At 54.0% G+C, this 63,059-nt stretch overlaps 1 protein-coding gene across 5 annotated transcripts; it reads right to left on the reverse strand.

Moving 5' to 3' along the window:
* Positions 1-505: 505 nt before the first annotated feature.
* CERS4 (ceramide synthase 4) lies at positions 506-35,103 on the reverse strand. 5 transcript variants are annotated; one of them, XM_047848191.1, is made up of 11 exons: positions 34,909-35,103; positions 12,135-12,308; positions 9,611-9,728; positions 8,825-8,943; positions 8,667-8,724; positions 8,292-8,360; positions 7,881-7,973; positions 7,541-7,669; positions 2,473-2,579; positions 1,038-1,194; positions 506-955 (listed from the first exon to the last, which is right to left on the reverse strand). In XM_047848191.1, exons 2-11 carry the CDS (start codon positions 12,305-12,307, stop codon positions 797-799), a joined length of 1,182 nt encoding a protein of 393 aa, XP_047704147.1. In that variant the 5' UTR covers position 12,308; positions 34,909-35,103; the 3' UTR covers positions 506-796. The 5 variants fall into 5 exon arrangements, with proteins under 5 accessions (XP_047704147.1, XP_047704139.1, XP_047704152.1 ...); XM_047848183.1 differs by having other exon boundaries at positions 8,292-8,366; XM_047848196.1 differs by having other exon boundaries at positions 8,292-8,342; positions 34,909-35,100.
* Between the last annotated feature and the right edge of the window lie 27,956 nt (positions 35,104-63,059).

Below are 63,059 nucleotides of genomic sequence, written 5' to 3' on the forward strand. Positions count from 1 at the left end.
CCCTCCTCCTTCCCGCCCTCCACGCCCCTGGAGGCAGCCCCTCTGGGCCTGCCTGGGGCCTTGTGGCCGGGATTTCTAGAGCTGTGGATGGACACTCCCTTGGCTTGTCCCACGGGAACTCTCCCCCTGGGCCCTATCTCACCGTCTCTCCAGGGAGCCTGCCAGTGTTGAGCAGGGGCTGTGGAGACCGGAACGAGCCTGCCCTCTGCCCCGCCTCTGACTTGTGTGGGCCTGGTACCTTCCCACCTGTAAGCTGGGGGTGGAGTTGGCCGAAGGCTGCGCGGTGCTGGAAGGTGATGGCTTACCTACAGGGCTGGGTACCAGGGATTGAGTCGCCTGGGGGGCGGGGGGGGGTGGGGTGTCTCCCTGCGCCGCTTGCGGAGTCCCCTGGGCGTGGGCGTGTGTCTTGGGGTGGCCGAGAGGGTCTCATTGGTACGGTCTGTAATTAGAGTCCCCTTGGCGCCTCCGGGAATGGATGAGGAACTAGAACACGGACACAAGCGCGCTCAGAGAACTTGGCTCCGTTCAAGTTTTATTGGACCCCTTTCAGCCTGGAGGTGGCTCCGGCGGGCTACCGCCCGCCCTCCCCAGCTCTGTCCAGTTGCCCAACGGAAGGGAAGGGAAGGGAAGGGTGGGCAGAGAGAGGGGGCTGGAGACAGATCATCAGCCCTGCCCCTGCCCCTGCGGGAGGTCCCTCCCTGTCTCCAGAGCCGCCCCGGGGCCTCCGGTCCTGCCGCCCCACAAATCCAAGCCACAGGGCCCCGGGAGCAGGCCCGCGAGGCCGGTCTTCGGCTGGCTATGTGGCTGGCGCGTGCCCGTTGGCCAGCCGCCCGGCCGCCCGGCTCCGAGGACCGTCGGTGGGGGCCGCCCCGTTCTTCAGCGGCAGGGACTCCTGGGCCACGTCCCCATCGCTCGAGTCGGCCTCCTCCACGTCGCTGCGGACGTCCTTCTCCATCTGGGGGGAGGAGGGGTGGGGCGGGGCGTGAGGGCGGGGCTCCGGGGAGGCGCCCGCGAGCCGCCCCCCTGCCCGGCCCTACCTGGCCTTTCTTCGTAAAGCTGTAGATCATGCGGAGGATGAGGCAGGACCAGAACACGTGCAGCAGCTGCAGCATCATGAGAAGGCCGTTGAAGAAGTAGTAGCCGAAGAAGGGGCCCGAGCTGGCAATGGACTCGTAGTATGTGGTGTAGAGGATCCTGCAGCAGGTGAGGAGGGGGGAGAGGTGGGGCTTCACCAGGCCCCGGCACCACCCCCGTCCCCCCGGCCCTGGGGGCCGCTCGGTCTCGGGCGACCTTCTTGGCTCCAGAACCTTCCGTGGCTCCCCACTGCCCCCCCGAGTGACACCTAGGCCCTCCGGGCATTTAAGTGCCCCTTCTCGCCCGGTTGTGTTAAGCTGTGAGAACGCACAGCTTGCCTGCCGGCCATTCAGGCCCACGAGCTGCAAACTCCGGACGGGGAGCTCTCTCTCTGGAGCCCCAGGCTGGTGCACCCGCTGCCTCCTCCAGGACACTTCCGGGGACCCCACAGGTCCCTCGAACCAGCCCACCCAAAGTTCGGCTCCTGCTCCTCAAGCAACAGCTCTGAGCTCATTCCCATTTTATGACCCTCGGGGGACCCCGGGCCCACCCACCTCTGTCACCTGCACGCACCCTCCAGGCGCCCCCCAGCTCCTGCTCAGGTCTCCCACCGGCCGGTTCCCAGCAGCTGCCAGGGGGCGCCTGTGAGCCTGAGTCAGGTCTGTCCCTCTCCCACCCGCAGCCCTGCAGGGCTCTCTGCTCATTGGGGTAAAAGCCCAAGTCCTCCCCGTGACCCCCAAGATCCTGTGCCAGCTGCCCTGTCCCCTCCTCCCTTGTTCACTCAGCTCCAGCCACACGGGTCTCCTCGCTGTGCCTCCAACACACCAGGCCTGGTCCTGCCCTAGGGCCTTTGCACATGCCGTGCCTGGGCCACTCTTCCCCTACGATCAGTGTGCTTCTCTCCCTCCAGTCTCTCCGAATCTCGTCAGTGACCACCCTAATTCCAGCTACCTATACGCTTCCTGTGCCTTCCTGACCTCATTTTCTCTTTAGCACATCACTCCCTCAGGCTTTACATTTTACCTGTTTGCTTTATTTCTTCTATTCCCCTGCCCACCCCCAGTGTCAGCTCCACGTGAGCAGAGATCTTCATGTTGTTCCCTCTGCCAGGAGAGGCTCAGCAAATAGACTGGGGAAAGACTTTAGTGAGCAGGTGCCCAACCCTGCCCCCTACTCCACGTTCTGGGCACATGGGAGAATGACCACGCCCAGTTTTCTGTCTCTCCTGCCACTGGGCCTTTGCATATGCTGCGTCCAGTCCCAGGGACACCGTTCCTGGCCCTCCCCCGAAAGCCTCCAGGCCAACACCCCCAGCTCCCTGGGTGAGGGAACCGAGGGTGAGGCAGGCCTGGATCTCAGGCACTCCCCTGTCCTCAACCGGCACGAGGGCAGACTCACTGCGTAGGGAAGAGCACGAGGCGAGTGTAGAAGAAGACCAAGGAGAAGACGATGAAGAGGGTATCGCATGCTTTCCGCCAACGCGTGTAATTGAATATCTTACAGGCCTGGGAGGGGGGCAACGGAGAGAATCGGACTCAGGCACAGGGTGGGCACAACGGTGCCACCACAATGGTGGGCACAGGGGAAGTAGGTGGGGAGGGGAAAGGGCGGGGCCTCCTCTCCAGGAGCCGTCTAGAAAGCTAAAGTGGGTGCAGCCAAGAATCCTTTATCCAGCAAGGCTGTCATTCAAAAATAGGAGGAGACAGAGAGTTTCCCAGACAGACAAAAACTAAGGGAGTTTGCAACCACTAAACTAGCCCTGCAAGAAATTTTAAGGGGGCCCCCGAGGGGAGAAAAGACGAGAGGAAAAAAAAAGGACCAAAAGCAACAAAGCCTAACTCTGCAGGCAACACAATGGCAACAGATTCCTATCTTTCAGTACTCACTCTAAACGACAATGGACTCAATGATCCAATCACAAGACAGAGGGTAACCGAATGGATAAGAAAACAAGATCCATCTATATGCTGTTTACAAGAGACCCACTTTAGACCTAAAGACACCTTCAGATTGAAAGTAAGGGGACGGAGAACCATCTATCATGCTAACGGTCCCCAAAAGAAAGCCGGAGTAGCCATACTTAGACAATCTAGACTTTAAAGACTGTAACAAAAGATGAAGAAGGGCATTATATCATAATTAAGGGGTCTATCCACCAAGAATACATAACAATTGTAGACATTTATGTGCCAAATGTGGAACACCCAGATATATAAATCAATTAATCACAAACATAAAACTCATTGATAATAATACCATAGTAGTGGGGGGCTTCAACACCCCACTTACAGCAATGGACAGATCATTTAATCAAAAAACCAACAAGGAAACAAAGGCTTTGAATGACACACTGGACCAGAGGGACTTAACAGATATACTCAGAACGTTTCATCCTAAAGCAGCAGAATATACATTCTTCTCCAGTGCACATGGAACGCTCTCCAAAATAGATCACATACTGGGACACCAATCAGCCCTCAACAAGTACAAAAAGATTGAGATCATGCCGTGCATATTTTCAGACCACAATGGTATGAAACTCAAAATCAACCACAAGAGAAAATGTGGAAACATAACAAATACTTGGAGATTAAAGACCATCCTACGAAAGAATGAATGGGCTAACCAAAAAGTTAAAGAGGAACTTAAAAACATGGAAGCCAATGAAAATGCCCAGAACCAGGGGTGCCTGGGTGGCTCAGTCGGTTAAGCGTCTGACTTCAGCTCAGGTCACGATCTCGCGGTCCGTGAGTTCGAGCCCCGCGTCGGGCTCTGGGCTGATGGCTCGGAGCCTGGAGCCTGCTTCCGATTCTGTGTCTCCCTCTCTCTCTGCCCCTCCCCCGTTCATGCTCTGTTTCTCTCTGTCTCAAAAATAAATAAAACGTTAAAAAAAAAAGAAAATGCCCAGAACCAGCCCAAAACCTCTGGGACGCAGCAAAGGCGGTCATAAGAGGGGAATATATAGAAATCCAGGCCTTCCTAAAGAGGGAAGGAAGGTCTCAGATACACAAGCTAACCTTAACACCTTAAAGAGCTGGAAAAAAGAACAGCAAATAAAACCCCAAACCAGCAGAAGACAGGAAATAATAAAGGTTAGAGCAGAAATCAATGCTATCAAAACAAAAAAAGAACCCAAACAAACATTAGAACAGATCAAGGAAACTAGGAGCTGGTTCTTTGAAAGAATTAACAAAACTGATAAACCCCTAGCCAGTTTGATCAAAAAGGAAAGGACCCAAATAAATAAAATCAAGAATGAAAGAGGAGAGAGCACAACCAACACAGCAGAAATAAAAACAATAAGACAATATTATGAGCAATTATACGCCAACAAAATGGGCAATCTGGAAGAAATGGAGAAATTCCTAGAAACATATACACTACCAAAATTGAAACAGGAAGAAATAGAAAATTTGAACAGACCCATAGCCAGTAAGGAAATCGAATTAGTAATCAAAAATCTCCCCAAAAAACAGAGTCCAGGGCCAGATGGCTTTCCAGAGGAATTCTACCAAACATTTAAGGAAGAGTTAACACCTATTCTCTTGAAGCTCTTCCAAAAAATAGAAATGGAAGGAGAACTTCCAAACTCTATGAAGCCAGCATTACCTTGATTCCAAAACCAGACAAAGACCCCACTAAAAAGGAGAACTACAGACCAGTTTCCCTGATGAACATGGATGCAAAAATCCTCAACAAGATACTGGCCAACTGGATCCAACAATACATTCAAAGAATTATTCACCACGACCAAGCAGTAATTATACCTGGGATGCAGGGCTGGTTCAATATCCACAAAACAATCAATGGATTCATCACATCAATAAAAGAAAGTGCAAGAACCACATGACCCTCTCAATAGATGCAGAGAAAGAATTTGACAAAATACAGCATCTTTCTTCATAAAAACCCTCAAGAAGGTGGGGATAGAAGGATCATACCTTGAGATCATAAAAGCCATATATGAAAGACCCAACGCTAATATCCTCCTCAATGGGGAGAAACTGAGAGCTTCCCCGCTAAGGTCAGGAACAAGACAGGGATGTCCAATCTCACCACTGTTATTCAACATAGTATTGGAAGTCTTAGCCTCAGCAATCAGACAGCACAAAGAAATAAAAGGCATCCAAATTGGCCAGGAGGAGGTTAAACTTTCACCCTTTGCAGATGACGTGATACTCTATATGGAAAGCCCAAAAGATTCCACCAAAAAACTGCTAGAACTGGTCCATGAGTTCAGCAAAGTCGCAGGATATAAAATCAATGCACAGAAATCGGTTGCATTCCTATACACCAATAATGAAGCAACAGAAAGAGAAATCAAGGAATTGATCCCATTTACCATTGCACAAAAACCGTAAAATACCCAGGAATAAATCTAACCAAAGAGGTGAAAAAGCTACACACTGAAAACTATAGAAAGGTTATGAAAGAAATTGAAGACGACACAAAAAAAAAAAAGGAAAAATATTCCATGCTCCTGGATAGGAAGAACAAATATTGTTAAAATGTCAATACTACCCAAAGCAATCTACATACTCAATGCAATACCTATCAAAATAACACCAGCATTCTTCAGAGCTAGGACAATCCTAAAATGTGTATGGAACCAGAAAAGACCCTGAATAGCCAAAGCAATCCAGAAAAAGAAAACCAAAGCAGGAGGCATCACAATCCCAGACTTCAAGCTATACTACAAAGCTGTAATCATCAACACAGTATGGTACTGGCACAAAAACAGACACTCAGATCCATGGGACAGAACAGAGAACCCAGAAATGGACCCACAAACGTATGGCCAACTAGCCTTTGACAAAGCAGGAAAGAATATCCAATGGAATAAAGACAGTCTCTTCAGCAAGTGGTGATGGGAAAACTGGACAACAGCATGCAGAAAAATGAACCTGGACCACTTTCTTACACCATATCCAAAAATAAACTCAAGATGGATGAAAGACCTCAATCTAAGGCAGGAAGCCATCAAAATTCTCGAGGAGAAAGCAGGCAAAAACATCTTTGACCTCAGCCACAACAACTTCTTTGTCAACACGTCTCCGGAGACAAGGGAAACAAAAGCAAAAATGAACTACTGGGACCTCGTCAAAATAAAAAGCTTCTGCACAGTGAAGGAAACAATCAGCAAAACTAAAAGGCAACCGATGGAACGGGAGAAGATATTTGCAAACGACATATCAGATAAAGGGTTAGTATCCAAAATCTATAAAGAACTTATCAAACTCAACACCCCGAAAACAAATAATCCAGTGAAGAAATGGGCAAAAGACATGAATGGACACTTCTCCAAAGAAGACATCCAGATGGCCAACCAACACATAAAATATGTTCAACATCGCTCATCATCGGGAAATACAAATCAAAACCACAATGAGATACCACCTCACACCCATCAGAATGGCTAACATGAACAACTCTGGCAACAACAGATGTTGAGAGGATGCAGAAAGAGAGGCTCTCTTTTGCATTGTTGGTGGGAACGCAAGCTGGTGCAGCCACTCTGGAAAACAGTCTGGAGGTTCCTCAAAAAATTAGAAGTAGAACTACCCTATGACCCACTACTAGGCCACTTGCACTACTAGGCACCTGTCCAAGGGATACAGGTGTGCTGTTTTGAAGGGGCACATGCAACCCAACATGTGCTATCAACAATCGCCAAAGTATGGAAAGAGCCCATATGTCCATCGACAGATGAATGGATAGAGAAGATGTGGTATATATATATAATGGAGTATTACTCGGCAATCAAAAAGAATGAAATCTTGCCATTTGCAACTACATGGATGGAACTAGAGGGCATTATGCTAAGCGAAATTAGAGAAAGACAAATATAGGACCTCACTCATATGAGGACTTTAAGACACAGAGCAGATGAACACAAGGGAAGGGAAGCAACAATAATATAAAAACAGGGAGGGGGACAAAAGGTAAGAGACTCTTAAATATGGAGAACAAACAGAGGGTTACTGGAGGGGTTGTGGGAGGGGGACGGGCTAAATGGGTACTAAGGAATCTACTCCTGAAATTACTGTTGCACCATATGCTAACTAACTTGGATGTAAATTTAAAAATAAAAAAAAAATTGGGGCGCCTGGGTGGCTCAGTCGGTTAAGCATCCGACTTTGGCTCAGGTCACGATCTCACAGCTAGAGACTTGGTGCTGACAGCTCAGAGCCTGGAGACTGCTTTGGATTCTGTGTCTCCCTCCCTCTCTGCCCCTAACCCACCCGCATTCTGTCTCAAAAATAAACATTAAAAAAATTTTTTTTTTAATAAAAAAAAACCGTAAAAAGAAAGGTAAAGTGTGTGTTTCTGGGAGCGTGAGGAGCTTCAGGTCCCAGGAAGCCAGGAGGGGGCGTGGCATCACGGGGCGTGGCCTCATCTCCCAGGAAGGCGGGGCGAGGGCGGAGCGAGGCGGGGCGGGGCGAGAGCGGGGCGGGGCCAGGCCCACCTCCAGGAGGTAGTCCGAGGCGTCGTGCAGCAGCAGCACCAGAGAGCCGATGCGCAGCAGGTTTGCGCTGTAGGAGAAGACGATCAGGGTGATGGTCACGAAGTGGTGTGCCACCTGCTCCTTGAAATCCTGCGGGAGATGGTGGGTCACAGCAGGGAGGAGGTTGGGTGGCAGCCCCCCCCCCCCACCGGGCTGGGAGCATCTGTACCTCGTGGACTCTGGGCCTCCGGCCTGAGGCCACCAGGGGGTTTCCGGGTGTGGGGTGAGGCCATCCCTCTGGTTGGAGACTGGGTCACAACTCCCCCAGGGCATCACTGCCCAGTCAGATTCTGGGCCTCACCTTGCGCTTGACATCCAAGTGCAGCGTGATCAGCAGTGAGATGTAGAAACTCAGCTCCAGGAGGTACCAATAGTACAGGCCCGGTTTCAGGGGCTGCGGCGGGGCGGGGCAAGGTTAGCCGTGGGGAGTCGAGGCTCCCATGGGGCAGGGGCCTCCCTGTTCGCTCAAAACCAGGACCTCTGGATCCAAATGACTGGGGAAGGTGGGGGCGGTCAAGGGCAGGGGGTCTGTGGCGGCTCCTGCTCCAGGGTTCCTGGCTTCTGGCCCCTACCCACTCCACAGGGGAGGCAGAAATACTGTGGCCCTCAGGGGAGTCGTGTGATGTCCAGGTTTGGCTCCCCCTCCTGTGGCTACAGGGGCTCTGACCATCCCCGCCCTCCCACCGGCCTGGGAGCCCCGCCCACCACTCACCTGATCTGGGTAATTGTCCCAGCACATCACCGGTGTCCACAGCCATGACTCCTGCAGGGACCTGGGAGTCTGAAGCTGCCCAAAGGTCAGAGCCCAGCCCTCTACTCCCCAGGACTGCCCTCCCCTGGGCTGCTCTCACTCTAGACCGAGGGTTGTCGGCTGCACACCCCCGGCTCCCCGCGTACAGCATGTCCTCAGCAGGCACCTGAGTGATCTGCCAGGACCCCTCCCAGCCCTCTCCCCTTCTCTGTGCCTTTGCGCACTTCCCTCCTCTGCCCGAACCCCTCCACGGCCCCCAGCCCAGGCCCTGGGCACAGCAAGTGCTTGTGGGATCGATGGGGGTGGGGGGGCAGGGAAAAGGGCAGGTGCACTCACGTGGTAGAGGACGGAGAGGCCACCGAAGAAGGAGCACAGGTAGAAGACAAACCTCCAGCTGCAGATGGCGAGGGAGCCCATGAGGCAGCCGCCAGGGGAGCAGACCCCTCGCCGGCACCCCAGCCCCCCCTCCCCCCGCAGCCCCACCCCGGGCTTACCTGGCCTCACAGAACTTCTTGCTCAGGCAGGGTCGGTCTTGGTTCCGGCGTCTCCGGAACCAGCGCCGGGTCTGTTGCAGCGTGAGGCCACACTGGGCAGCGAGGAAGGCCATCTGGGGCTGGGGAGGGGCAACAGGGGTCACAGAGGTGGCCCTCCTGCCCCTGTCCCAGGACAGGTGAGACCCAGCTGCGTCCCCCCCCTCCCCTGCTGCCCCAGGCCTTGCCTGTGGGACTGTCTACCTATGCACGCAGGGAGTAGGGGGGTTCACAGCGTGGGGTCCCCCCAAAGAGGCCATAGAAAAAGCAGTCCTGCTCACAGGACAGGCAGGTGGCTGACGGGGCTGGGACTAAAAAAGGGCCGGGGCTGGGGCAGCCCCCTCCTAGAGGTTTTCCTGGAACACTCAGGTCTTATCCCCACCCCAGGGAGGCAGTTGAGACCTTGCCTCCCACCCCTACCTTCAGAGGGAGGTGGACAAGGGAGGAAGAATCCCAAGGCCCTGAGCCACACCCACCGGATGGGCACAGGGGAGGTCACAGGCCTGCTCTGGTCTCCCCCACCCCTAGAGCAGTCCAGTCTTCTGTTCCTCACCAGCTCAGCAGAGACCTGGTCTCCCCACCTTCGTCCCACGATGTGCCCACTGGGCAGCTGGGATGGCCGGTGGGGTGGGGAGAGGGGCACTGGGCTTTCCCTGTTGACGACTGGGCATCATCCCAACCCCTGGGGCCCCATCCGCAAGGCAGCCGTGCAGGCCGATGGGGGGGGGGGGGGCGTCAGGGGGCTCTCACCTCCTTGGGTTTACACCCCTCTGTGAGGAAGTATTTCTCCAGAGTGGCATTTGACTTTGCTGGCCTCCTGGCCTGATCTCGCACACCCAGCCACCGGCTCAGGGGCAGGCCGATAAATCTGGGTGCAGGGGAGACAGAGCCGGTCAATCCAGGTGGGGAAACCGAGGCTCCGAGGGGCCAGGTCACACGCTGGAACCCTGGAGGGGTAGGCTGGCCGCCGTACTGGACCAAACCTAGGAAGGGCAGCTGGATGGGTGGGTCTTCAGGATGGGGACGCGAAGGTTAACGTTTGGGGCACTCGGGCAGTGGCACTCAGTCCCAAACAGGAACGAGGGTCCCCGCACTGCCTGTCTCACGGTGGTCTGGGTCCTTGTCTGTGCCCCGTCAGGCTGGGGGGTCCCCACAGGCAGGAGCGGGTCTGCTCCCACTCAGGTGGTCCTTCTCGCAGCGGGGTCACGTGCAGGAGCCCGGATCTCCGGGCAATCCCCACACTTTCCACTAGAGGGCCCCCGAGGCCAGGGGTCAGGACGGAATTTCCTACCCACCATCCAAAACCCGCCTCCGTCTGGGAGAACTGAGCTCAGTGCAGCCCAGCAAGAACTCATTCCAGACTCTGTCATGACCGGGGAGTGGGGGAGAAGGGGACTGTCATTTATTGAGTACTTACAATCTGCCAAGCATAGGCACGAATCCACATTAGGTCCTGGCTCATTTAACTCTACTGTCAAAGTCCCCATTGCCCTGATGAGTAAACCGAGGCTCGGAGAGGTCAGAGGTATGGCCAAGGTTACACAGCGGGTGAGCAGCAGACTGGCCCAGGATTTACTTTAGCGATGGCGAAAACGTCCGCCTTCAACCCTGGAAAAGCTACCCACTCACGCTGCCCTTTGAAAGGATAACTCTAGGATGGGATACACCCATACCTCTAAGGAGGCCATCAGTTAAATATACAACTCCCCCCACTCCAGGCTCCAGTAGTGAACCTGGGCATAGTCTTGTGCCCTCCCCACCCTGTGGGAAAGATGAGGACTCACCCTTCAAAGCCTGGCTGAATTGGGGCTCTTAGAATCCCTCAGGCAAAGCCTTAGTCCCAGACGACCCACCCACTGTGTGACCACAGGCCAGTGCCTCGACCTCTCTGTGCCTCAACTTCCTACTCTGTACAATGGGGATAATAACAGTACCACATCATGGGGTTGCACAGAGGGCTGAGTTAAGACACGTAAGCTGCTCCGGGCAATGGTGGGCACAGAGTAGGTGCTCCAGGGTACAACCTCAGTGTGTATTCCCGGGTCCCCGGTGTCCTGCCTGTATCACGTGAGCCCAGACACGGGGAAGCTCCTTGGGGGTGGGAGAGACAAGGCAAGATGTAGAGTGTTTCCATTTCCCTGTGGTCAGGGCAGGACAAAGCCAGGGACTCAAAGTGGGGGCAGAAGGGAGTTATGGGCTCTATGGGGGGGAGCAGAAGGGCATGGTGGGGTCTCCCGGAACCCAGCCTTGAAGGAACTGCAGAGGAGTGAGGGAGAAGGCCAGGTGGGTGCATAGAAGGTGGCGGGCCCGCGAAGGGCGCCTGGGGAGGGACGTTAAGGGGGAGGGGGACCTCCGAGGGGGTGGGGGGCTGATCAAGGAGGGGACTGTCTGGCAGGAAGGGGGCCTGGCAAGGCAGGTCTGAATCAGCTGTGACTACAGTGTTGGTCCACGTGGAAAGCGTGGGGCACCTGGGGCAGAGGGAAGGGGCCCTGGGAGAGCCGCCCGCGCCCAGGAGACAGCCAGGCAGGGAAAGGCAGGGAACCCCAGTGTGAAGGAGGGTCTGGGTCCCATGAGACACGACTGAAAATCTACAGGGTTTGGCACCCGGCTTGCCGGGAACCGGGGCGGGGGGGCAGGGAACCAGGCTGCAAGGGGGAGGGGAGAAGGGGGGAGGGATTTGGGCACAAACGGGGAAGCCAGAGTGCCCAGCTCCTTCCTTTGGCAGAGGGAGGAGGGAAGGTGTTAGGAGCGGGGAGGGAGGGGAGGGGAGGGGGAGGGGGTGTAGGAGGGATGATGGGGGGTGAGAGGGATGCGGGGGGCTGATGGAAGGATGGTAGGGGCAGGGTGGGGGAGGTGAGGGAGGGCTGGTGAGGTAGAGGGTCACCTGGCCCGCAGGAGAGGGGCAGGAGGGAGCGGGCGAGAGTTTCTTTGCCCCCGGGGCCTCTTCAGGCCTCTCTTTGGTCAGCAAAGCAAGAACGCGTCCTCCAGGGCCTCCGCCCGTTTTCCGAAGACGCTGGCACGCCGGGACCGAGCTGCAGCCCGTGTGGCGGGAAACCAGCCACCGGAGGCTGGAAGGGTGCAGGCGTGAGGGGCTGGGGACAAGACGGGGCTGGGAGAGGCACGTGGGCTCAGAGCCAGGCTCCGTCCAGGACACATTAGGACGAAACCCCTCAGGGCGTCCGGCCGGGGTGATCACGTCGTGCGTGCACGCACACGCACGCACGCGCGCGCGCGCACACACACACACACACACGTGAGCGACCCCGGCACTCACCTCTCGAAGATGAAGCGCATGGCCACCAGGGCCAATGCCAGGGGCAGGGCTGCCAGCACGTCCCGGGGGTGGGGGTAGACCAGGCCATCTCGGTCCTCCAGGACAACCCACGAGCTGTTGGGTGGTAACCATAACTTCTCCTGCCAAAACCACTCGTTGAAGCTGGACCACATCCTGTGGACACGGAGTCTGGTGAAAAGGAGCTCGGCCCGCAGGACCCACCGGTGGGGCAGGAGGGTCCGCCACCCCACCCTCGCCTCCCCCCCACCAGCGCCCGGCAGCCTCCGGCTGTGTGTCCTCAGGCAAATGAGCTGCCTCTCTGAATCTCAAGTTCACTGGGCAAACAGGGACAGTAACCCACCTGTCGGCCCCGCCCGATGAGACACACAAAGTGCTTAGCCCGGTGCCTACTGACCCTTCAGACACAGCTCCTGAAAACAGCTAGTATTTTGCACTTTACAGATGCGAAAACAGGTGGCCAGTGGTCAAGGGACTGGCTGACGGGGGTCATCAACTCGAGTTCTCCGGTGTCCAGAACAGCTTTCCGTCGCTGTGGGACAGTCCCTCCAGTGCAGCCCAGGACGACCAGGGAAATCCGCGATTCCCTTCCTGGCCGCCCGCCCTTCCAGGTGTGAATGTCACTGCCTCGCTTGCTACGTGACTGCGGTTGGGCAAGAGGGTCCCCTGCATGACCCCGTGTGCCACGTAAGTGGAGCCTCCTTCCGCCAAGAAAGCTTTCCAGTGGCCGTCTGGATGAGTCTGAGCAGCTGTGACCTTTCCTGAGATCCATCTATCGATTGATCGATCGACCTGCCTACCTACCTACCTTTTAAAGTTTTAAGTAATCTCTACACCCAACATGGGGCTTGAACTCACAACCCCCAGAGATCAAGAGTCACATGCTCTTTTGACTCAGCCAGCCAGGCGCCCCGCCCCTTCCCAAGATCTTAAGACAACTGTCCAGACCCCCACACTGGTCCCCACTTAGGGTGTTCATCCTTAACGGCCATCTGTCCATCTGCCTTCTTCCCTGCCATCCATTCACTGTCCATCCATCTGTCCATCCATCCATCCATCCATCCACCAATCCACCAACCAGTTATCCTTCCATCCACCCGTCCATCCATCCATCTGCCTGCCCAGCTGCCCATCCGTCTGTCCATCCATCCACGAGGTGTTCTCTGATCAACTTATACATGCCAGCATGGGGCTAGGTGATGAGGCTACAGCAGGGAAAAAAGGAGACACATTCCCGTCCTCATGGAGCTCAGAGCCCAGCAGGGACAGCAGCCAATGCACAAGTAAACATTCATGAATGAGGTAACACGGTGTGATGGAACCTGGTAGGGAATACACAGGTGGCCATGGCTTTAAATGAGGTGGCCAATGAAGGTCTAATGAGATACCCTCTGACGAGAAACCCAGAGGTGAGGAGGGCCTCGGTTTATGCAGAAGAGGGTACTGGTGGTCGGGAGGGGCTTTCAGAGGCACAAGCAGCAGGTGCAAAGGCCCTGAGGCAGGACTGAGCTCAGAGTGTTGAGGGAACAGCAAGAGACCCCTGTGGCTGGAGCAGGGTGAGTGAGGGGGAGAGAGGAAGGAGGGAAGGCCAGGGAGGGGGGACAGGGGCAGGTCACCCAGGGCCCGCGGGCTTCAGGGAGGAATTCGGATGATTTCCAACATTTACAATTAAAAATGCAAAATGCATCAATCTTCGGTGTAGAGTCGCCTCTGGCAAATACAGGTACCTGTGTCATGCAGCCTCCTCTCCCGCCACAAAGCTCTCGTGCGTCTTCCCCCCTTCCCGGTCAATCTCCATCTCCCCCATTCAAAGGTAACCTCTGTTAGGGGCTCGAGTGGGATCCCTGGGTCACGGGGCAGTCGCCTGTTTCACTTCATAAGCAACTGCCAAACTGTTTTCTGGGGTGGCTGGACCATTTTCCACCCCCGCCCGTGGAGTCTGGGGGTTCTGTGGCCCTTGGTTTTATTTTAGATACAATGACAAGCTGTGGGAAGTGGCCTTCTGGAGGCCGGAAGGGGGTGATGTCCACCGGAAGGAGGTGGAGAGGAGGGGCGCAGGTTCCCAGAGACTTTTTTTTGATGTTTATTTACGTATTCGTTTTTAAAGTAATCTCCACGCCCAACGCGGGGCCCTGGAACTCACGACCCTGAGATCAAGAGTCGCACGCTCTACCTGCTGAACCGCCAGCCAGGCGCCCCCCTCGAGAGACACTGGAGGTCAGCGGTCTGAGACGGGGGCTTGTGGTGCTGAAATCAAGGTTGGGCAGGGCCGCATTCCTTCTGGAGGTGGAGAGAACCTGTTCCTGCCTTTTCTGGCTTCTAGAGGCCACTGTACTCCCTGGAAGGCTGCGCCCTCTGTCTTCAAAGCCCACATCTCTCTCCCTGACCCTCCTGCCTCCCTCTATCAAAGACCCTTGGGGCGCCTGGGTGGCTCAGTCCCTTAAGCGACCGACTCGATTTCGGCTCAGGTCATGATCTCAGGGTTCACGAGACCAAGCCCCACGTCGGGCTCTGCGTTAGGCATGGAGCCTGCTTGGGATTCTCATTCTCTCTCTCTCTCTCTCTCTCTCTCTCTCTCTCTCTCTCTCTCCGCCCCTCCCTCGCTTGTGCGTGCTCTCCTCAACGCCCCCTCCCCCTCCAAAAAAGACCCTTGGGATGACACTGGGTCACCAGGGAATCCAGGGTCACCCCATCTCAAGGTCAGCTGATTAGCAACTTCAACTGTCCTTTGCCACACGAAGCTTCCAGGATTAGGGACGTGGGTATCTTAAGGGGGCAGTACTCTGCCTACCACAGTGCTGGACATCAACAAAGTGGCTGTTCTAGGGACAGTGACCAGAAGGGGGAAGTGGGGTTGCCCAGGGTTGGCATGTTCTGTCTCCTGGTCCGAGTGTTATTCAGGTTGAGAAAATTCACAGAGTTACGCATCTACAACATGGGCCCTTTTCTCTCTGCAAATTAAAATGTTTGCATTTATTTTTTTTTTATGTTTATTTATTTATTTTGAGAAAGAGAGAAGCAGAGAGAGAGGGAGAGAGAATCCCAAGCAGGCTCTGTGCTGTCAGCACAGAGACTGATGCGGGGCTCGATCTCACGAACCGCAAGATCATGACCTGAGCCGAAATCAAGAGTTGGACATTTAACCGACTGAGACACCCAGGCGCCCCTAAATGTTTCTTTTTTAAAACGTCTATAATTCTGGAGGCGCCTAGGAGGCTCAGTCGGTTAAGCGGCTGTTTCTGGCTCAGGTCATGATCTCACGGTTCATGGGTTCGAGCCCCACGTCGGGCTCTGTGCCGTCTGCACGGAGGCTGCTTGGGATACTCTGTCCCCCTCTCTCTCTGCCCCTCCCCCGCTCGTTCGTTCATTCTCTCTCTCAAAAATAAATGGGTAAAAATAAATTTTAAAAAAAGTCTATAATTCTGTTCTGTTTGTTGTTGACGTTTTTAGTAGGCTCCACATCAAATGTGGAGCCAATGTGGGGCTTGAACTCACGACCCTGAGATCAAGACCTGAGCTGAGATCAAGAGTCAGATGCTTAACTGACTGAGCCACCCAGGCGCCCCGAGTCTACCCTTCTGATTCCAGTTCCAATGGGTGGGCTTCTCCCCACCACGGCCCCAGCTAGCTGTCCTACAACAACTCAACAACGGAGACGGCATCAGATCCCACAGGTCAAGGGCTCAGTCCTACAAGACCGTCCCCCCACCCCCCCACTTCAGACACCAACTGGGCCTAAATTATTATTACCTGTGCTTCTGACCAACTGGCTATAAATCAGAGGTTCCCAGGACCCCCTCCTTGGGTTTGATTAATTTGCTAGAGCAGCTCGCAGAACGCCGAGAAACACACTGCTGATTAGATCACAGTTCTCTTGCAACAGGACACAACTCAGGAACAGCCAGATAGAAGGGATGTTGAGGGCAAGGCATGGGGAAGGGGCACCCATCTCCACATGTACCACACCCCCCCCCCCTCCATTTCCATGCGTTCGCCAACCAGGAAGCTCTCTGAACAACGCCCTTTGGGTTTTCATGGAGGCTTCATTACAAAGGAGGCTGGATGAAATCATCATTCACTGATGACTGAGTTCACCTGCAGGCCCTCTCCCCTCCCTGGAGGTGGGACCAGGGGGCACTGAAAGTTTCTACCCTGGGTTCACAGTTGCTTCCTCTGGCAACCAGGGGCTTTCCCAAAGCCACCTTGTTAACATAACCAGAGACTCCTTGATCAGTCTTATCACAGGAAATTCCAAGGGTCTGGGAAGCTCTGTGCGAGACCAGGGACAAAGACCAAGCACCTATTTCTTATAAATCACAATAGGACAAGTCAAATGGAGAAAAAAGAAAAAGCCTCAGAGCCTGAGTCTCAGAGCCAGCAGGGCTGACGTTCAAGTCCACGGGGACGTGTGGAATAGCGCAGGGAGGGGCGGAGACAAAGGACCAGGTTGTGAGGCATCTGGCAATCAGCGAGGTGACTGATAATGGCAGTGCCACCAATGGACACCCTGGCAGCAGCTTGACAAGCGCCCGAGGGTGTGCGACCGTGGCTAGCCTAGACCTACGAGACTCGGGCGTCCTAGACAGAAGGGACAGATGGGTAGGTGGACGCAGGGACGTCTGCCCGGGCGGTTGAGCTCTCTAGGAGAAACCGTCTTCACTAACAGGCAAAGTTGGCTTGATCCCACACACCCACAGGGGCACAGGGACACGTGCCCAGGCCGGCATTCCCGCCTCCCAACCAGAGCCACACCCACTGCAGGGCATCTCCAACCCCCTTCTCACCCAGCAGACATCCCTCCCCCCTCCCCCCCCCCCCCAGCACAGAGGAAGCGAGCGGGGAGTCCCGGGAAAGCCCCCAGCCAGCCAGAGCTGAAGCCAGAACCCAGGAGTCCAGGCCCCCAATGCCATGTTCTTCCCCCACTCAAGGGCCACCCAGATCAGGATCCACCACAGCTGTGACGCGTGCAAAAGCCGTGATGAGCTTGGGAGGAGGAAGAGTACACACGGGCGATGGCATCTTCCAATCTGAGGCCTCGGCCGATGTCCCAGCTTCAAAGCCCACTGCCTGACACTTCCTGCTCCCCCCACACCAGAGGATTTCCCACAGCCAGCTTTTACAACTGCTGTCCTCTGCCTAGAATGCCCGTCTAATAGTTATTGCCCTATGTTGGGTGCTGAGAACACTGCATGGTGAGGGAACAGGCAAGGGCTCTGCCTCCACAGGGCTTACACCCCTTCCTTGTCTGTCTGGCAAACTCCTACGCATCCTTCAAAACCCAGTTCATTTGTCACTTCCTCCTGGAGGTACCCCCCGGTTGCCCCGACCTTGGATTCAGTTAAAGCACATTCCCCCAGCCCTGCTTCACTCACTGTGATACTGGGAGCTAGTCACAAAGTCTTTTTGGAACAGTGGGGGGTGGAGAAGGAAGGAAGCGTGACCAGCCTGGAACTCCAGCACCCTCAGCTGAAGCAAGCCCAGGCAAACCTTTCTGGCATCCACGTCAGAATGATCCACCCGGACCGCAGAGGTCTTAGCCCCGGAAGCCCTACCCTGTCTCTAAAGTGTCTGTCCCCTCCCACCCCTCCACCCTCTCGATAAAGAAGAGACACTGTGGCGTGAGAAGAGAACAGGGTCTGGAGCCCGGCAGACGGGCCAGAGTCCCAGCTGCAATGCAACCTCAGGCAGGCAACCAGGCTGCTCTGTGCCTCAGTTTCCCCATGTGTATGATGGGATACCCACACGGCGTGGTGGGAATGACCCCTGGGGTAGAACGGGCACTATGTGTAACTGACTTCTGTATTAGCAGCAGAGAGGGCAGCGTGGGATGAGGGGCAGTCTGGGCAGGAGGGGTGCTGGCCTGCAGCAGGTTCTGGATGGTTCTTCCCAGAACCTCCTTGGCCTCTGCAGCCTTCCCTTAAAGCTGCAGCTAATAAACTCAGGCTGGGCTGGGCCAGGGCCACGGAGAGGTCATCTGGAGACTCACCGAGTGGCTGGTCCAGCCCAACCAGACTGAGCCTGCATCCCCATCACCCCAGCCCTGCCCCCAGTCTCCCAGCAGGACTGCTGGGTCTTGAAGCCTCTCTGGCCTCACTCCCAGCCCTGCCCCTGCCACCTGGGAGCCAGACTCTGATAATCCTTCTTAGTGGCTAAAAATATCCCCAGACCGGGAGAGATTAGGGCTTCGGGCTGATGCGGGGAGGGAGGATGAGCAGAGGGTCCCTGTCCCCGCTCAGAGGTCCGAATGAGCTTACGGCTCCCTGTTGGTCCCCAGAACCTCCAAACGTCCCAGCCCCAGCAGAGCAGGGCTGTGCACATAGGTTTGTTTTGTTTTATTTTAAGTCCGGCTGGAAATGCAGGACTTGCCCGGGTTGTGAAAAAGGAAATCAATTCAGACTCCAGATGTCTGGGCCGCCCAGGGACGGACACACACATACACACAGTCTCCCGGCCCCTGCAGCCTGGCCTACTGCCTGGGGTCACCTGACTCCGGCTGGAGGCCCAGGCAGGGAACACATGATGTGCTAAGCGGGGGTTGTTTGTAGATAACCGCAGCCGCCCCTGCCCTGGGCCCTGGCTGTCCCCTCCAGATAGCCCTGGTTCCTCTGCTCTGGGCCTCTCTGCTCAGAGGCCCTACGGGGTGCGAATGACCAGAGGGGGAGCCAGTCCAGGAGTCACTACCGTGCCGTTCTCTGCAAAGACCCCGAGGAGGGCCCCAGGTCCAGGGCTCTGCCTCACCCCAGCCCCTGCTATGCAGACACACGTGTGCCCTCCGCACTCCGGCTCTGTTGACACACCCTCCCTCACCGCGCTAACTCAACTTATTACGACGGCTGCTTGCCGGCCTTCTAATTCACCAAGCTCATTTCTGCCCCGGGGCTTTGCATGTGCTGTGTCCAACTCACCAAGCTCACCGTTGCCCCAGGGCCTTTGCACACACTGTCCCCTCACACAGCCCCGTGTCTGGCTCTGTCTCATTATTCATATCCCAGCTCACTCACCAGAGAAAATGTCTCAGATGGCTACCAAAGAAGCCTCTGTGTTCCTCCGTCTCCATACCCTGTTCTGCTCCTTTAGTCTTCCTGTCCTATGTGAGCTCATATTTACTAGTTTGCCCGTCTCACCTCAAGGCCGAAGACTCGTGAAGCCCAGAGTGTTGTTTTAGGCACCGCTGAATCCTGAGAATAGGGCCTGGTACAACATTAGATGTCAACCGTTTGCTAAGTGGATGAATGAACGGGTGGTACAGAGACATGGACAGGTGGGTGGGCACGAGGGCTTTGGCACAGGTGGTCCGACTTTCTCGAGAAAGAAACCACCGGGGCACCTGGCTGGCTCCGTTGGGGGAACGTGCGGCTCTCGATCTCAGGGCTGTGAGTTCAAGCCCCACACTGGGTGCAGAGCCTCCTTGAAAAGAAACCATCTGCTTCGACAGGCAAGGCCAGCTTGATCCCCAGAACGCAGATCCACAGTCTCCCCATTTCCGGAACTGGGAAGCCCGGGCTCAGAGCAAGAAGCCACTGGTCATTCAGCTGGCCGGACCACCGACACTGGGGCCAAGGGGTCACTCTGCAGCTGCCTGGGGCTGGCCGTGGGCCACCCTGATGGAATCCGCCCCCTCCTACGGCTCCGGGGAGCCCCCGCGCTATCCCACACCCAGACGCTGGGATGCCCAAGGGCTTTCCCCAGCGGTCCAGCCTCCGGGCCTTTGCATCAGCCGAGCCTTCAGTCTGAGATGCCTCCCCCTGCTTTATTCAAGCACAGTCTGTGCCTTAACCTGGCAGTGGGTATGTATGTCTTCATCATACTACCATTTAAGAACTATGGATGAATTTTACATGCCACTTCATCTACGACGTCTTAATGAGCAAAACTGAAGTAAGGTCTTTCATATCCTGAAATACAAATATTTTCTTCCACGTTCTTTTAATATTTATGTCATGTTTCTCAGACTTTGGAGTGTATCCGAAATTTACAAAGCACTTCTTTACAAACTCATCCTTTCGCTGTCTCCCCGGCGACTCAAAGTCGGTAGTTCTCAGAGGCAGATCAGAAGTCTGCAGTGTGGACAAGTGCCTCAGGCCCTCCATCTGTGCAGGGCCACCGGCAGGTGCTTCAAAGGACCAGGTCCTACCAGTGTTTCAAGACCTGGGTCAGATCCAATTTCTTCCTTAAGAACCCTTCTCTGCCCTTCCCACCCTCAGCAGAGCCCTGTCCCCATCCTGGCCCGGCCCCACCCTGCCCTGCCCCACCCCTGGGCCTTTCTTCAGAGATTTCTTCAGCCCTGGAACTTAGAAAGCTAGCTGGCTCTCAGTGTCCCCCTAGACCGTGAGAGCCAGGCCAGGGACAGACCTCTGGGGTCCCCAGCACCACCTAGCATGGGGGTGTGTCGGGGGTGGGGTCAGTCTGGAAGGTTTCAAGACCAAGAAAGGAGAGGATCAGGTCTCTTGGAGTTTAAGGGGCGGGGGCGGTGGGATCTGTCACCTGCACAGGAATCGATCAAGCGTACAGCTTGGGGGTGAGGGGAGCCCTCTTGGGCTATTACAATAAAAACACAAATACAGCTTTATTGAGGGACCCCTGACATGCAAAAAACTGCACATCTGAAGTGTGTGGTTTGACATGTTCTGATGTATGTACATATGCATGAAATCATGGCCCCAGTCAAGGTAACGAACACATCCATCACTCCCCAGATGTCCCTGTGCCTTTTTGGAGTCTATCCCTCTCTCCCTTCCAGTGAAAACTTGCAATCCTGATGTCTAACAGTTGGAGAGCAGAAGCCTCAGGGTTCCATATGATGAAATCTTTTTTTTTAAAGTTTATTTTTAAGAGAAGGAGGGAGCGTGAGCGAGCACGCACAAGTTGGGGGGGTGGGGTACGCAGAGAGAGGAGACACAGAATCCGAAGCAGGCTCCAGGCCCCGAGCTGTCAGCACAGAGCCTGATGCAGGACTCGAACCCATGAACTACGAGATCATGACCTGGGCCAAAGTCGGATGCTGGATGCTTAATCAACTAAGCCATCTGGGTGCCCCACAATGAGGTCTTACGTTATAATTTGAAAGGAGGAGGAAGACACAACACTGAGGGGCCCTGGGGACATTACATTCAGTTGAGCTAGCCAATCACAACAAGACAGATACTGTCTGATTCTGCTACAGGGGGTCCCTGGAGGAGTCCTGTCCACAGAGACAGGAAGTAGACGGTGGGAGGTGGGGGAGGGGGTGAGGAGTCGGTGTTTCATGGGGACAGAGTCTCAGTTTGGGGAGATGAGAAAGTTCTAGAGATGGATGGACAACAATATGAATATTTTAACAGTACTGAACTGTGTAAAATGGTCAAGATCGGGGGCGCCTGGGTGGCTCAGTCTGACTCTTGATGTCATCTGAGGTCATGATCTCACATTTCATGAGTTTGAGCCCCGCATCAGGCTCTGAGCTGACAGTGTGGAGCCTGCTTGGGATTCTCTCTCTGTCCTGTCTCCCTCCCTCTCAAAAATAAATAAACTTAAAAAAATTTTTTTTAATGTTTTATTTTATTTTTGAGACAGAGAGAGACAGATCGTGAGCAGGGGAGGGGCGGAGAGAGAGAGACACAGAATCCGAAGCAGGCTCCAGCCTCTGAGCTGTCAGCACAGAGCCCGAGCGGGGCTCAAACTCACAAACCGCGAGATCGTGACCTGAGCCGAAGTCGGATACTTAACCGACTGAGTCATCCAGGCGCCCCTAAATAAACCTTTTTTTTTTTTTTTTAATGGTCAGGATGGTAATTTCTATATTATGTGTATTTTACCACGGTTCACTTTTTTTTTTTAATTTAAAAATTAACCAAAGGGACAAAAAGAGGAGGAAATGTTATGCTCACGGATTGGGGAGGGGGCAGTCAAGGAGTTAAAAAAAATAAAAGCAAAATGCAGGGGGCCACTGATGGCCTGATAAGTAATTTATGCAATGGAAAACCACCAGGAGAGCTCAGCTTCTGGGGGAGGCGGAGTTAGCCGCATCGGACCAGCCCCCTCGGAGACAAGAAACTCTACCTCGAAGCTAAAACCCCAACGCACGGCAGCTACTAACAGCAGGGGGCTTTCTGAATTGCAATGAACGGAAATGAAATTTCAATTCAATTTCAAATTCAATGCCTCAGTTGCACCAGCAAAATGTCTATGCTCATTGGCCACATGTGGCTTGTGGCTACCCTAATAGGCAGTGCAGATAAGGAACATTTCCACAAGTCTGCTGGTGCTGCTCTAGCATGACCCAAAATAGGGAGCAGTTGGAGGGGAATCTATACCAGGGATAAGGGAACGGCCCAGGGCGCGTTTCCTTTTTTACTGTTATTCACTGGAAATAGAAGCCGGCTTGAAAAATGAGAAGACAGAACCCAGAAAGACGACAATAACTCAATGGGACAGGACACGCAGGAAAGGAGAAAGCCAGAAAAAGGAAGTGCCAAATTCTACACAAAAATTCTGTGCAGTGGTTCAGGGCAGGCTCCAACCAGCCTAGCTAAGGCTAAAAGAAAGGAAGTGAGGGATGCCTGGGTGGCTCAGGCAATTAAGTGTCTGACTCTTTTTTTTTTAATGTTTATTTATTTTTGAGAGAGACAGAGCGTAAGCGTGGGGGAGGGGCAGATAGAGAAGGAGACACGGAATCTGAAGCAGGCTCCAGGGTCCGAGCTTGTCAGCACAGAGCCTGATGCAGGGCTTGAACTCGCGAACTGTGAGATCTGACCTGAGCCAAAGTCAGACGCTTAACCGACTGAGCCATCCAGGCATCCCAGTGTCTCACTCTTGATTTCGGCTCAGGCCATGAGATTGAGCCCTGCATCGGACTCCACGCTGAGTGTGGGACCTGCTTAGGATTCTCCCTCTCCCCCTGCCCCCCTGCTCATTCTCTCCCTCCCTCTCTCTGAAAAATAAATAAACCTAAAAAAAAAGAAAGGAAGAAAGGAGGTGAGATCTCACCTGTTACCCACCATAAGGAAAACAGACTTTTAGAGCTTGAGTCCAGACAGGTTAATTGCCTGATAAAAAATACATTTTTAAAAAAGCCGTGCTCTCCAGAGGAACACAACAGAATCCAGAGTCTCCCCAACACATCTTGACAATGTCCAGAATACAACCCCAAATTACTTGACCCTTGAAGAAATAAGGCAACATGACCCATACTCAAAGCGGAAGGAAATTAATGGGGACTAACCTCTGAAGTGCCCCAGATGTTGGAATGAACAGGTAAGGATTTGGAAGCAGCTATTATAAATCTATTCAAAGATGTGAAGAAAAAAATAGCTACTACTGAATAAGAAACCTCAGCAGAAAAGCAGAAAAATGAACCAAACATAACTTTTTTTTTTTTAAGTAGCCTTCACACCCAGCACGGAGCCCAATGTGGGGGTTGAACTCACGACCCTGAGATCAAGACCTGAGCGGAGATCAAGAGTCAGACACTTAACTGACTGAGCCACCCAGCTGCCCCCTAAATGTAAATTCTAAAACTGAAATAACTTGAAATTAAAAAGTCACATGTGGGCTCCATTGCCTATCAAAGAAGATAAAAGAAAGAGTTAATAAATTTGAAGCTAGATAAATCCTAAACATCCAAACTGAAGAACAGAGAAGAAAAAACAAAGATGAAATAAAGATGTGCCACCTGGGGTCCCCTGGCTGGCTCAGTCGGCAGAGCGTGCAACTCTTGATCTCAGGGTCATGAGTTTAAGCCCCACATTGGGTGTAGAGATCACTTAAAAATAAAATCTTAAAAAAAATGTGCCATCTGGAAATAGACAGTGGTGATGGCTGCAGGATGCTGTGAATGTACTCAATGCTACTAAGCTGCACACTTAACAGTGGTTAAAATGGTCAGTGTTACATTTTGTATATTTTACCACAATTGGGAAAAAAAAAAAAAGTAGAGTCTCAGTGACCTTTGGGACATTATCAGATCTAATTAGAGTCCCAAAAGGAGAAGGAAACAAGAATGGAGCCAGAAAAAATACTTAAAGAAATACAAAGAGACTTTATATCTTCTCCCATGGCCACATATATGCAATTTAAGTCACAGAAATAGGCTATAAGGATTATACTCTTATACGTCTGTGTGTGTGTGTGTGTGTGTGTGTGTGTGTGTGTGTGTATCCATAATCAGGAGAGTTATTATATCAGGAAGTCGGGGGAGGGAGGAGCTGGTCTGCTTGTTTTGGGATTCAGGGATTTTTTACAAGGAATGTTTCAGGGTGACTTAGATTTTTTTTAATTGTGGTAGAAAACATAGAACATAAAAATATACCATCGTATTTTTTTAACGTTTACTTTCGAAAGAGAGCGAGCGAGCGCATGGGGGAGGGACAGAGAGGGGAACAGAGGACCTGAAGCAGGCTCTGAGCTGTCAGCACAGAGCCCGACGCGGGGCTCGAACCCACGCACCGTGAGATCATGACCTGAGCCGAGGTTGGACGCCCAACCGACTGAGCCACCCAGGTGCCCCCATCCTTACTATTTTGAAGCGTTTAGCTCAGTGGTATTAAATACAGTCATATTGTTGGGCAACCATCAGCACCATTCATCTCCGGGGTTTTGTCTTGCAAAACTGAAACTCTGTCCCCATTAAACACTAGCTCCCCACTCCTCCACCCCCAAACCCTGGTCACCCCTATTCTGCTCTGTTCCTATGGATTTGATGACTCTAGGGACCTCCCACAGGTGGAATCATACGCTATTTGCCCTTGAATGACTAGCTTATTTCACTGAGCATAGGTCCCAAGGTCCATGTTGCAGCAGCTGTCAGAACGTCCTGCCTTTTAAGGCTGAGTAAGGTTCTAGGGTGTGTATATATTAAAGGTGACTTTTTAAATAGAAAATCACATGAGTACAGAAGGAACATAAAGGTTCCCACCGAAGGGGTGCTTGGCAGAGGAGATACGGGCTCAGAGGGGGCATTTCTAGCTGTCAGTACGCACCCCCCCACCTCAGCTGACCATTAAGAAACCGATTCCCAATCCAGGTCAGCCCCTTCAGCAATGCCAGAGAACTGTGGGTTCCAGGTTACACTCTGATGGCACCCCTTATTCACCCGATCTCGTCTAACACCTGCCCTCTTCTCCCACCAGCTGGCCGCTGGGCCCCTCTGCCACTCCCTGGTGACAGCGTACATGGGGCCAGGTTCGGGTAGGGCCAAGTAGCAGCAAAAGCCAGGCTTCTTTTTGGGACAGCAGGCCTTGCCCATACACGTACCGGGGATTGCCCAACATGCCTGGGGTGCTGGTACCATGCCAGGTGTCACCCACAGAGGCTTGCCCCAGGGCAGGATCTGTGCCCTACCAAGTGCCCTACCTTCCTACGCTGGAAATGTTAGACATGCCCCGAGGAAGATGCTGTCAGGGTCCCCATTTCGTGGATAAGCTCAGTCTCAGAGACTCTGAGTCATCTACCCGGGGTCACACAACTGGCAAACAGCTGGAGTTTGAACTCTCATCTACACCACTGGGCATCCCAGATGCACACGGGCTCACGGAACCTCAGCTCATCGGCGGCCACCCTGGCATTCTTGGAAAGCAGACCCTGCCTTCGTGCCTGTATGTCACTCTGTCTCCACCTCACTCCCACCCACTCGGCCTAGGTCCCCAGGGACTCCCCCCACCTCCCTGGCCAAGCACGGCCCGCGTGTCCATGACCTCTTACTGCATATCCGACCCCTCGTCTGCCCCTCCCTCGGAGAACAGAGGCGTCCCGGCTCCCCTCCCCTCTGCTGTCCTGTCTCTAACCCATGCTGGGTTTCCTCCCCTCTGGCCCCAAATCCAGTCCTGGACCCCCATTGCCATCTGCTGTTGCTGGAAGCTGTGATCAGCACAGCTGATCAGCACGGCTCCCAGGTCTCTCCCACAACAAACCTGCTAAGCCAAGACCCCCTGACTGCTCTCTCCCAGACGCATCGCGCTCAAGCCCTCCCCCACCCGGGTGTGCTCTCTTCCTCCCCAGGCTTCTTGGCCACGGTTCCACCTTCCACCCAGTCTTTGGGGACAGGAATCTGGGAGTTGTCTGGGAGTTGTCCGGGAGCCCTCCACACACGCCCGGGTCACAGAGCCCCTGCGATAGCATCCATCTGCCCCGTGACTAGCAAGCGGGTCCCTTCCCACTCGCGTCCCACGGCCACGCCCTCACGTCTCATGTCAGTAACTGTGGCCTCCTCCCTGGGCTCCCCGCCTCCGGGTTTTGCTCAGGCCGCCCTTCCAACGTGCAAATCAGACTCTTGGCTTGAAATCCCGCAAAAGTTCCTGCCCCCGGCACGCTGCCCCCAGGCACACCTCCGGATCTTTGCACGTGCTGTTCCCCCAGCCAGTGATGCCCTCCCTTCTGCCTGCCAAGGCCTCCTGGTTCTTCACGACTCTGCTCTCAGACACGTCCACCAGGAAGCCCTGCCCGGGGTCCCCAGGCTAGGTTAGGGAGCCCTCCCCTCCATCCTTCCCACAACCCCGGCCTCTCCCATCTGTGCATCAGGCACCCACCCGTCTCCTTCAGAAGGCGAGTTTTGTTTTTCAGTACATTTATCTTCAGAAGAAATTTCCCCTCCCTCCCCTGAAGAGAAAGCCAGCGTCAGTGTCCCATGCGGACAGGGACCATAAGACAACCAACAATGAAAACAAGACGACGTTCAGTCCTGGCCGCCGGCACCTGATGCTGATGAGGCTGTCAGCCCAGGTCCGAGCCTTCCTCGTCAAGGGGAGGGTGGCAAGCGCCTGTCACCTGGGCCTTAAAGAGCCAGTGGCAGCAGGGGAGGCTCAGGCCTCGATGTCCGAAGGGAGTGATTCTGTGAACTCTCCTCCCTCGTGGGCTGTCCGTGGGATTTCGCAGGTGAGGAAAGTGCTGCCCAGGAGCTCATCGGTGGCTGGCATCTGGGAGGGGACAGGGGCCGGGGTGGGGGGGGCAACCTGATCTGGGAACCACCCGCCTCGGCAGGGATTGGGGGACAACCAACCCAGCCGGGGGAGGGGACAAGAGCCCTTTGGGCAAACCTCCAGGTGTGGGACTCTGAGAAAGTGCCTTCTGAGCCAAAGAGGGGTGACGATGGGGAAGGGCAGGCAGGGCCTTAAGGGCTCTGGAGCCGCAGCACCCCCAGGCACCTCCTCCCCACTCCGACCTCCACGCACCTGCCCGGGTTCTGGGTCAGGTAGTGGCAAACAGTGACTGCTGGGAGTCCACAGGCCTGGGCAGATCTGCTCCTGCCGGATGGTGTCAGGCGAACGGTACCTCCTGTCCTCCTATGAACTGCCACCATCCCGCCAGCCTGCCTAGGAAGGGTGGGGAGCCCGTGCAGGGCACACGTGAGCACTGGTCATCCTCTCCAGGTGGGGTAGGGCTGTGGGGCTGGAGCATGGGGTGGAGAGAGAGGGGTCCCCCGGCCCAAACGCTGTCTATCCGGGGGCCCTTTAAGGACCAGAGGTGTTTGCATAACTAGAGGCCAAGCCACTGCACTTCCTCCCAGATGTCGGTTGAGGGGAGCCCCTCCTCCGGTAGGGGATGCACACAGATGCAGGGCTGTGCACTCATGCAGGGCGAGGCAGTGGTGGGGGATGGAGGGCGGCTGGGGCGCGCAGGGCAGACCGCTTTTCCCTGCCCAGCCCTCAGCAGCACGCAGCACAAAGTACAAGCCTGTCCCTTCCCCCTGCCCGGCACCCGGAGGATGTCCTGTAGCCACCCAGATAGCCCCTACTCCCACCCATGGTTCTTAGCCAGTGTCTGTGGCCGGACTCCCAGGGTCGGGTCAGATTTCAGAAATACCACTCCAATGCAATACCCAGATGTCCCCCTTGGCCCGAGTCACTAACCACCATTCCTGTAGCCCTTCAAGTAACCAGCTTGCCTGTTGCTGCTTCCAGGAAGCCTTCCAGGACTTCCAGGCTGCATCAGGGAGCCTGTGGATCCTCCATTTGGTCCACATTATTTTTCCTTGTAACGGCCCAGGGACGTGTCTATCTCCCCAACGAACGGGGTGGGTGTGGGGGGGCTCTCCAACGAACAGGATCCGATTCCTCTCTGTGTCTGCTCTCAGCTCTAACTCTGGCCCCAGCTCCCATATTACCTCCTCAGAAGACCTAAGTTTGGGCAGCACAAGTAAGGCAACAAAGAATGCCTTAGTAAGCAACAGATACAATGTAGCCAAAACTTACAAGGGGTGGTGCTTAAAGAATATTTCAGTAACAGCAGAGACATCCAGTCTCTGCCTCTGAAGCAGGAGTGAACTATCCTATGAATGAAAAAGTCAGTGGCTGCACACACCCATGCAGTTCTGGTTTCTAAATACTCTGTGCCCGATCTCTAGGCAATATTTGAGCAACGCTGTGTGCAGATGACTTACGTGCTTGTCAGATTTCCCCAAGGTCCCAAGCGCGACCCCTTCACCTATTTCCAGAATTTCAATCAGGTATGTTCACTGAGTCTCGGAGGAATACTGTCCAAGGTTGAAATAGGTGAGCAGCTACCTGCCCTGTGGCTCACGCCCCCATCCCGATCCAGAAGTTACCACAAGCATCTTTGACATGTCATCAACGCAAGCGCCACGGCTCTTGCTGTCTGAAAATCCTCAAACCCCAGAGCCAACTTCACCAAAACGAAGGACCAACCACTCAGGCATGTAAGTAAGAGGCTTTGTTTCCCGTGCTAGTCCTCTGGGCTCTTAGAGTTAAGAAACACATCCCAGTGCATCAATCGCACCATTTCTGCAGAGTGGTGTGAATTTCATCGTGTAAGAAGGTTACAGTAAATACACTATTACTCCAAGCATGTGCACGGGTACAACCACGCCTCCTCAGAATGTGCACATCAGGGGAACCTCTGGACCCTCCATGCACGTGAAAGGGAGACATAGCCGTGGAGACACTGGACTTTAGTGTCAGAAATGAGCCCCTTTGCGAAACAGCACTGATAACGTACATCCTCAAGGGTCCTGGCATTTGTCCCGGATAATGGCCCACTAAAACCTTTTTCTTTTTATTCAAAAGTGAAAGATTCAGGGGCACCTGGGTGGCTCAGTTGGGTAAGCCTCTGACTCTTGATTTCCGCTCAAGCCATTATCTCACCGTTCGTGGGGACAGAGCTCCGCTGACAGCGCGGAGCCTGCTTTGGATTCTGGGTCTTCCTCTCTCTCTCTGCCCTTCCCCTGCTCATGTTCTCTCTCTCAAAAATAAACAAACGTTAAAAAAATACAAAAGTGAGGGGCGCCTGGGTGGCGCAGTCGGTTAAGCGTCCGACTTCAGCCAGGTCACGATCTCGCGGTCCGGGAGTTCGAGCCCCGCGTCGGGCTCTGGGCTGATGATGGCTCAGAGCCTGGAGCCTGTTTCCGATTCTGTGTCTCCCTCTCTCTCTGCCCCTCCCCCGTTCATGCTCTGTCTCTCTCCCAAAAATAAATAAACATTGAAAAAAAATTTAAAAAAAATACAAAAGTGAAAGATTCAAAATCCATCAAGAGGGGGAATAAGTGACCTCCTCAGAGAGGCTCTGCCCCGCCCCCCCCCCCCAGCCTCTTACTCTGAACGCATTTCTGGAAAATTCTAGGAACACGTGGGAAAGTTCCGAGTGTCCTGATTTGGGGCCTAAATTGCCCTCAGCTGCTTCCAGTCTCTGGCTAGCCACTCCACACACACCCCCCCCCCCCCCACCAACACACACACACACACACACACACACACACACATATATATTGTATGCCAGGGGGCTGGGGTCATAGCAGGAAACACACTAAATGAGGATCCCAGCCCTCATGGAGCAGAGGTCCTGGACGGGGTGAGGGTTGGGGGTGGCAAATACTATACATTTTATTATTAATTTATTTCATTATTCTGGATAGTGGAGAGAAAAATAGGGCAGGAAAAGAGATCAGCAATGGGCAGTGGGGGCTGCAATTTTAAACAGGAAGGTCAGGATGGTCTAAGAAGACACGAGGAAGCCACAGGGATAGAGCATTCTCGGCAAAGGGGACAGGCTGTGTAAAGGCCCTGAGGCCGGGCCATGTGCAGTAGCTTCGAGGCACAGAGAGGAAGCCCACAGGAACAGAGGGGCATGTGGGAAGAGGTCAGGGCAGGGGACAGCCTTATACTACGACCTGCCCTCACCAACATCTCAGATGGAAAAAGGAGGTCCAGACGCAGATGTTTCCAGAGCTCATCCTGCCTGCTCTCCCTCTCTGTCACTGTCTTTGTCCCCTGCCATCTCCTAATAGTTTAGTGAGACTCCCTTGCGCCCGCGGTGGCTCCTCAGCGCCTGCGGGGATCATCGTCATAACTGAGCCAGGGCCAAAAGAACTGCCCTTAGGCACACCCATCCCCGGTGTGGACAGGGATGGGGGTGGGGAAGGCAGTCGTGGCCACAGCATCCTGGCTCTCAGCAGGACCCCCAACCAATCTAGGTTCCAGAGTCCGAGGCTCTGAATCCTCTCATTAAAGCCTCTGAAGCTGGTAGGGTTTGGGGTCTGCCTGGCTCAGTAGTGGGGGTGGGAAGGGGAACCAGATCCAGGTGACCAGGCCCTCGTCCACATGCCTTACAGGGAGGGGCGGGGGAGGGGGCCGAGTCCTTTCTCCTCCACCTGCAAAGGGAGTGACAGCAGGCCGATGGCAGGGCCACCCTCACGACACTCCTGCTTTGGTGTTTGCTGACCGCCATCCCGGCATCCCTGTCCCCTCTCTGAGAGTGTCCCGCTCCAACCCCCAGCTCGGGGCCCTGCCGGTCACTGCCGCTGCCCCCTCCCTCCATACCCCCACCTGAGCCCTCTCCCTGGCTACTTCAGTGCTTCCGAGAAGTCTCCCAGGTCAGCTGAGCCCCACCATATGCAGGGGGAAGGCCCCCCCTGGGAAAGGGGGTGGATTTGCTCCCTTCCTCCTGCCAGCAGCCGCCTCGGCCATCAAGGGTTCCAGAAATGACCACCGCAGGGAGGCCACAAAGCAGCCAAGCAATGCCCCTGCAAACTGCAAAGAGGTAGGACTCAACTCCTCTTACCCTTCAAGCGAGGACCCTCCCAGGGCCTGCTGTTACTGGACCCGGGAGCCCTGAGACCTTCAGTCTCGTCATCTGCCCCTCTGCCCACTCTCCTCCTTGCTCCCTCTGCTCCAGCCCCCCCCCCTCCGTCCCCCCAACATTACTCCTCCAAGTAGTGTGCAGCAAGGAAGCTTCCTTTGGTGCACTGCTCGTCCCCGGTGCCTCCCGGTGCAGGCACTTCATAAATGCATGCTGGATGAATAAATGACGGACGTAAGGGTGAAGAGGGGTGGGGCCAAGCGCAGGGCAGAGGGGTTCTCCAAGGTGTGGCTGGCAGGCACGTGGCCCCCCTCCTCAGACACACGGTCAGGGGATCCTGGGGCAAAATATGCGTTTGGGAGCCCAAGATGGGATGGGGAGAGAACAAGCTCCCGGCCATTCATTGTGGGGAACTGGGGTGACAGCCTCATATTAACAAAGGTATAAAGTCGAGATTGAAGGAGGAGAAAGACCTCCCAGATGCCACTCTGGTCAGAGCCTCTTCAAGGGTGGCAAAGAAGAGTCCATCTGGGGGCATCTGGGTGGCTCAGGTGGTTGAACGTCAGACTCTCGATTGTGGCTCAGGTCATGATCAGGAGTTGGAGCCCTGCATCAGGCTCCGTGCTGAGCCTGCTTGGGATATTCTCTCTCTCTCTCTCTCTCTGCCCCTCCCCTGCTCGTGCACTCGCATGCACCCCGGTGCGCTCTCTCCCTCTCTCAAAAGTAAATAAAATACACTTTAAAAAAAAAAAAGAGCCAATCTGAATGGCTTGGGGTGGGGTGAGGGTGGGAAGGACAGTCAAGTAAGGGGGTAGAAGTCCTGCCACTGAATTATTCATGCAGAGGATTCAGAAACTCAGCTGGGCTGGCCATTTCCTTCTTTTTTTTAAACGTTTATTTATTTTGAGAGAGAGAGAGGGTGCACGCGTGCGCATACGCGCAGGTGAGAGGCAGAGACAGAATCCCAAGCAGGCTCTGCACTGTCAGCACAGAGCCCAAAGAGGGGCTCGATCCCACCAACCCTGAGATCATGACCTGAGCCGAGATCTGGAGTGGACGGTTAACCCATTGAGCCACTCACGCCCTTCCTCCTTCCCCAGAGCCCTTGCCACCTACTCCATTTCGTCCTGCCCTCTCTCTACCCCCCTCCCCCCCCCCCCTCCCCCCACGGGGACCTCTCCCAACCTCCAGCCTTGCTTCTTCAAAGCCCGCCTCCAACCCGGCTGCGGAGCAGGGACACAATTTCCAGATGCTGCAAACAGTACCTGAACTCGTACCCGAACCTGTTCCCCAATCAGTGGCCGTTCCACTCCGCCCCCCACCCCCGCCCCCTTCAAATCTCTCCAGGATCCAGGCACCTCTCACTCAGCTCCATGGCGATCTGGACCAGTCAGCTGCTTCCATGCTGGTCTCAGCTCCTGCTTGTGGCTCCTCCCATGCACCCCCCAGTCTCTCCCCACTGGAGTCTCTCTGCTCTGTTACCTCTTAGGCGTCCTCAGTGACCCACCAATGGTCGCCTCCTCCGAGAAGCCTTCCCTGACCCCTCTCCAGGCTGAATCAGGCCCCTCCTCTGGGCTCCCTTCCCCCACACCTCCAGGCGTCTGCCGTTTCATCAGGTGCTTATTAGCAGCTGGGCACCACACTCGCCTCTGAGGTGATGACTGCTATTATTTCCATTTTACAGGTGAAGAAACTGAGGCGAGAAGGAGGTGAAGTCACTAGCCTGAGGGCACTGAACTCAAACAGGCAGGACAAGGTCAGAGGCAGCCTCCGGACAGCCGGAAAGGGGACAGCCTGCGGTGCCCAGATAAGAGAGGAGCATGCGCCCCGCCCCCCCCATGCCTGCTTTCCTGTGGGCATCCCAAGGGTGATGGCCCGTTCCCGCTCCCCCCTGCCAAATACAGGAGCCCAGTGGCTCCTGGGCCGAGTGATCACTCCAAGCCAGGCGCTGGGCCAACCAAACACTTTACACGCCTGACTCAGTCTGCAGAAGGCAGGCCCTGGGTCTGGAGGTGGGCGCAGTTACACAGCGCTCCCATTTCTGAGAGCAGGCAGAAATGGGGGCTCCTCAGGCTGTGCACTCCCACTGGCTCTGGAGCCCTCCCCCAACCTCAGGCGTGAGGCTGCGGGGTGGGGGGGGGGGGGATCAGCCAAGTCCTTTCCTAGCCAAGGCTTCCTCTGATCAGAACAACATTCCCAGGGATAGGTTCTACTGACCCATTTTACAGATGGGCAAACAGAAGCTCAGAAAACTTTCCCTGGGGTCACAAGGCCAGTTCAGTGACCAAATCTCCCAGCTCACTCCTACCGCCTCTCCCTTCCCCTCTCAAGAACCCGCATTGGGAGTAGGTGAGCTGGAAAGGCACGGAACGTTCTGGCTTGGCCCGCCCCGGCTCAGGTGTGCTGCGTGAGGCTCCTCGTACCCCTGCCCCAGCCATGCTGATTCACAGCAGCTGCTCTTGGAAGGGGGCTGAGTTGAGCCTGGGGAGCTTCAGAGGCAACCCCACCCTCCAGAATGTGTTCCTCAGGCAGCCTCCCTAAAAGAGACCCAGGTCACCCTAGTGGGGCCAGCGCGGCCCCTGCACTCGGCCGCTGGACACCTCCCCGCGGTGTGGAGTTGGTCTCCAGGAGCCTCCCCCATCGGGCGGCATTTCAGGGGGTTCGCCAGTCAGACGCGGCCACAACAGCCCCACCCCACCTGCTTCTCCCTCAGTTTCCCCATCGTGGAATGAAAGGCCCCTGCATGCCCCCAGCTGCCAGGGCCAGAAATCTCCTCCCAGCATGTTACTTCACGCCCCACTTCTAAGCAGGCAGGGAATGCAGAGGACGTCTTCTGCCAGGATGCACCCCCCTCCCCCTCCCCCCACCCGCTTTCCACCGCTCCTTCCAGGGGGGTGCAAACCAGCAGCCTCCTCCCGGGTCTCCTCCCATCCCTCCTGCCCACAGCACGGGATCTTCCTAAGACACAACACGACCGGGAGCTCACTTGGCTCTAAGCCTCCCGTGCCCCCCCCCCCCAGACCCGAGAGTGGAATTCACTCACTCCCCGCCATCTTCGAGGCTCGGGCCAAACTCTCCCCACCTCCAAGCCTCCCTCTCCGCGCTCCAGCCACGCTGGCCTCCTTTCTGCCCCGCAGACACACCGGGCTGGGCCCCGCCTCGGAATCTTGGTGCTTCCTGGGCCTCAGCAGCCCTCGCTGGCGGGTCCACTCAGCCCGGATGACACCTCCTCCGACAATCCGTCCCCCACCCCTTACCCCGTCTCCCCGAGGTGTCGTCTTCCCCGCACTCAGCGCGGGCTGGAGCGATCCGAGTCTGTTTACGCCGCTGCCAGCCGTCTACGCGGCCGGGCTGCGAGGCCAGGGCCCCGGCTGCGCCCCCAGCGCGGGCACGTCGGTGGCCCCCACGCAGGCGCTCGGTGTGGGCTCACGGGTGTCAGACCCACACGCCCGCGGCGCTGCTCGCGTTCACACATCCGGATGCCCCCCCCCCCCTCCGCGTCGCCGCGCCGGGCTCGCCCCCACTCCCGCCCGCCTCGCAGCCGCGTCCCCGGCGCTCGCGGCGCCGCGACCCTCGGGGGAGCAGGGCTCGCTCGGGGCGGCGGCCGGGGCCTGGGACCGGATGGGAAGCGCTGAGAGGCCGCCCGGGGGCGCGGTGATGGGGACCGGGGCCGCCATGGCCGCGGAGGCGGGGCCGGGGCTCGCCGCGAGGGTGGCGTTCCGGGCGGCGTTCGGGGCGTGGGGCGCTCGCTTACCTGGGGGCGCAGGCGGCGGGGCGCAGCGGGGACGGACGCGGAGAGGAAGGAGCTGGCGCGGCCCGCACGCGGCAGCGGGACTCTGCTCCCGGGGCCCCCTCCGCCGCGGGCCCAGGAGGTAGGCAGGGGTGGGGGGGCGGGGCCTGGAGGGGCGGGGCCGGGCCGGGGCGGGCCCCTGCGGGGCGCGGGGTCCGGGAGGCGCTCGGCCCCCTCCGCGGACTGGACCGCTTCCCGGACCCCCCGCCCCGCGCCGCGGGCCCCGGCCTAGCTCCGCCCCCAGGCCCGCCCCCGCCCCCACCCCCGCCCCAGGCCTGTCCGGAGGCGCGCCTGGCCGAGAGCCAGCGGCAGGTCCCCGGGCTGCGCCTTATCTCTCTCCTTTGAACCCAGCACCTTCGGCGCTCAGTCTGGCTCCTGGTTCCGTTCCGCTCGCCGCACGTCCGCGCGATCCCCTCCTGCGGGGTCCCCTCTTCTGGCCCCGCCCAGACCCGCGCATCTGCACCCACACCGAGTGTGCCCTGATCGCGGGCGCACACGGGCCGGCCGGGCATCGATTGCTGGGGAGGCCCGGACTGTCTCGGGCCTCAGAAGCCACCTCGGGTTCCTCACTTGTCCCAGATTGAAGACCGAGCCGCCCCAGTTCGGAGGCGAGGGGCGGAAGCGCGCGCAGAAGCCCACTAACTGCCCAGTTGGGAGGTTGGGCGTAGCGGAGGGCAGGCGGGCGGGTGGGGTGCGGGGGGTCAGGAGGCAGAGCAGGGGAGACAGGCCCGCGTGGGTGGTGGGACAGCCCCCAGCCCTCTCTTGCCGGATGGAAGCGAAAGTGACCCGGGGTCAGCAGTGCGCGGGAGCAGGGAGCCCCGGCAAGCCTTGACCGGAAGCCGATCCTGGATGGGGCGCAGGTAGTCTGTGAGCGCCTGGGTCGTACCCCGGGGAGGGAGGGGGGCGGTGCTCACGGCCCAGCTGCCCCAGCCGAAGGGAAGGGGGTTCCAGAGCTGCTGGCCAACGGTCCCTCACCAAGTGGCTTCACCTTTGAACAATAAGCCTCTCCTTGAAGCACATCCAGGGCGAGAGAGGGAGAAGGCCCGGCCTCTTGGGCGTGGGGCCCTAAGCCGGTTGCTTCACGTTGCTGAGATTTGATTTCCACACATGGGAAGCAAGAGGGGCCAGAGAGCCGAGTGCCTCCCAACCCGCTTCTGGTCTCTGCACTTGCTGTTTCCTCCACGAGACTATTTTTTTCTCTTTTCAGATGTGCGCGTCCTTCTCCCTCAAACCCTCCCTCCCCTCCCCCTGTGCTCCCAAGAGCTCCTTTGTGCACAAGGGGAGAGGAAGGGCCATAAAGCCACGTTCCCAGTTGCAGGGCCCAGGAGCTGCGGTTTTATCGCCTTGCACCTGGGGGGGGGGGGGCGCGCTCAGAACGTGACAGTCGTCTGTATTAATAGTAACTGGAGACATTGTGGAAGGGGGGAGTCCAGGCCCCAGGGGAGAAGCAGCAGATCCCTGGAGAGGTAGAGGGGGAGGCCCCTGACAGAGGATTTGGGTGGGCCAGGGTCAGGGACAGATTTCTTGGCTACCCTATGCCCTCCTTTCTCCTGCCCCCACCCCATGTGTGAGCAGGGAGTATTCAGGACAGGCTTCCCGGAGGAGGTGACATCTGAACCCTGAGAGGTGAATGGATGGTGGCATTAAGTGGAGTTAGAGTCCAGAGGTGAGTGAAGAGGGCAGCAGGGTGGGGCCAGCCACCAAGGCCCCTCCAGGGCTCTCCCAGGAGAGGCACAATCAGACTTCAAATTGGACTCTGCTGTGGGGGCCCGCTGGGGCCTGGCGGAAGGGGTACGGACAGGGCTCTGGGCGTCAGGGGAGGCCAGGATCTGGTCGGTGGGAGTTTCTAAGCCCGAGAGCCCAGTGTGGGGTGTCTGGGGAGGGGGAGGGGGGAACCCTAGGGAGGCCCAAAGCTGGGACCAGAGGCAGAGAGGGGGAGCGCCTTGCTTCCCCCTCCCCTCCGGGTTTTCACACCTTTTGTGCTTGAAGGGCAGACCCAGGTGGAAGATGCTGTACTATCTGAAGATGAAGAAAGGGGCCATGAGCCAAGGAACGCAGATGCTTCTAGAAGCCGGAAACACCTTCTCCCCAGGAGCTTCCAGAAGGAAAATGTGGCCCTGTGGACACCTGGATTTCAGCCAGTGAGACCCGTTTTGGACTTCTGACCTCCAGAACTGTCAGATAACTGTGTGTTCTTTTAAGCCACCAAGTGAGTGCTGACTTGTTACGGCAGCGATAGGAGACTCAGACCCCCAACCTCCCGCCCAGAGTCCTGCTTGTGCTCTCAGAACCAACCCCCCCCCCGCCCCCCCCCCCCCACATCTGGACTCAGTTTCCAAATCAGCAGTCTGGGGCCCCATCCAGGTCAGACCCGCAACCCCTGCAGCATGCACCCATCACCCACCCCTCCAGACCTCTGGGCCCCTCTGGGGGTCTCCGGGGCTGCTGCTCCCTTGTTCCAGCAGGATGGGGACTGAAATCCCACAAGTCTGTCTGTCACTGCCTCTCTGTGTCTGGCTGTCCTCCCTGGCCTAGCCTTTGCCAAACAAGACCTCTGTCCTCAGTGGGGGGCTCCCTCTCCCCAAAGGCAGGAGCCCCCAGTTCAGACAGTCCTGGGCTCATGTTTGTGCTGTGTGAACTCGGGTGTGTGAAACAGCCTCTCTGAGCCCCAAGGTGTCCTCATCTGTGGAATGGAAGAGAACCAGGCCATCTGGGGACAGATAGGTGGAGGGACCCCCTGCCTCCATGCTGTTTCATCCAAGTGGCCTGAGTCAGGGCTGGGGAGGGCTGGGACGGGTCGGATGGGGTGGGTGGAGAAGCCTTTACACTGTCTGTTCCTCCTGCCTGGAACGCTTTTCCTTCTTCTTGCCAGTCCGCGTGGCCCCCTCCTGCCATCCCTTGGGCCTTTAGTCAGAGGTTCCACTCTGTCCACCCCATCCTGCACCCCCCTGCCTGCCACCGCCCCCCCCCCCCCCCCCACCCCCCCCCGCCAGCTGTATCTCCCGAGCCCTCCTCCCTCTCGGTTCCTTTTTTATCCTGTGCCTGACAGCCTCCTCCTGGAAAATGTCCACCCCTCAAGGCTGGGGGGCAGGGGGGGGTCCCATCTTGATCCCCCAGTGACCCTAACGCTGAAACAGGGCCCGGTACCCAGTGGGTGTTTCACAGATGTTCCTTAAGGGCAGAGAGGATGGGGCGAGGCAAGGTGGGAAATGAAGTTTTCCAAGAAGGGCTCTGAAGAGGGCCTACTGGGTATGTCTGTGAGTTGGCCTGCCTCCTTGTCCGTGTGTCTCCAGGTCCCTCTGGGTCTCTGTGTTTCTGTGTGTGTGTGTGTGTGTGTGTGTGTGTGTGTGTGTGTGTGTGTGTGTCTGCAGGGGTGTCTCTGTGTTTCTGGGGTGTCTGTACGTGAGCGTCTGACTGGACGCACACAGCTTCAACTTCTCCGGCCACGGTGGGGGGTGGGGGGGTGGGAGGGGGGATACTGAACTATTCTCCCTGGAGCGACTCTGCCTCCTTTCATCCTGCTGCTGCCTCCCCAAGGGCCCCGCCAGCATCCCAGTGTTGGCAGGATAACCCACTTGAGTTGGTGATGCCTGCCTGCCAGCCTGAGGTTCCCAGCAGCCGGGCAGGGAACAGCATGACGAGGCTCCCGTGCTGGGAGCTGTATAGAGACGAACATACCCACCCCTGTCTGTGGAGCAAGTGCATTAAAAATTCCCATTTCAGGGGTGCCTGGGTGGCTCAGTCGGTTAAACGTTGAACTTCTGCTCGGGTCCTGATCTCATGGTTTGTGAGTTCGAGCCTTGCGTCGGGCTCTGTGCTGACAGCTCAGAGCCTGGAGTCCGCTTTGGATTCTATGTCTCACTCTCTCTCTGCCCCTCCCCCACGTGTGCTTTCTCTCTCTCTCTCAAAAATAAAATAAACATTTAAAAAAAAATTCCCATTTCCACAGACGACGACGCAGGCCCAGAGTGGTGCAGTTAGCTGCCCGAGGCCACACAGCCAGAGAGGAAGCTTGAACTCAGCTTCTCTTGACCTCTTATTCTCTGTCAGCCCCCGCTTTCTTTCCTTTTGCTGGTTTTGGGGGGCGGCACTGGGGTAGGGTCACAGAGGACCCTCACCCCTCACCTTCCCTCAGCCCTGGCAGACTCACATCCCTCACTCTTTTTATTTTATTATTATTATTTTTAATGTTTATTTTTGAAGGAGAGAGAGTGTGAGTGGGGGAGGGGCAGAGAGAGAGAGAGAGAGAGAGAGGGGAGAGAGAGAGAGAGAGAGACATAGAATCCAAAGCAGGCCCCAGGCTCTGAGTTGTCAGCACAGAGCCCCACGCGGGGCTCAAACCCACAAGCTGCATGATCATGACCTGAGCCAAAGTCAGACGCTTAACTGACTGAGCCACCCAGGCGCCCCTAATTTTATTTTTAAAAAATAATCTCTGGGGCGCCTGGGTGGCTTGGTCGTTTAAGCGTCCGACTTTCGGCTCAGGTCATGATCTCACGGTCCGTGGGTTCAAGTCCCGCGTCGGGCTCTGTGCTGACAGCTCAGAGCCTGGAGCCCGTTTCAGATTCTGTGTCTCCCTCTCTCTCTGCCCCTCCCCTGTTCATCTCTGTATCTCTCTGTCTCAAAAATAAATAAACGTTAAAAAAAAAAAAATCTCCACACCCAACTTGGGGCTTGAACCCACTACACCCGAGATCAAGAGTCACACACTCCACTGACTGAGCCCACAACGTGCCCCATTTTCTTCTCTTTTTTTTAAACAAACAATTGCATCTTATGTAGTCCCCTTTAAAAAAAAATTTTTTTTTTCAACGTTTATTTATTTTTGGACAGAGAGAGACAGAGCATGAATGGGGGAGGGGCAGGAGAGAGAGGGAGACACAGAATCGGAAACAGGCTCCAGGCTCTGAGCCATCAGCCCAGAGCCTGACGTGGGGCTCGAACTCACGGACTGTGAGATCGTGACCTGGCTGAAGTCGGACGCTTAACCGACTGCGCCCACCCAGGCGCCCCTGTAGTCCCCTTTTTTAAAAAATGAGGTAAAATGTATATAGCATGAAATGTACCACTGTAACCATTTTTTAAAGTGTTTAAATTTGTGTTTAGTAATCTCTACACCCAACGTAGGGCTTGAACTCCCAGCCCCAAGATCAAGAGTCACATACTCTTCCAACGGAGCCAGCCAGGCGCCCCCTGTTGTAGCCATTTTTAAGTGCACAGCTCGGTGGCACTAAGCATATTCACACGGTTGTGCAACCACCCCCACCATCCATCTCCAGAACTTTCTCATCTTTCCACACTTGAGATTATGTCCCCATTAAACACTGACTCCCTAACCCCTATACCAGTCCCTGGCACCTGCCGTCTACACTCTGTCTCTACGAATTTACCCATTTGAGGTATCTTATATAAGTGGAATCCTACGGTATTTGTCCTTCTGAGTCTGGCTTGGTTCATTTAGCGTAACGTTTTCAAGGCTTATCCACGTTTCAGAACTTTATTCTTTTTAATGGCTGAGTAATATTCCATGGTATAAATGGACCACATGATTTATTCATTCGTCCGTTAATGGACACTTGGGTTGTTTCCACCCGCTGGCTGTTGTGATCGTGCTGCTGGGAACATGGGTGCACAAATATCTCTTTGAGTCCCTGCTTTCCAGGGATACCCAGAAGAGGGATCGCTGGCTTATACAATAATTCTAACGTTTAACTTTTTGAGGAAACTGAACCTTGTTTTTTAACTTAATGTTCCTGGGAGCCCAATGCAGGGCTTGAACTCACAACCCTGATATAAAGACCTGAGCTGGGATCAAGAGTAGAACGCTTCACTGACTGAGCCACCCAGGCACCCCACTTTTTTTTTAACATTTATTCATTTTTGAGAGAGAGAGAGACACACACACACAGAATCTGAAGCAGGCTCCAGGCTCTGAGCTGTCAGCACAGAGCCCGAGGTGGGGCTTGAACTCATGAACCATGAGATCATGACCTGAGCCGAAGTCGGATGCTTAACCAACTGAGCCACTCAGGTGCCCCTACTTTTTATTTTTTTAAGTAAGCTTTATGCCCAAGATGGGGCTTGAATGCATGACCCTGAGGTCAAGAGTTGCACATTCCCCTAACTGAACCAACCGGTTGCCCCAAAGTTCTTTTTAATATTAAGGAAATTACTTATTCTCTGATACAAGCCGCAATATTCCCCTCGCCCTCCCAGTTTGTTGTAGTTTTAGCTTGTTTATAATCTTCCCTTCCCATGCGCCTCTAAGGATTTTTAGGAAGTTGAACTCACCTTTTTCCTTTGCAGCTTTTGTGTTTAATTATTTTTTTGTAGGAAGACCTTACCTATTCTCAAATTACTATTTTTTTAAATTTTTTTTTAACGTTTATTTATTTTTTGAGACAGAGAGAGACAGAGCATGAACAGGGGAGGGGCAGAGAAAGAGGGAGACACAGAATCTGAAGCAGGCTCCAGGCTCTGAGCTGTCAGCACAGAGCCCGAGGCGGGGCTTGAACTCATGAACCGTGAGATCATGACCTGGGCTGAAGTCGGACGCTTAACCGACCAAGCCACCCAGGCGCCCCTCAAAGTACTATTTTAAAAGGCCCCCATGTGTTTTTTTGTTCCCTAGTACTTTTATGATTTTCTTTCCCCGTATAAAACATTGACCCATCAGGAACTTATATTGAGGTAAAGTAGGGATCCAAGTTTTACGCTCCCGGTGGTCCCAACGGCATTCACCGCCTCATCTGTGTTTTGGATGCGCACTTTGGGGAGCCCACTAGGGGTATCACGTCTGCAAGGAGGGTGGTTGTAAGGTGTGGAGGGAAGCTAATGTTGTCACAATATGAGAACCACTTACTACTAAATTGGTGACTTAGGAAATCAGACTCCATCTGAACCTTCAGGATTATTTGAGCAACAAACTGCACCCACAGAAAACGATCTTTTTGTTAATTTTTTTTTAAATTTTTAATCAATTGTTCTCTGGTGTGGGACATAGTCAACATTGCCTCCGAAGTTAATACAACAATGCAAGCCTATCACAACATGATACGGTCAGTCTTGCGACCTGGTATGATTTCACGTGGTGGAGAGAATAGCTGTGGACCTGGACCCAAATGCAGGTAAGTTACTGACGGAGGAGGAACCTGTGGTCGGTCTAAGGAATAAACGAAACATGGAGAAGGTGGCCAAGCCTACTCCAGGGAGAGTGACTCAAACCCCAAATGGTCTGACGCAGACCTGTGCCGGGTTTCTTGGGGCCACCATGACAAAGTGCCACAAACCGGGCAGCTCGCACAGCGGAGGCTTAATCCTCTCACAGTGCTGGAAGTTCAGTGTCTGAAATCAAGGTGCCCACGGGGCCGTGCTCCCTCCGATGGCTCCGGGAACCGACCTTTCCTGCCTCTTCCAGCTTCCACTGCTGTGGGCAATCCTTGGCACTGCTCGGCTTGTGGACACATCATTCCAATTTCGGCACATGGCCATTTTCCCTCTGTGCACGTCTGTGTCTTTGTGTCCAAACTTCTCTTACGCCGTCATTGGATTAGCGGCCGCTTCTACTCCGGGATGACCTCATCTTAATTTGATTGCATCTGCAGAGATCCCATTTTGAAATAAGGTCACATTCCCAGGTACCACCACAACGTATCTTTCTGGGGGACACAATTCAACCCACAATAGCATTTTTGTTTTAGTTTCTGTGTGTGTGTGTGTGTGTGTGTGTGTGTGCGCGTGTGTGCGTGCGTGCGTGTGTGCGTGCGTGTGTCTATTTCCCCCCAAATGATTCCAGAATCCTATTGAAATATTAAATGTGAATTATTGGGGCGCCTGGGTGGCTCGGTCGGTTAAGCGTCCGACTTCGGCTCAGGTCATGATCTTGAGCTCCGTGGGTTCGGGCCCCGCATCGGGCTCTGTGCTGACAGCTCAGAGCCTGGAGCCTGTTTCAAATTCTGTGTCTCCCTCTCTCTGACCCTCCCCTGTTCATGCTCTGTCTCTCTCTGTCTCAAAAATAAATAAACGTTAAAAAAAATTTTAAAAAAATGTGAATTATTGAACACAGTTGGGGGGGGGGATGCCCTTCCAAAAAATCCCCAATGAACTAATTTCTTTTTTTGTCTGTTTGTTTCAAGAATTAGCCTGTAGTTTCCATTGTAGCTCACATCTTGTTTACTCTCAAGTAGAACGAATTCCTTGTCATAATTTGTACTCTGTTTTCAAAAGAAACAGTTCCTTCCAATCAACCCTTTTGTTTCTGGCTCCGGCCTTTTTGGTGCCAGTGTTAATTGGAGGGACTTTTCTCTGGGACCAGTGAGCCAAAGCTGATGAAGAGACCCCTTGGCAATTCCAGGTCAATGTGCTGGGGGTGTGAAGGGGGAGAGCACAGGATATTCAGGACGTGGGTAGGAGGTCAGGGTGATGCTCCCAAGGACAGAATGTCCCTCAGCTGAAGAGGCAGGTGGGCAGGGATGTGGGGGGTGGGGCGCAGGGAAGAGGAGGGCCCACTGAAACAAAAGCCCAGTGTGACCTGGGTGGGGGGGGGGGGGGTGGGCAGCATGAGAGATACTGTCCGTTCAAGCCATTCAACAGCCGCAGGGCTCACCCTTCACGCAGCTACGATTGGGTTTCTATAGGAGAGTGTCGTGCTCTGATTTGCAGTCTGAGAGGTCACAGGGCCTGCAGCGTGACAGGTGCATGCAGGGGACAGAGATACGTGAACCTGGTTTCCCAGTGGAGAGTGGGAGGCTGGTGGGAGCCTGCGGAAGGAGGGAGGAGGAGGTGCGAGGGAGGTCTGGTGGGTGGGTCTGGACTGTGCCCAGCATGATGTCCCTCTCTGGCTGGGTGGCCAGGTGGGTGACCCTGGGGGGGGGGGGCGGGCAAGGGCAACAGCAGACTTGAGGGACGGTGCTGGTGTCTGAGAGAGGGGCGCCCTAGAAGCCGTCTTGGGTGTCTGTCTGCACTGGAGATGGGGAGTCCCTGGTGTCAGCCCCAGGAGAGGCGTGGATGGCAGGAGGCCCCATGGGTGACAGTCCCTGTGGGTGAGGGCCAGAGGAGGGGGCATGGGGAGAGGCTGGGCTGAACTATACAGTTGGGCCACCTGGCTTGGGCCTGTCCTGCCGCCACCCTCCGCATCCAGGCAGTGGAGGCCCGCGGAAGGATCAATTCAGACCTTGAACTTGGCCTCTAGACCATCCTGGGGCAAAAGCAGTATGGCACTGGCCCAAGGTCACACAGCCTGTGAGCACCGGAGCTGGGACTGGGAGCCAGCGAGCCACTGGTGTCTGTGAAAAGCTAGCCGCCCTGGGTGAAGCCTGCCCAGTACTGGTTCCGGTGAGGACAGGTGCTGGGGTGGGGGGCGCAGGGGGCGCAGGGGGTGCAGGCGAGCAGGAGACAGGCTTGGCTGAGTCGCCCAAGGTCTGCTGGCGGGCCCGGGGGTGTGAGCTCGGGGCGGGGCTGACCTCACCTCACCTCCCTGGAACTTTCTCCGCCAGCCCCCCCCCCCTCCCCCTCACTTCCCCTTCGGAGAGCTGCCGGCGGGGGGGGCGGGGTTATCAGCGGGGGGGAGGGGGAGGAGGGCGGGTAGTCCTCCGGAAATAGGAGGAGAGAGGAAGAAATCCGAGGCCAGACGCGCAGAGCTGGGGTAGGGGGCTGGAGATGGGCGGAGGCTTGGGGCTTCTTCCCAGCCCGGGAGACCCCTGTGTGGCTCAGAGGGATGGGGCTTTCCCCGGAGGAAAGGACCCCGGGGTGAGCCACTAAGCTTTTGCCCAAGACTCAAAGCCTCCTTTTGTATTTTGCAAAACCCAGAGCGCCTTGGGGTGAGCCTCAGAGGGCAAGAGTGTGTCACGCCCGCCACGCAGTCTGGCAAAGAGGAAGGCAGGTGCCAAGGCGTGGAGGTTTGAAGCAGCATGTTTGGGGCTGGAGGTTAATTTAATGGTGCAAAGAACAGAGAGGGGAGGCAGAGGGAAGGCCGCAGAAGAAGCAGGACCGGAGCCCGGAAAGTCCTTACAGACTTGGAGCTAACCTTGCGGGGCGGTAGGGAGCCATAGAAAGATTTACAGCGGGGAGGGCCACAAGTCTCTGGTTGTCTGGAGGAGGGCTGGGGCCCGGGGAGAGGTCGGGCAGCGTGAGAGTTGCCCTGTGCAGAGTTGATGAGGCCTGAATATGGTGGAAGGATAGAAGGGGAGGGTTTTTAACTTTTAGAGCCTTTTATTTCAAGTTTATTTATTTACTTTGAGGGGCGCCTGGGTGGCTCAGTGGGTTAAGCGTCCAACTTTGGCTCGGGTCATGATCTCACGGTCCGTGAGTTCAAGCCCCGCGTCGGGCTCTGGGCTGACAGCTCAGAGCGTGGACCCTGCTTCCGATTCTGTGTCTCCCTCTCTCTCTGCCCCTCCCCTGCTTGTGCTCTGTCTCTCGCTTTCTCAAAAATAAATAAAGATTAAAAAAAAAAAAAGTAGCCAGGACACAGACCTAGGGGAGAATATCAGCAGCCCCTAGAACCCCTCCTTCCTGTCACTCCCACCCAGGGTAACCCCTAACTTGACTTTGAACAGCATACAGTCATTGTGCCTGCCATTCTGGTTTTAATTCACATCTCCCTGATGACTTGGGATGTCAAGCATATGTTTACCTATTGGCCATTTGGAGATCACCTTTTGCCAAGGGCCCATTTTTCCTTTGAAGTTTCTGCCTTTCTCTTCTTGGTCCGTAAAGGACACTTTCTATATGTCGGACACATGGGGGCATCGGAGCTACCTTCATTCTAGTCCCTCCGGTCCCCCTAGCCACCTCCATCACGCTGATGCCCCCCGGCTGTGTTGCCCATCCGGCCGCACTCCGCTCTGGCCACCAGACTCCCCGGCCATCAATCTGCAGTGACCTGATTTCTCTGGCCACCGCAGGGAGGCGCACTTGAAAGACGCAAGTACCCATAACAAAAATCACTGCCCCCCCCCCCCCCCCCCGGAAAACCACTTCCATAATCTGTGTCTACTTTACCAGGAAGAGAAAAAACCATATATAACATATAATGCTATTGTGTGTGTTATGTAATTTATATAAATAGCATCACATTGTATTATCATCACACAACTTTTTTTTTCCACCCAGAAGTAGGTTTTGGGGATACGTTTATATTGAGACAGAGATAGAGAGGGGGAGCTAGTCATTCCTTCTTCACTCCTGTATAATATTCCATTTCTTCACGTGACTGCAAGAGAGTCCTTGTATCAGGCTCCCTGACACCTCTCAGAAGTTATTTCTTTCTTTTTTTTTTTAATTTTTTTTTAACCTTTATTTATTTTTGAGGCAGAGGGAGACAGAGCATGAGTGGGGGAGGGGCAGAGAGAGAGGGAGACACAGAATCTGAAACAGGCTCCAGGCTCTGAGCTGTCAGCCCAGAGCCCGACGCGGGGCTCGAACTCACGGACCGTGAGATCATGACCTGAGCCGAAGTCGGACGCTTAACCGACCAAGCCACCCAGGCGCCCCAGTTATTTCTTTTTCAAAACCCACTGGCCACTTTTTTTTTTTTTTTTTTTTTTTTGCTGCCTCTGCAGTAAAGGGTTCCATTTTATTGGCCGTTTGGAGACGACCTTTTGTGAAGGGCCCATTTTTCCTTTGGGGTTTCTGCCTTTTTCTTGTTGATTTGTAGGAGCTCTTTATATATACTGGACACAAGTCCTTTGTCAGATTTCTTACAGCAAATATTCTGGAAGAAGTTTTGGGAGGCACTCAGGAGGTAAGGTCGCTAGATCTAGGCGGCTCAGTGGAGGAGAGGGAAAGGCAGGAATGGAAAGCGATGCCCTCATCTCTGGGGCCAAGTGTCAGGGTTGACTGATGCGACCATTGCTGAGGTGGGATCCTAGGAGGAGCCACAGGTGAGGGAGGTGCTGGTGGATGTGAGGAGTCACCAGAATTTGTCCTGCAGCGACACAGGCAATATGGGGCACCACAGGGAAGGGCCCCTGGGTCAGCTGCAGACTTTGGAAATCGTGTGCAGGATAGCAGGGCATTTTTCTTTTCTTTTCTCTTCTTTCTTTCCTTTCCTTTTTCCTTTCCTTTCCTTTCCTTTTGTTTCCCTTTATTTTCTTTCTTTTTCTTTCTTTCCTTTCCTTTTCTTTTCTTTTTTTTTTTATTTTTATTAAAAAAATTTTTTTTCAATGTTTATTTATTTTTGAGACAGAGAGAGACAGAGCATGAACGGGGGAGGGGCAGAGAGAGAGGGAGACACAGAATCGGAAACAGGCTCCAGGCTCCGAGCCATCAGCCCAGAGCCCGACGCGGGGCTCGAACTCCTGGACCGCGAGATCGTGACCTGGCTGAAGTCGGACGCTTAACCGACTGCGCCACCCAGGCGCCCCTCCTTTTCTTTTATTTTTTGAGAGAGAGAGAGAGAAAGAGAGAGAGAGAGAGAGAATGCATGCAAGTAGGAGAGAGGCAGAAGGAGAGAGAGAGAGAGAGAGAGAGAGAGAGAGAGACAGTCCCAAGCAGGATCTATGCCCAGCTCAGAGCCTGACACGGGACTTGATCTCATGACTGTGAGATCATGACTCAAGCTGAAATCAAGAGTTGGCTGCCCAACGGACTGAGCCACCCAGGCTCCCCTATTTTTTTTTTTTTTATGTTTTGCATTAAAGATTTTTTTAGAGAGAGAACACAGTGGAGGAGAGGAGAGAGGCAGAGGGAGAGAGAGATTTTTTTTTTTAAGTGTATGTATTTATTTTGAGAGACAGAGAGGGAGAGTGCAAATGGGGAAGGGGTGGAAAGAGAGAGAGAGAGAGAGAGAGGGAGAGAGAGAGAATCTCAAGCAGGCTCCACACCCAGCACAGAGCCCGACACAGGCCTTGATCCCACGACCCTGAAACCATGACCTGAGTGGAAATCAAGAGGCAAAGGCTCAACTGACTGAGCCATCCAGGCGCCCCACACTTAAGTTTATTGATTTATTTAAGTAATCTCTACACCCAGCGCGGGGCTCGAACCCACGAACGGTGAGATCATGGCCTGAGCTGAAGTCGGACGCTTAACCCACGGAGCCACCCAGGTGCCCCGATTTTATTGTTTAATGGACTTTATTAGGTTCGCAGCAAAACTGAGTGGGAAGTACAGGGAACCTCCATAAGCCTCCTGCCCACATGTGCATAGACTGTGCCATATCGACCTGGCAGAGGGACACCTTTGTTACCATCGAGAGACCTGTACTGACACCATTATCTCCCAGATCTGTGGTTTACAGCTGGCTCTGGGTGGTGTGCATTCTGTGGGTTTGGACACACACGCCACGAATGAATCTGCCATTGTGACATCACGCACAACAGTTTCACTGCCCTAAAAATTCCCCTGCCTTCTTCCTGTTCATCCCTCCCTCCCCCCAAGCCCCTGGCACCACTGATGTTTTCACGGTCTCTTCACTTCTGCCTTTTCCAGAACGTCACAGAGCTGGAATCCTACAGCGTGTAGCCTTTTCAGACTGGCTGCTTTCGCTTAGCGATAGGCGTTTAAGGTTCCTCCGTGGCTTTTCGTGGCTGGATGGCTCGTGTCTGTTTAGCGCTGAATAATGTTCTCTTGTCCGTGTGTCCCACGGTTTACTTATCCATCCACCCACTGGCGGACATCGCGGCCGCCTCCAGGTTTCGGCAATTATGAAGAAGGCTGTTATGAACATCCGTGTGCAGGTTTCTGGGTGGGCATAGCTTTCGACACCTTTGGGTAAATAGCAAGGAAGGCGATTGCTGGATCGTATGGTAAGAGTATGTTTAGTTTTGCGGCTAACTGCCAAACTGTCTCCCAAAGCGGCTGCACTGTTTTGCATCCCCACTAGCAGCGAGTGACAGTTTCCTTGCTCCCCAGGCAACAGAATTTTTCTTTTAAAGATTTTTTATTTGTATTAAAAAAAATTTTTTTAATGTTTATTTATTTTTGAGAGAGAGAGAGAGAGAGAGAGCATGAGCAGGGGAGGGGCAGAGAGAGAGTGAGAGACCCAGAATCCGAAGCAGGCTCCAGGCTCTGAGCTGTCAGCACAGAGCCCGACGTGGGGATCGAACTCACAGACCACGAGATCATGACCTGAGCCGAAGTCAGATGCTCAACAGACTGAGCCACCCAGGCACCCTTAAAGATTTTTTATTTTTAAGTAATCTCTACACCCAACTTGGGGCTCGAACTCACAACTCCGGGATCAAGAGTCCCATACTCTACTGACCGAGCCAGCTGGGCGCCCTGGCAACGGGATTTTTTTTAAGTTTGTTTGTTTGTTTGTTTGTTTATTATTTTTTAATGTTTGTTTATTTTTGAGAGAGAGAGAGAGAGAGAGAGAGAGTGGGGGAGGGGCAGAGAGTGAAGGAGACATAGAATCCGAAGCAGGCTCCAGGCTCCGAGCTGTCAGCACAGAGCCCGACGCGGGGCTCGAGATCAGAAACCTCAAGGTCATGACCTGAGCCAAAGTCGGACACTTGACTGACTGAGCCATCCAGGTGCCCGAAGTCTATTTATGTATTTTGAGAGAGAGAGAAGGACACACAGAGAGAATCCCAAGCAGAGTCCACACCAGTAGCATGGGGCCCCATTCAGGGCTTGAACCCACAAACCATAAGACCACGATCAGAGCTGAAACCAAGAGTCAGCTTAACCAACTTAGCTAGCCAACAGAGTGACCCAGGCGGCCCTGGCAACGAGACTTTTAATCACAGAAAAATCTAGTCCAAAAATTCGGTTCCATCTATATGCTTTTTCTATTCATCTAAGCTTTTTTACTTAGAATTTTATATGAAAACACTTTCCATATTTTTAAGAAAAAAATCTTCTGTATTGTTAGAAAAACCTTCCCATATTGTTAAAAATGTCCACAACATTTTTGATGACCGCATTATACATTTCATCATCTTATTTTTTTAATGTTTGCTTATTTATTTTGAGAGAGAGAGAGAGAACGCACATGCGTCAGTAGGGGAGGGGCAGAGAGAGAGGGAGAGACAGAATCCCAAGCAGGGCCCACACTCAGCAGAGCCTGATGCAGGACTTGATCTCATGACGGTGAGATCATGACCTGGGCTGAAATCAAGAGTCAGGCATTTAAGGGTGCCCGGGTGGCTCAGTCGATGGAGCATCGACTCTTGGTTTCGGCTCAGGTTATGATCTCATGGTTGGGGGGTTCGAGCCCTGCATCCGGCTCCGAGCTGACAGGGCAGAGCCTGCTTGGGATTCTCTCTCTCTCTCTTTCTCTCTCTGCCTCTCCCCTGCTCTCTCTCTCTCACTAAATAAATAAACTTAAAAAATTATTATTAAGAAAAAAACAGGGGCGCCTGGGTGGCGCAGTCGGTTAAGCGTCCGACTTCAGCCAGGTCACGATCTCGCGCTCCGGGAGTTCGAGCCCCGCGTCAGGCTCTGGGCTGATGGCTCAGAGCCTGGAGCCTGCTTCCGATTCTGTGTCGCCCTCTCTCTCTGCCCCTCCCCCGTTCATGCTCTGTCTCTCTCTGTCCCCAAAAAATAAATAAACATTGAAAAAAAAATAAAACAAAAAAAACCCAAAAAAAACAACAGAGACGCTTGACCGACTGAGCCACCCAGGACCCCACTCATGCTATTTTTAATTTAATTTTTATTTTTTAATTCAACTTTTTATTTTAATACCAGTACGGCCAACAGGCAGGGTTATATTGGTTTCAGGTGCAAATCATTATGTGCTGGTGCTGACCTAACCGCGTACCTCAGTTTGCGTTACCCGAGTATCGAAATAATGCTACGGCGAGTACTGTTATGGGCAAATATTTGCCTACTTCTCATATTTCTGCGGAGTGAATTCGCGGAAGTGGAAATACTAGCTTGAAAGAGGCAAACATTTTATGATTCTTGGTATGCGTTGCCAAACGCTGCCCAGAAGGCTGCAGTTTGTGCTGAAAGCCGCCAGCCAGCGCGAGATTCGGTAAATTAGAAAGAAAACAACGCACGCCACTGTTCAAACAGACGACAAGGTGTCTCCTTTTTCACCAGCAGCGAGAGCATCTCTGAGAATCCGGGGGTCGGATGTGTCTTCCTCTCCCGCTTGTTTCACGGGTGTTTGTGCCTTCTCTGTCCGTGCTCTTTTCCATGTCCTGGCTGCAATATTAATATGAATCGATCCGTGGAAGGGCTTCCAGTTTTAAAGAGACGACCCAGTGCATTCCTTTCTGATTCCTCCCACTGCTCTTAAGCTGAGAAAGAGCTTTGAAATCGCACAGCTTTGAAATCCATTCACTTTTATTTCCTTCTAGTTACGTGGAAGGTGTAGTTTGATTTTTGGAAATTTAATTAAACAATTTTTTTAATGTTTATTTATTTTTTTTTAATTTTTTTTTCAACGTTTATTTATTTTTGGGACAGAGAGAGACACAGCATGAACGGAGGAGGGGCAGAGAGAGAGGGAGACACAGAATCAGAAACTGGCTCCAGGCTCTGAGCCATCAGCCCAGAGCCCGACACGGGGCTCGAACTCACGGAGCGCGAGATCGTGACCTGGCTGAAGTCGGACGCTTAACCGACTGCGCCACCCAGGCGCCCCTTAATGTTTATTTATTTTTGACAGAGAGAGAGAGAGAGACAGAGCATGAGTAGGGGAGGGTCGGAGAGAGGGAGACACAGAATCCGAAGCAGGCTCCGGGCTCCGAGCCGTCAGCACAGAGTCCGTTGCGGGGCTCGAACCCACGGACGGTGAGATCGTGACCTGAGCCTAAGTCAAGAGTTGGATGCTTAACTGACTGAGCCACCCAGGTGCCCCTAGATGTTGATATTTTTAAAATTTATTTTTAATTTATATCCAGGTTAGTTAGCATACAGTGCAATAATGATTTCAGGAGTAGATTCCAGTGACTCATCCCCTGCGTGTAACACTCAGTGCTCATCCCAACACGGGTCCTCCTTAGTGCTCCTTGTCATTTAGCCCATCCCCCCTCCCACAACCCCTCCAGCAACCCTCAGTTTGTTCTCTGTATTTAAGAGTCTCCTACGTCGGGGCACCTGGGTGGCCCAGTCGGTTGAGCGTCCGACTTCAGCTCAGGTCACGATCTTCAGGTTGTGGGTTTGAGCCCCACATCAAGCTCTGTGCTGACAGCTCGGAGCCTGGAGCCTGCTTCGGATTCCGGGTCTCCCTCTCTCTGCCCCTCCCCCGCTTGTGCTCTGGCTCTCTCTGTCTCTCAAAAATAAATAAATGTCAAAAAACATTAATAATGAGTCTCTTCTGTTTTGGCCCCCTCCCTGTTTTTATATTGTTTTTGCTTCCCTTCCCTTATGTTCATCTGTTCTGTGTCTTAAAGTCCTCATATGAGTGAGGTCATATGATATTTGTCTTTCTCTAATTTCGCTTAGCATAATCCCCTCCAGTTCCATCCACATAGTTGCAAATGGCAAGATTTCATTCTTTTTGACTGCCGAGGAATACTCCATTGTAAATAGAGACCACATCTTCTTTATCCATTCATCCATCCATGGACATTTGGGCTCTTTCCATACTTTGGTTGTCGATAGGGCTGCTATAAACACTGGGGTGCATGTGCCCCTTCGAAACAGCACACCCGTATCCCATGGATAAATACTTGGTAGTGCAATTGCTGGGTCGTAGGGTAGTTCTATTTTCAATTTTTAAGAAACCTCCACAGTGTTTTCCAAAGTGGCTGCACCAGTCTGCCTTCCCACCGGCCGTGCAAAAGGGTTCCTCTCTCTCTGCATCCTCGCCAACATCTGTTGTTGCCCGAGATGTTAATTTTCACCACTCTGACAGGTGTGAGGTGGTATCTCATTGTGATTTTGACTTCTAGTTTCCTGATGATGAGTCGTGTTGACCATTTTCTCACGTGCTATTGGCCATCTGGATGTCTTCTTCGGGAAAGTGCCTATTCGTGTCTTTTGCCCATTTCTTTACTGGATTATTTGCTTTGGGGGGTATTTAATTTCTTTAATGTTTTAGGTTTAGTTTTGAGAGAGAGAGAGTGAGAGGGGGAGGGGCAGAGAGAGAGAGGGACACAGAGGATCCGAAGCAGGCTCTGCGCTGACAGCAGACATCCCGACGTAGGGGCTTGAACTCACAAACCGAGGTCAGGCGCTCAACCGACTGAGCCACCCGGGCGCCCCTTGGATATTTACTTCCTGACACCAGCTTGTATTTATCAGCTATTGTTGCGTTACTAACTACCCCAAAACGTAGTGGCTGAAAAGAGTAAGAAACATTTAGGATCGTTCCAGTTTCTTGCGGATCAGGAATTTAGGGGCGGTTCAGCTGGGTGGTCCCGGCAAGCAGGGGTTTCTCAGGAGCTTCGAGTCGGACGTCGCTCGGGGCTGTTGTCACCCCAAGGTTTGACGGGATTCATTTTGAAGGCAGCTCACTCACAGGGCTGGCGAAGTTGGCGCTGGCTGCCGGCAGGAGGGCTGGGGGCTGCTTGAACAGATCAAGCAATCCAAAAGACCAAGGCGGTCAAAAGGACAGCCCGTGGGCCAACCCGGTCCCTTCCCTGTTTTTATAAATAAACTCCCATTGGCATACCGCCACGCCCGTGTTTCCACGTGGCCTGTGGCTCCTCACACACTTGCAAGAACAATGCAACAGCAAGTCGAGTCGTTGTGACAAAGATCACACGGCTCACGACACACAAAATATTTAGTATCTGGGGGTGCCTGGGTGGCTCTATCGGCTCAGGTCACGATCTCACGATCTCGTTCCTGGGTTCAATCCCTGCATCAGGCTCTGCACGGACAGTGAGGAGCCTGCTTGAGATTCTCTCTCTCTCTCTCTCTCTCTCTCTCTCTGCCCCTCCCCCACTCGTGCATGCGTGCACGTGCTCTCTCTCTCTCAGAAGAATAAACTTAAGAAAAAGCTTTGTTGGGGCACCTGGGTGGCTCAGTCGGTTAAGCGTCCGACTTCGGCTCAGGTCATGATCTCAGAGTTCGTGGGTTCGAGCCCCGCGTCGGGCTCTGTGCTGACAGCTCAGAGCCTGGAGCCTGCTTTGGAGTCTGTGTCTCCCCCTTTCTCTGCCCCTCCCGTGCTCATGCTCTGTCTGTCTCTGTCTCAAAAATAAATAAACATTAAAAAAAATTAAAAAAAAAAAAGAAAAAGCTTTCTTTATTTTTTCGCTATTTATTTATTTTGACAGAGAAGGAGAGAGAGCTTGTGCACAAGTGAGGGAGGGGCAGAGAGAGGGAGAGAGAGAATCCTAAGCAGGCTCTGCTCTGTCCGCCCAGAGCCCAATGCGGGGCTCCAACTCACAAACCGTGAGATCATGACCTGGGCAGAATCAAGAGTCAGATGCTTAACCAACTGAGCCATCCAGGCGCCCCCCACCCCCCCAAGAAAAACCAATCACTTTCTTAATTTGTTTTTCCCCCATCTAGTTCTTTACAGGAAAAATTATCCTGGCCTGCAAATGACCAAGGCAGAGGCTGCAGTGGCTTTTATGACACACATACTGTCCTTGGTCACACAGGTCACCCCGCCTGTGATCTAAAATGGGAGGGACTTGACTATCAGGAGGTGACCTTTGATCGCAGGGGGCCCTCTTGGAGGCTGACCACCCACATGCCTGCAATTTGTTTGCAGGTGTCTTTTCAAAGATGTTTGCCTGCTTGCCTATTCATTTCCCCTTCTTCGTTACTAAACAAACATTGATTTTTTTGTCTGGGACAGCAATATGTTCAGTTTAAAACACAAATGTCCCCAGATTCCCTTATAGCCAGAGGTGGCCACAGGACTCACTTGTGGCCAATGAGAGGCATGTCGGACACTTTTTCTGATTGGAAGGGGAAAAACTCTACAATCCCTACCTTTTTTTAAAAACACATAATCCTTCCCTTTTCTCGCTGCCTGGAAAAACGGTCATGATGCCTGGAAGCACAGCAGCCATCTTGAGGCCAAGAGGACAAAAGCCACACGGCTAAAGATGGTGGTGGAGGGGGCACCTGGGTGGCTCAGGTGGTCGAGCGTCCGACTTCGGCTCAGGCCATGCTCTCACTACTCGTGAGTTCAAGCCCCACATCAGCCTGGCCGCTGTCAGTGCCCAGCCCACGTCAGACCCTCTGGCCCCCTCGCCCTGCCCCTCCCCCACTTGCGCTCTCTCAAAAATAAAAACATTAAAAACAAATGGATAAAAGATAATAAAGATGATGATGGAAAAGAGAAGGAGCCCAGGTCCCAGGGGCATCATGAGACCACCTCACTGGTGCCATTTTCCTCACTTCCAGACTTCACCTTCTTTGAGGAACAGCAAACTTCTCCATTTCAGCCGCTTAGTTGGTTTGTTTCGTTTTGTTCTTCGGTCATGTATAGTGAGAAGAAATTCCAGAGTGGTTCTGATGTCGTGCGGGATAAGGATCCTTTCTTCCTCCCAAATAGGTAACTGTTTTATCACCGTTTACTGATCTGTGACACCTCCTCCGTTACCCAAAAACCACGCACACACGCACGCAAGACTTTGGTCCGGGGATTTGGTCTCCAGTCTTCTGGCTAGAGCAACATTGTTTTCACTGTTCTTGCCGTATGTTGCGTTTTCATATCCGGTAAGGCTTCCTTCCTCCTCCTCTTTTTCCTTCAATTCTCTTTACCTGTTTATCCTTCTTGGGGACTTTTGAGTTGACGCGTCCATCCCCCTACCTCGCTGCCGCGATATTTTAAGTCAGAGTCTGGTAGTAAAGGGCAGCTTTTTAGGTTTGGTGCAGATCAGCTTTGTCTCACTGGTTTCATTTTCCAGACGAGTCATAGGGTCTGCTCTGGATCATGCCAGACGCTGTGCTTAGGGTTCCCCACCGCTCTCTGGTTCGATTTACACCGCCCTCACTGGAAATAAGTACCATTATTTGCTCCCTTTGACAGATGAGAATGCGGAGGTCCTGGAGTTGTCCAGTGTTCATAAAGCTAATAAAGGGCTGGACATACGATTCAAACTCGGACGCCCAACTCTGAAGGCCGTTTGAACTCCTCCACGGCCCTGCCTCCCTATCGTGTCCTCGGTGCCCCCAGAAAGGCACCATTTTCATCTAGAGTCGGCTCAAGGGGTGGCCAACAGCTTCAGCCAGTTGACGGAGGCTGCTGAACTCCCAGAGAGAATAATTCCCGTGAACCCCTGCTCTCTGCCTTCCCGCCCGGTCCTTGTGTTTACGGCCAACACTCCCAGAGAGCCGCAGAGAGAAATTCAGAATGTTCCCGGGCAGAGAAAAATGTCAGGAGCCAGAAGGTAGAAACCTGTTATGTGAGGGGGTGGGGGTGGGGGAAGCAATGACCAGAGCCCCCCCCCCAGCCCCCAGACACCCCCACCCCCACCAGGCAGCTTCACTCAAGTTCAGTATCCCACTTCCTGTGACCTAAAACCATCAGCGTTTCTATAGTCCCTCACCTCTCTGTCCTCTTTATCCTCAAGGGGGTTTGGCCCAAGTCCCGAACAGGAAGCAGCGAATCCATCCATTCAGGGCATCCCCAGATGTTAACTGAACAGCTACTCTGGGCAAAGCACGATGCCAGGGAGTCAGCAGTGATGAGGGCCCTGCTCCCCGGGGCTGGCGGTGTAGAGGCCAGTGATAGATGGCCCGTCTCTCTCTGAACAGGCTCCCCTGGAACTTTCTCCAACAGTGTGTGTGCTGATAGGCTGTCTGCAGCTGCTGTCCTCTCTCGAGTTGGCTGAGTCTGGATCATTCCGCCAATCCATCCATCAGGGGGAGTGTCCGGCAGGACTTGGGATCCCCTGGGGATGTGACTGTTGGCAGGTCGGCTGACTGCCCATCCGGTCCGGGTCTGTGCCCAGCCACGGGTCCCCCAAGGGACCCAGACTCAGGCACAACGTGGTTCTCGGTCACCTGGATGGCTTTGCAGGGATGGCCCGTCCTTTGGGCACTGGGCCCAGGGCCCACAACATGTTTAGGGGCCCATGAAAATGCTCGAAATGTAATTTTTTTTTTTTAAGGTCAGAAACAAGAAAGGGAAGGGGTGCTTGGGTGGCTCAGTCGGCTCGGGTTATGATCTTGTGGTTCGGGAGATTGAGCCCCGCGACGAGCTCTGCACTGACAGCCAGAGCCTGCTTGGGATTCTCTCCCTCTCTCTGTCTGCCCCTCCCCTGCTCTCTCTCTCTCTCTCTCTCTCTCTCTCTCAAAATAAATAAATAAATAGGGGTGCCTGGGTGGCTCAGTTGGTTAAGCGGCCGACTTCGGCTCAGGTCATGATCTCGTGGTCCGTGAGTTCGAGCCCCGCGTCGGGCTCTGTGCTGACAGCTCAGAGCCTGGAGCCTGTTTCCGATGCTGTGTCTCCCTCTCTCTGACCCTCCCCCGTTCATGCTCTGTCTCTCTCTGTCTCAAAAATAAATAAATGTTAAAAAAAATTTAAAAATAAATAAATAAATAAATAAATAAATAAACTTAAAAAAAAAAAAAAGGAAAGGAGTGGATAGAAAATAATGGATACATAATAATGAACCTGGCTGGAATCACATGGATTTTTATACCAATGCAGTTCTAATTATGATTGCTTCATTAAAAAAAATTTTTTTTTAAACGTGTATTTATTTTTGAGAGAGAAAGAGAATGCGAGTGGGTTAGGGGCAGAGAGAGAGGGAGACACAGAATCAGAAGCAGGCTCCAGGCTCCGAGCTGTCAGCACCAGAGCCCGACGCGGGGCTCGAACTCACGAGCTGTGAGATCATGACCTGAGCCGAAGTCAGACACTTGACCCAGTGAGCCACCCGGGTGCCCCTGATTGCTACGTTTTTTAAATAAAGGAAGGGGCCCATGAACGTAAAAGTGCCTATGACCCACAAAAGCCATACCGCCACCCTTGTGCTCTCCTCCCAGGAAAGCCCAGCCTCACCTGTCACCCTATCCCATTAGGGAGACTGGGTCTCATCCCGCCCCTGCTCAAAACCCTCATGCAGCTTCCCAGCACACTCAGTGACCACAGCTGACAAGACCCCCATCACCTCCTTGCTATTCACCCCTGTCTCTCTATTCCAACATCCCAAACTTCCTTGCTGTGCCTCAGACAGCCAATGTCACTCCTGCCTCAGGGCCTTTGCACTCCCTCTTCCCTCTACTTGGAACTCTGTTTCCTAGTTCTTATCATAGGTGACCCTTTCTCATCCTTCAGGTCTCAGCTCAAATGTCACCTCCTCTAAAAGGCCCTCCCTCGGGCGCCTGGGTGACTCAGTCGGTTGAGCGTGCGACTTCAGCTCAGGTCGTGATCTCGCAGGTCGTGCGTTTGAGCCCCGCATCAGGCTCACTGCTGGCAACCTGTCAGGGCAGAGCCTGCTTCGGATCCTCTGTCCCCACCCCCCTCTCGCTGCCCCTCCCCTGCTTCGTCTCTCTCTCAAAAAATAAATAAAAACCATTTTTAAAAAGTTAAAAGGTCCTCCCTGATGCCCCCAACTAAAACAGTCCAGTGACATCACTCTGCTTTTGGGCCTCCACATCACTGGCTGAAATTTCCTTGTTTGCTTGTCTGATAACCGTCTCTCCTGGTCTGGTTACCCATTATTGTCACCCCTAAACTTATTATGATCTCTCACAATTTGGGGGGTTGGTTGGGTTCAGCCGGATGGCTCTTGCCTGAAGTTGCCCATGTGGTCACAGTCAGGCTGGGACTGGAGTTACTTTCTGGGACGGATGCTGGCTGCTGGCTGGGGGCTCAGCTGTCCACGCCACCCTCCCGTGGCCTCTCCACGTGGCTTGGGCTTCCTCACATCATGGCGGCTGGTCCCAAGAGGGACCCAGTTAGGAGCCGCATCACCGTGTGTGACCCAGCCTTGTGGAGCGGTGTCACTTCCCCCTGTGCTCTCTTGGTTAAGGTGGACACGAAGTCCCGCCCAGCTTCAAGAGGAGGAGACCCGGACCCCGGTTCTTGTCCGGGAGAGTCAAGTTCACACTGCAGACGAGCAAGTAACATGGTAGAGGTTGTGACAGCCGCTTGGGGGGGATACAGTCTGTCCCGTCGCCCCTGGAACCATCTCCAAGAGAGCAGCGTCCTTGTTCCGGTTGTTCACGGCTGCGTCCTCACACCTCGAAAGTGCACGCCACCTGCTTCGACTGAAACATTGTAACGCTTTCCTGAAAAATCCTGTGTTCCGATAGCTCACATTTACTTCTATTTTTTTAAACAGATGTTTTTAGGATGTAGCCTAGTTCTTTTTAAAATTTTTTAATGTTTACTTATTTACTTTGGAGAGAGAGAGAGAGAGAGCGCGCACAAGCTGGAAGAGGGGCAGAGAGAGAGGGAGACACAGAATCCGAAGCAGGCTCCAGGCTCCAGGCTCCTAGCTGTCAGCACAGAGTGTGATGTGGGGCTCGAACTCCCGAACCGTGAGATCATGACCTGAGCCAAAGTCAGATGCTTAACCGACTGAGCCACCCAGGCGCCCCAAGAGATTCTTTTTTTTCTAATTTTTTTAAATGTTTATTTATTTATTTTGGAGAGAGAGAGAGAAAGAGAGAGCACAAGCTGGAGGAGGGGCAGAGAGAGAGGGAGACACAGAATCTGAAGCAGGCTCCAGGCTCCGAGCTGTCAGCACAGAGCCCGACGCGGGGCTCGAACTCACGGACCCTGAGATCATGACCTGAGCCGAAGTTGGATGCCCAGCTGACTGAGCCACCCAGGCGCCCCCGCAAAAGCTCACATTTAAAAAATACCAGGATATTATCTATATATTTGTTTATATGATATAAATAACATATTACTTACATTACAACAGGATATTACAATACATATATTAAATACAAACTAAATATTATACTTAATAATAGAAATAATTGGGGGGAAATGGGGTTGAAGGCAGAGGGCAGGACAACAAAGCACTTTGTGGCCAGAGCACTAAAAGAAGCATCTGGCATCCTGGTCAGACCCCTGCCCCAGGTGTCCTCTCCTGTCATGTGTGAGCGCCCTTCTCCAGGCTCAGACACAGGGTGCTGCCTCCTCCTTTGAGACAAAGGCATTCGCTTCTCAGAGAGGCCACCTTTAACCCAGTTTAAATCTGCCCCAGCCTGTGGATGTCTTCATTAATTTATTGCTTCAAACTAGGGCAAAATGTCTTTGCGGTGTCTTCACCTTGAAAATTCCCCAGGCAAAAAAAAAAAAAAAAAGAAAATTCCCCAGGAGACCAGAAGGTGTAGAAATTCCTGAAGCCCCAAGTCAGCCACAGAATCCAGTCACGGAACCCAGCCACAGAATCCAGACGCTGCTTGCCCCGAAGGAAGGCATTTTCACAGCTCTTTTGTTCTGTCTTGTTTTGAGAGAGAGAGAGAGTGTGTGTGAGAGGGGGAGGGGGGCTGAGGGGCAGAGGGAGAGAGAGGAAGAGAGAGAGAATCCCAAGCAGGCCTCATGCTCAGCGCAGAGCCCGATGTGGGGCTCACTCCTCAATCCCACGCCCCTGCGATCATGACCTGAGCTGAAGTCAAAGTTGGACACTCAACTGATTGAGCCACCCAGGCACCCATAGTCTTTTTCTTTTCTTCTTGTTATTATTATTATTATTTTAAAGTTTGTTTGTTTGTTTGCTTGTTTTGAGACGGAGGGAGAGAGAGCGGCAGAGAGAAGAGAGACAGGCTTCCAAGCAGGCTCGGCACCCAGCTCGGAGCCGGATGCGGGGTTCGGACCCACAAACCGTGAGATCATGACCTGAGCGGAGGTCAGGAGGCGGCCGCTTAACCGCCTGAGCCACCCGGGTGCCCCCAGACTTCCCTTTAATTGCACAAAAGTGCTAGGAAGAAAACGCGTGTGAACCGACCCTTCTGGGTTATCTTGACGTCCACCCTCTCCCCGTCCATTCGACGTGTCCGTTCGAATTCACAAAACAAAGGACACGCGGAGAGGCTGGGGCCGTTGGCGACGGGGCTGGGTGGCCAGATGGGCCCGTGAGACTCTTTCCAGCTTCTCAGATGCGGCCCCGCTGTGCACGGATGCGAGACAGGTGTGGGTCCGCGGCTCCCCAGCTGGGCCCGCTCAGGCGAGCTGCCCCTTGTTTCATCATCTGTAAAACGCAGCCCCGAGACCGGCTTGGCACGCCTGATCTGTGTGGCTGCTCAGAGCCCTGCAGGCAGAAGGGCCCTGCGCTCCGTTTGAGGCCGGGGAGTTGCCATCTGGAAAGCCCCCGCCCACTTTACTGAGCTATAATTGGCACATAGCACTGGGTGAGTTTCCCGGTGCGTGTGTTGATCCGATACACTTATAAATTGCAAAACTGCTCACGCTGCCTCCACCGTGACACAAAGTTACCATGTCTTTCTTTGTGGTGAGAACGTTGAAGATCTACTCCTTAGCAACAGTGGAGAATATGATACACTACTGTTCGCTATAATCGGCGCGCTGTCCATTAGATCCCCCGAGCTGTTATTTCTTTTTTCAATTATTTTTTTAATGTTTCTTTTTGAGAGAGAGAGCATGAGCAGGGGAGGGGCAGAGAGAGAGAGAGAGAGAGAGAGAGAGAATCCCAAGCAGGCTCCGCACTGTCCGTGCGGAGCCCAGCAAAGGGGCTCGATCTCGTGAACCTGGAGATCGTGACCTGAGCCAAAGTCAAGAGTCCCACGCTTAACTGACTCAGCTACCCAGGGGCCCCGGGGGCCCCTTTTCTGACCATTTTAGATTCCACACATAAGTGAGATCATCCAGCATTTGTCTGTCCCTGACTCATTCCACTCAGCATAACGCCTCTGTCTGGAAATTCTTAATCATTTCACTTTTGAACTTGGGCTTTTAAAGTGCAGTGGGTGGGGTAGTGGAGCCCCCCCCCCCGCCCCCGCCCCCCGGGGAGCACAGAATCAAGGTGCACCTGCCCTGCCCTGTGTGCCTGGCTCAACATTCAAAGTGAGGTCAAGGGTCCAGGCTTGAGTAAGGGGAGGTGCTCACAGCCTCCGGGTCAACACTTTGCCTGGGAACCAGAACTGGGCTCTAATTCTGAAAGCAAGCAATAGCGTTCCAAGAAACAGGCAAGAAACCCTGAGGTGACTTGCGTCACTGGTGGAGTTAGCCAACGACTTGCATGGTGACACAATAGAACAGAAGAGAGGGCAAGGTAGGCTCCCCTCCGCCGGGCCCAGCGAGGGAAGGCGGAGTGTGTGGACGGAAGGGGCCCCTGCAGCCTGGGGGGACTGGCCAGTGGCGGTTCCCAGGTCCTGGCCAGAATGTGGTGGGAGGCACCGTCACCCTCCCTCGGTCCGGGCGCCCAACTCCAGTGTAGGGGATCTCACGAACAAGTGGCATGCTTTCCTATATTTGCATTTAAAAATAATTATGTTGAAGGGGCACCTGGGTGGCTCAGTTGGTTAAGCAGCCAACTTGGGCTCCGGTCATGATCTTACGGGTTCATAAGTTCGAGCCCCACGTCAGGTTCTGTGCTCACAGCTCAGAGCCTGGAGCCTGTTTCAAATTCTGTGTCTCCCTCCCTCTCTGCCCCTCCCCTGCTCATGCTCTCTCTCTCTCTCTCTCAAAAATAAATAAACACGGGGGAAAAAAAGGAATTTAACATTTTGATTGCTTGTTACTTAGAATGACATGGGAAATGCCAGATACCGTAAGTCAAAGAGGGAGCTAGGGAAAAAAGGGAAAGCTTTGTATTTCCTCTTTTTTTTGTTTTTAAGGATTATTTATTCTTTTTTTTTTTTTTTTTTTTTTTTTTTAAATTTTTTTTTTTTCAACATTTATTTATTTTTGGGACAGAGACAGAGCATGAACGGGGGAGGGGCAGAGAGAGAGGGAGACGCAGAATTGGAAACAGGCTCCAGGCTCTGAGCCATCAGCCCAGAGCCCGACGCGGGGCTCGAACTCACGGACCGCGAGATCGTGACCTGGCTGAAGTCGGACGCCCAACCGACTGCGCCACCCAGGCGCCCCAAGGATTATTTATTCTTGAGAGAGGGAGAGACAGAGTGCAAGCGGGGGAGGGGCAGAGAGAGAGGGAGACACAGAATGCGAAGCGGGCTTCAGGCTCTGAGCTGTCGGCGGGCCCGACCGGGGGCTCGAACCCACAAACCGTGAGATCGTGACCTGAGCAGAGGATATCAAGAGTCGGACGCTTAGCTGAGCCGCCCAGGTGCCCCTTCGGTTTGTTTTTTAGCAAAGAACCCCACATTTGCTATCACGCTGGGACCTGCACGTTATGTAGCCCGCTTCGTGTAGAGCCTAGTGGGGG

The sequence above is a fragment of the Prionailurus viverrinus genome, chromosome A2 (genome assembly GCF_022837055.1).
Source record: "Prionailurus viverrinus isolate Anna chromosome A2, UM_Priviv_1.0, whole genome shotgun sequence".
Lineage (NCBI taxonomy): Eukaryota > Metazoa > Chordata > Mammalia > Carnivora > Felidae > Prionailurus > Prionailurus viverrinus.

Coding starts and splice junctions, on each gene's coding strand:
- CERS4 (XM_047848183.1), bottom strand. CDS start 12,307: ATGTGGTCCAGCTTCAACGAGTGGTTTTGGCAGGAGAAGTTATGGTTA. Junction 8,944..9,610: donor AGGGGTGTAAACCCAAGGAG/GTGAGAGCCCCC, acceptor GCCCCTCCCCAG/CCCCAGATGGCCTTCCTCGC. Junction 8,725..8,824: donor AAGAAGTTCTGTGAGGCCAG/GTAAGCCCGGGG, acceptor CGCCATCTGCAG/CTGGAGGTTTGTCTTCTACC.